Source organism: Homarus americanus, unplaced genomic scaffold (assembly GCF_018991925.1).
Source record: "Homarus americanus isolate GMGI-L3 unplaced genomic scaffold, GMGI_Hamer_2.0 scaffold5589, whole genome shotgun sequence".
NCBI classification, from domain to species: domain Eukaryota; kingdom Metazoa; phylum Arthropoda; class Malacostraca; order Decapoda; family Nephropidae; genus Homarus; species Homarus americanus.
The window spans coordinates 6,288,504-6,360,592 of NW_024736650.1; the positions used below are offsets into that span (position 1 = coordinate 6,288,504).

The window sequence follows — 72,089 nt, forward strand, 5'->3', positions numbered from 1 at the left end:
TTTATTTGGTGGTTCTGCATACAAGTCTCCTTTCTTTTACCGTTTTTATTTCATATAATTTCACCAAATTTTTCCTGTTTTTAAGTTTTACACCTTTGTGATTATCTCCACTGAGGTATTCATCAACAACCACCACACTTCCATCTTGCTTAATAAAAAAAGTAAGATAATCGCTACAGTACTATGGTTATAAAGACATACCATATGGTATTGTTTTCTTTATTTTGTTACACAAAAGACATCATATAGGAGAGTATTTTCTTTATACAAAATATCTTCCAAATTAATACCATTCAAAACAATGTCATGCATGCAACACCTATACACAACAGAATTTACAAATAATACTCCTGGTGCTATTGGCCTCCGTCAGTAGATATCAACACTCAAGAGAAGAATGTGTACTGAGCTTCTGACACCAAGCCCTGTTCAGAGTGGGTATGGCAAGCAGCAGCAGTGACTGAGGCCTGATAACCAATTGTAAAGCAGTAGGAGACATTCTCAGCTAAATTCTTAAATCATTTTCTAAAGTAACAAAGACAACCAAGTCATAAACACTTCTCTCCACTGATCCTTGCCATATACTGTCACCAACCTTCACCTACTTAAGCAAATCTTCCCACTGGGATGGAGAAGCAAATGTATTTGACAACTTTTTACCCCACAAGAATTTTATCTCAGTCTTTCAGGAACCACATTAATTGGGAGAGCCAACTTGGCAAACATCGGAAGACAATGAAAATATGGCTTCTAAAAAAGTTTGCCAGGTGTGCTAATTGTGTTTGCTTGTGCACTTCTAAAATTCTCTGCTGCTTTATTAATTAAATTCAGGTCACTATCTAATCACAGAATTTGTTATATGAAATTAACACCCTGGATTTATATAATCTACAATATATTTGTGCACATTATCTGAATTTTTTTATGAAACTTAATATAGAGGCCAATTGTACGGAACTTAAATTACAAGAAGTGATATAAGGATGAATGAATACATTGCACCAATATGGATGGCCATAATAGTGGTTAGAAATGCTAGTGACTGCTGTCTCCATCCTTAACATCACATCTTTCTCCCTTAACATCACAGGGGGAAAAAAGAGGCTATCCAGGTAGTGGGTGCTGAGGACATTATGATCAGCATACAGTACTTTGTTAGTTATTGCCATGAGCACTACCTCAATACACCTTTGTTGCGAGTGATGATATAACTCAACACTGCAACTACTCTTTATGTGTAAATTTTGTTGTTGCTGATAACATTAGTTTCAAAATGGCTCATTATTGGTTGATAGCAACACTAACTTCAGTGTACCCAGCAAATGACCACAAGCAACACTACCCAAAGTGATTATGTTCTTTACCAGGCCATAAGCCTCGACAAAAGGGAGTTAAATATCAAGAGCATTAAATTTTCTTACAATCCCAGAAAAATACTAACTAGTTTGTAAGTATTTTAAACCTGATATCTGTTAATTTCAACATAAAATCAGCATGTAGTACAAAAAAATATTTCTCAGTGCCAGTCAAATACAACATGAGGCTTACAGCATATAAAGAATATATACAAAAAAAAAAAGCACTTCATTCAAGTGCTAACAATAATACTAGTAATTACACTGAAAACAGCATATATTGGCTATCACTTAAGATCTTCATTCTTAACCTACAGTAGTGAGATCAGACAGACCCTTCTTTTGACGGCATCTCGCACTTGACAACACCAGTCCTGTTCATACACTACCCGTGAACATCACAACACTGGAGCTATGGTGAAAACTATGGTGTAGCTGTGGTTGTGGCCAAATTGAGCAGCAACGTAAGTGTGTCCGTTTATATGAACAGGAGACAGGTATACAGTTGTGGATGGCCTGGATGCTGGTGACGAGCAACTATCATGTACTTGCTCTTATTCCAGCCTTAGTGCCGTCGCCCAAAAATTAACCCTGGGACAACAGTAATAGTTCTCTACTAATTGAGGCTGGGTGTCAGTTTGAGGGGTAGGGTTCCTTACAGCTTATGAACATAGAAATGAACACCACAATACTCCTCATATCCCAGGCCACAATCACACTAAAATCACAATGATAAAAATATAGTTATCTTTACATTGTGTGATTGTCAAGACTTAAAACAAATATTAACCACATTATAAAATGTGTTTTACGTTTACAAAAAAACATACTCTAATTGATTATATCAAACATTTAAAGCATACAATATAGCTATGACAAATGCAGTTGAGGCAATAAATATATTCAAAAGATACAAATTGTCTTTCATTCAAACACAGGAAATTTGAAAGTTTTTATGACCTGAAAACAAATAAAATAATACCGAGAGCCTCAGCTACAGTTTGCCACGGTATAATATAGACAGTTAATCCATGCTACTGCAGTAACAGTCACAGGATCATGACACCCTCTACACTGAGATCACGTGAACTACACTAGTAAGGGCATTCTCACTGTGCCATACCGCACACCTCTAATTCATTGTCATGCAAATGCCAGATTTGTTACCTCATACTTTGGAATGAAGTAAATACTGTAACACTGGGATGTCTGATTTCCTGTTATTAATCATACACAGGATGGGGCACTTAACTGTGATGCCTAAGAACTCTTACAGCCATCAGTGCAGTTGCTGGTGAGAATACCTTTGCCACTTTCCAATTAAGCATAACCGAATTTTGTTTCGGAAACACAGATAGCTGATTGGTGAAATGCCTCTCATAATGGAATTTCAGCCAATGAAAATGAAGTATCTAAACAGAAATAGCTATGTTAAAGATAAAAATTTGGCTTTACTCTCCTGGTCTTCCTGACAGGGGTTTGAGGACAGATGAAAGACACAACTGCGTCTGCTGAGATCACCTCAGAATTGGCAGGATAATAATGTGCTAGAGCTCATTAAGTCAAGCTTAATATTATCTAACAGACTACTACTTTCTGAGCAAATTTAACTTCTTAACCTATCACTTAAAATTTCTTTCCAATAAAACACATAATATGATTCTCTATATATCTGCTACTATATGTAACAGTTATAAATTTCAGGACGAGACCTTGTTTATAACAGTAGTAATTTACAATCAACATAGTTGCAGGAAATAGGGAAGATTCAGGGTAAGAGTAGAAAAATAGTTATCAATATATATTTAGGTTATGAACAAAAACTAGTTTGTTCTATACACATTATTTGTGCTTTTGAAAGACTTACGACACACGAGCACAAGGCAGCAAGTAAGGAGTCCCCACTCTTAAGCTACCCAAATGCCTCACTCCTTTCTCCTCTGCTTTGAGCTTACTTATTATTGAACCATGATTGTACAGGACAAAATGTTTGTACAGTTCTTTGCTAAAAGTAAATAAGAGCCTATGTCATATTACCCACAGTTGCACCCCCTGGGACTACCGTTTCATAAGGCTGACTTTTCCCATACTCACAGCAAACTGGCACATATACATTTCACAATTATTCTGGCTTCCAATTATCTACATATATTTAATATAATAAATAACAATAAAAAAGTCTTACATAATTTACTTCACTCGTCCTAGTACATGAATCAATTACCATTGTTAAAAAGGGTAACTATAAAACATGCAAATAAAACATGGAAAGAAATGGGGATTAAATCTTGAAATCCTGTTTTATGCCTGAAACTAAAATGGATAACTCAATGTGATTACATTAACCCAACATACAGTGAAAGAACCTAAATTTCATCATAAAAGGGTGGTTTGGTTTCAGCAAACAGCTTCTCTTCCTAGTTTGTGTTTGGTGACTGAGTGAGGTATTGTGCATAACATGTCAGTTTCAAATACCTGATGTCTAAGGGGGATACTCCTATTTCCAAGGATCCACTACTGTACTGCATTTGAATAAAAGGGTAGACCTAGTTACAACAAGAAGAAAGATTTGAGGGCACCTTGGCTGCCCTTTCAAGATGATTGATAGGTTTGTTCATAGACTGGGTTGGTGTAACAATGTGAAGTTGTCTGCAGAGGTCATCGTCAGAATTTTTTTGTTAACCCAACTTTAGGGGAATTTAGGGGTACTGTACTATTTACTTAAGCTTCACTGACTTATTAAAACAATAAGCAATTAATGTATTGCACAACAATAAATGTTCCCTGCCAATGCTACAAAAGAAAAATGCCCGCCAAATTACCATTTTCAATCTAATAAAAAATTTGTTTGACAAGCATCTGTGTATTAGGTATAATTCTTTACATTTGAGCTAAATACATGAGTAAAATCTATACAGTAGTTAATAAACTGATGCTGTTTATGAACATACAGATGGATGGAACATCATACAGACGGACGGACGGGTGGATGAATTAAGGTTACACCAAGGTCCCCTTCCAGTTTCACCAGCAGGAAAAAATCAATATAAAATAAAATTAAATAAATAAGTAAATAATAAAATTAACAAACTCAAAAGAGTGTATGGCCAGCTACAGGCCATTCATTAAATATACCTGTATTAAAAAAATTCATGGTAATTTATTGTATGTGATCAATTGAATTTTAAAAGTGTTTCTTAAGGATCATCATCTTAAATGATGGCTAGAAACAGCATAACCTTTTCCCATCATATGAATACTGGCCTTATTAAAATTAGACTTTTTCATTTTGTAAACACTGTACCTGTACAGTTTATCTATCTGATGGATGTTTATAAAATAAAAGATAATGAGGTACTTTGTCTTAATACATCTGCACATTAAAATCTGAAGGAAGATCTTCAGTCAAGTAATGGCTAATACAAGACACATGGCTTCCTCATGGAAAGAACACCCAGGCCTACATAACTGTAAAGCAGATGGTATTAAAATAAGAAGAAATTTGATACATAGTCGTGTGCAAAATATATTGAGTGATCCATTTAATACTGAAGACAGAATTAACTTTATGAAGGAAGTAAGTATACCATACTGAAAGAAATACAATACAATATAAAAAGCAGCATTGAGTGACCTAATGTTTCAGTGCTGGGTGACATTAGTGCAATTTAAGTGATAAAATATACAGTAAGATTTTGTATTCAAATTTTCAGTTATTCTTTTATTTTACTTCATCAATGAGCAAGAAAATGTTTGGATTGTAATTAGTGTATCTGTAAATTTTTCTGTGCAGTTAAAGTATACTATAACTAATAATCTGGGCAATCAGTCTGCTGCAAGAAATCAAAGCTTGGCATGGGAGGTTCCTTCATTGAGAAAGTAAGCTTTTGGCTGGGAAAGGTTTGTGGGTGCAGCTTGCTAAGTATTTTCCACTCCCATATTACAATTCCCTCAGGGTTTGTCTTTTAAGCCCACAAAAGCTTGTTTCTGAATTACTTCATTAATGTATGTACAGATATATGCAAATGTGTAAATATATGTATATACAGTATACAGTAAATACACAGTACGGTATATATTTTTTCTATTCCCAAAGACCAATTCTGACAATAAACCTAGTGCATGGAAACCATGTGGATATGTCAAGATAAAACTAGGTCCCCACATTTTTTTAATGAAATATGTTAAAGACAGGGGGTTCTAGCTAAGTAATTGAGCTTCTTAAATGGGGGACAGGTTCATAAGTTGTGTCCTTGTTGCACTTCCTGGTCCTACAAAATGATTGTGAGATTTTTATTTGCAAATTTGCTTTAGATGTGCTTAAACTGTTCTACATAATAAGACTCTCATTAGATGATGAACAGTCAAAGTTGCCTGTACAAGCATTTTATCTTTTACAAAACTGGTCTCAATAGGGAGAGCATTTTCTATGGAAAATCAGAAGCCATTCAACAACCTACCAAATTACATATATAATTTGGAGAGTGAGGGCAAAGCATTTTACTAAGACAAAACTTACCAGCTATCACATTATTAAGGGTATAATCTTCACTTTTGTTTCCATGGTTCCTTACAACTCTAATGAAAATTGCTTTCGGCAAAACACACACCAAAGTGACAGTAACAAGTCATCATTATGCTTCAGACATGTCATGCTGCTGTTAAACCTTAATGTCAGTGAAAATGATACACACTAGTGATGAGAAAACTGTCACTATCACATCACTGAAAAACTCTGAAATGGACACAGTTTTCAATAATTTGTGTTGCATTACTATCACTTAGCTCAGTAGATTCACACACTTCTGAGAGAAAGGTTTGCTGAGAGGAGTGAAAGATGAAAACATTCTTAAAACAAATTCATGCAATGTTGTGAACAAAGTCGAGTGTTGAACAATTATTTTTTAAAAGACTACAGCAATAAAGAACATGAAAGGCATGGAATGCAGTAGCCCTGGATATGAATATTATATGCATTGAAGTACTGTGAAAACTGTATACACAAAATAAGAAATTAAAATTTAAAAACAAGAACTCAACAAAACGAGTTATTTCAAAGAAATTATATGAATTTTCAAATGCAACCCATCTGTAAAACAGAAATTACCCGGTAAGTAAAATTTGGCCTGTCTTTCCACTTACCTCAGAGTTACCAATAGATGTTCCTTAGGAGGAATAGCTAAGCAGTATTTCATGGCCATCTTAGTTGTTAGTGTGCCAACACTTCTGCTAATAGGTGGTAATTTCTGTAGGTTGTGGTTCAATTTGGTAATAATATTAAATGCTTGATTTACTTGAATTAGACAATGTATGTGCCCAGAACATTAAAACAATATTCTGCCCTTTTGTCCTAAGAGTATACAGCATTATCAATCATCACCTAAGAAAAAAGTCAATTGAAACCATTCTGGTGTGAACTAATGCACATTAAGGACATGTCAATAGCAAGTCATTGACTTGGCATAATACTTTGGTGTGTGATCAGCCTTAGACTGAAACCTATAGGAAATTAATTTATTATATATGATAAGTATTGCAGAATAGCCAATGAGTATATGTTAATTGAAGGCAACACTTGTACCTTAAAAATATCGAAGTTTGACACAGGACCAACAAGCAATTGCCTTGGTACCTGTCTTAAAGATCCTGACTCTCCTAATATCACATTCAAATAAGGCATATATCCTAATATAATTGATTCTTGATGTGCCTGAGAGCTGTCATTCGAGATATTAAAAGAGGCAAAACTCTATCAACAATCAGGAGAGGAATGAAGAACTTCTAAGGCTGGTAGGCAAGCACTACAAATATGAGCTACAATTTAAACTGAGCAGTTACCGGGACTTACAAGGAAGCACGGTCAAATATCATGGTCAACAGAGAGGGCAATTCATTCTAGGATCAAGGTTTATGCCACTTGGGAAGAAACCCAAGTTTAAGACAATCTGTTAATCTGAACACAACTTTTTAAATACCACAAAACTAATACTGTGATGAGATATCTTGCAAATATTGCCCCTTTACCAAAAGTTATAAAATAACCATCAGCTGAGCAAATCACATTCAAGTAAAAATTGTTCAAAAAAATCTCATACAAAATAATAAAATACTGCATTTGAAATGGTCAATACTTGATGTTGGTAAAGTAGAGCATACTAAGTAAAGTGAAAATAAATACAATAAGTATAGACTGCTATTAACCCCTGGAAAAGGTAATACAGAGATCATTTACCACTGTATGAGGAGAATACTCAGAAACCTTAAACCTTATCAACTAAATATAAATATGATGATAATACTTGTTCCTTGATATTTCAGTTGCAGCATCACTTGTAAATAATAAAAAAAAAAAAACATAAGTATATTTGAAGTTCCTTCAAAACTCCAAAATACTATTGCACATTACTATAAAAAATGTGCAATCTGGCTTTCTCAACACCTACACATCAGGAACATCCTGACCAACAATAAGCCAGATTCATAAAAAGTTCTGGAACTGCCCAAAGAGTGCTTCTTCTAATTTCAAAACATATTAAAGCACTAACATATTCCATTTATCTGAAAGCTTTTGCTGGAACAGTATAAAGCCTTCAGTCTTTCTAACAAAGATGAAGAGTGAGAAAAATATAAAGCCAGACAGTCGATTGATTAACACTGAGCAGTTGCAACAAGACTTATTTAATTCAATACACCCAAGCCTGCCACCATAGACATACGGGGCAGTATAAAATAAAGATTTGGTAAATATCTTTGACAATTTCATTTTTCTCTTTAGAGGCTACAAGTTGTGCTAGGAGCAATATTGATTTTCTACTTTTTACAAACCCTAAAACAAAATGTTTTTAGCTGGTCGAGTGGGAGCGCTTTCTCTTCCAGCAATCAGGATCAATCCGTTTTCTTTCCTCAGCCTGTGCACGAGCTTCAGCATTAAACTTCTCTCTGTCTTCTTCTGGTAGTGACTTCCACATGGTACCCAAGACAACTGAAATGGCTCTGAAAAAAAAAAAAAAAAAAAAAAAAATTAATTACACAGCAAAATATTGAGAGCTTCAGATGATGGAAACAACAGTTATTATTTTATGGGAAAAATAACATCAAAAGAAAGTGTTTTTAGGAAGCAAAATAAATACAGTACTGTACTGTACTGCATTAAGGCTAATAAACCAGCAATATAAATAATGTCCTATTTTCTATCTTACAGATTATTCTACTCAGTAAATTTGAATAACCTTCTCTATATTTCTATAAAATTATATACAATACTGTACTGTTTACTGCAATGAATAAAACCTGATGCAAATTTTGTATTCTAATAAATTATCAATACACTGTAATATGAAATTCTATTTCGATTAAAACAAAGGAAACATACACCGAACTGTTTATCAAACAGGTAGCTAATCAGTTAACATTACCATGACAAAAGACTATGCTTAAGGTAAAAAAGTCAACAATTAAAATTTTAGATAATATCAAATAGAAACAAAGATCTTGAGTTCCCTTTTCAAACAACCGTCTGATTACTGGGACTTTTTTCAAATTAAGCCAAATTGTTCAAAATCTCCCACATGGTTACCATGCGAGCCTCTTTCACCTATGTATACAGAGCCTGGCATCTGGTATACAATTCCACCCAGCATTTACACAGAACAAAGGTGCATGTGAAACCATGGCCTTATTTTCAACTCTTGGGTAACTTTTTGAGTAGAAACGTAAACAAATTATATCATAGTCATGTGTCACAGTATCTACTGTGACACTCGTGAACCTTAAACATATGACAAAAGGAGGGTTACATCTTAAGATAAAAAACAAGATGCGTGACATTTAAAACTCAAAGGGAATTACGGTCACAGTTTGCAGTTAAAACAATAGGAAAAAAAAAAAATTATATATATATATATATATATATATATATATACACACACATGTATATACAGTCGACCCTCGTTAATTCGGACTAATAGGGGGGGAAGGGTGTCTGTTTTAGCCGATTGTCCGAATTAACCGATTTAGGGGTTAATATTGTATTATATTTCAAAGTCATTGTATTCGTCACGATTTTATCCCACTTTCCACTGTAATACGTACGTAATTTCAGCAAAAATATTACATTTCCGTGAATGTATTATATCAAGCACAGTATGAATAGAATACCATTGTAATATAACAGTATTTTAACCGAAAACTACTAAAAAAACGAATAACATCTCAAGAACATCGGAAGCTTAGGTAAAGTCTTTTGTTTTCGTCATGTATTTTATCCTATTTTACATTGTAATACATCACGTTTCAGCAAAACTACTATTTATTTCCAAGAATATATTCATTCAGGCACAGTTTAGGTAAAATATACATGTGATGTAACAGTTTTTTAACTGAAAACGATTTGAAAAACACGTACCCTCTAGCCCTGTTCAAGGAGAGGACTGGGAGAAGCTGTTTGGTGCTGCAGACGATGACAAGGAAAATGATTTGGATGAATTTTAATGAAAATATTCAGAAATATGGTATCGTAGTATTTATTCAAGTCAATTAGGATAGAATATGATTGTAATACAACAGTTTTTTAACTGAAAACCAATCGAAAAGCGATTACGGTAACATCTTTTGAACGAAAGAAAGCGAAAGTCATTGTTTTCGTCACGATTTTATCCCACTTTCCACTGTAAAACGTACGTCATTTCAGCAAAAATATTAAATTTCCGTGACTGCATTATATCAAGCACAGTATGAATAGAATACCATTGTAATATAACAGTATTTTAACCAAAAACTACTAAAAAAACGAGTAACTTCTCTTGAACATCGGAAGGTTAGGTAAAATCTTTTGTTTTCGTCATGTATTTTATCCTATTTTACATTGTAATACATCACGTTTCAGCAAAACTATTATTTATTTCCGAGAATATATTCATTCAGGCACAGTTAAGGTAAAATATACATGTGATGTAACAGTTTTTTAACTGAAAACGGTTCGAAAAACATGTGTACCGTGTAGCTGATACTCAACAGCTGGTTGTGCGTCATGCGTCGTTGTAAACAATAGGAGGTTCAAGTAGATTACCGGGTATTATATTAAGTGTGAAATATCAAAAAGGTTTTTATTACCGGTATTTTTTGTAGATCAATGAGAACTGTGATACCATATATGATATGATAAGTTAGCCTCTGCTAAGAACTTCAACATAGACTACCGGTACTGAAAACACGTTGTAAGGTAATTTAGCCTATTGTAAGTTGGTGAGCTTCATTTGCTGAAGGAACTGCACAACTTTTCATTACTAATTGGTACAAATTTTACGTTTCCATTGTTTACTGGCAGTAAATGGCAAATATTTTTCATGTCTGAAGCTAAAAGTTGCATCCCCCCCCCACACTAGTGGTGGAGATGTTACATTTGACCAAACAGACGCTGGTGTTTTATCCCAGCAGTGGGTGGACCAGCATTTTAGCTTAAGGTCCGCGTAGGTAATATTCCTACAAATCTTAAAAAAAAAAAAAAAAAAAGTTCGTGGATAAGATAAATCTTGATAAAATCATTTTCCGTGTGATTTTATCAAGATATATATATATATATATATATAATATATATATATATATATATTACACACACAATTGGGTCTTCATTTACGTGGTCAATTGAACCCAAAAGAAGTACCGCGTAAAATGAGAAACACATAAATGAAATACCAGAAAATATGGGATTAATTGAAATAGAGACTGGGCCGACCCCCAAACTCCACTTTTTCCGACACAATACGTACCTTGTAGTCAAAATAACATCTTAATTTTATGATGGTATGCACACACAATTAATAATTAAGAGAAATATCAATAATATTAGTTTTTTTTAACGCTTACATTAGTAGAAAAGATGGCTGGGCACACGGGGATGGGGGGTTGGTTCCGAGGCAGAGGGCAGATTATTGGCCCTCACCTGTATCACTATCCACCACAGAGGCTTGCAGGGCCTCTTTGTCAAACCCCTCAAAGTCCATATCCTCACTATCACTGACTTGGGCCGGCTGTGGTGGGTGGTGAACTTGGTAATGTTTTGATGACTGGGCGACCTTGTGCACACCCTGCCCGCGCCGCTACCCACGTAAATGACCAAATTTGCCGCGTAAATCAAGCATTTCAATTCTGGCAAGGCACCGCGTAAATGATAAAACACGAAAACCAAAACCGCGTAAATCCTTATATATATACTCAGCGATTGGTTTACACAATGTAACAATTTAAACTTTTTGTTATTTCTTTTATTATTATTAATACCTTTACCAATGTTTTAATTTTTTTTAATTTCTTTTCATTTAATTTTGTTGGAAATTGTGAACTACTGTACTGCAGTTTTGGGTGAAGCTATCATTAGTTAAATCATTAGCGAAATTAATAAGAACTGAGGTGTTTTGCCAAATATCAGTATCGGTGAACGAGAGAAGTTCTTCTGTAGCATCAATGACAGATACTCCTTGTTTTTACTGTAGCTTACTGTAAAATTAGATCCACCTCCGAATAAATACAGGATAGTACAAGGCAAGTATTTCCTTTCAATACACCTTGAAATGATTCCCAGTCTGTGACAACTTTTTTATAAATCGTCATCAATATATTTTTTAATTCCGTATACCTGTACTAGTGATAAAAGAAATATTTTCATATTCTATATGTTTAGAATGATGAAACTGTACAGTACTGTCTTTTCAAACCATACCTGTTATCTTTGCCAGGGTACTGCTGAATAAGCCGAAGCCTGTGATGCTTAGCGAAGAGCATGAATCCGTTCATTGGCCTTCGAGCACGGTTGCCTCCACCCTCAGCACCTCCAATGGCTCCCCCAGTCCCACGAACATCTCGACTTTTCTTTGAAGGTGATGCAGGTGGTGAGAGGAAGACTGTGCGGTGAGTGTGTGGTGGGAAAGTAGCACTAGGGGGTGCTGAGTATGCACCAGGGCCTCCTTCTACTGGGTCATCATTGAAGTCAAACCTAAGGGTAAAATGGAATTCACTTATTCCATATAATTTGATAGCCTTCCAAATATTAAGTGTAGATGCTATGCCATGGGTGGGCAATGATTTTAACTAATGGGCCACATCAACAGCTTAGGTAAGTTTCACAGGCCACATGCTTTTTGTCAATGTAAAATTGTAAATGTTTAATAATACCGTATACAGGTATAGAGAAAAAAATAGAATTGAAATACGTTAAAAATTAGGTTATATAAAAATTTAATTGTGCAGTAAATGCATTACATATTAATGAGAAACAAACTCTTTAAAGAATAGAAGCATTACTGTACACTTGTTGCATGAAATAAATGGGCTAAATAAAAAAGAAATTAGATGTAGCAGTATATCACATAGCTATGAGGTACATAAGTGTACTATACGTACACTCTATTGAAAAAATAAACTGAACACTTGCTACAAAAATACAAGCAGTCTTCACAAACCTCTTCATGGCATCAGCAAGGTCTGGAGTAACAACAGGGATGGGAGTCTGAGTAGTTTCTGGATGGTAAGGTGGGAGACACACATCTCCTTCCTGCAGCTGTTGGCATGGAAGGCTATACCTTTCACTTGTACGTTCTGGGAACACGCTGCACCACCCTTTAAGTTAGAGATACAGTTTGTCATGATAAAAGAATGTCTTCCTTAAAACTAGTAATTTGTTCAACAAATCAACCAGTTATATATAACACTAATGGAATACTCTATGTGAAATGCTGCCATTGTAAATCTTGAAAAATCCTTTACTGAAAACACATGATAGGGGAGGGGGCTGTATTAAAAATGAGTGAAGAAACGGTATATTAAGTATTGTAACAGGAAACCTTATCTAACCCTCCCACATTTGACCCCAGATATGACCATGTTTATACCCCTCCTAGTAACGATGCAAGACTCTTAATTGTTAAAATTTAAGATGGCATAAAGATAAATAGAAAAATGGATATTTTACCACCAGTATATAAACTGGCTGAAGGTACAGTACATAATTACTTGTGTTGCTACCTTTCTTGTCAGTTATAAATCCTGGTTTTAGCTATACAGTACACTATTTAAATCATAAGGACCTTGTTTCTCTATAACTGTATTACTTTAATGAAACTTGTTAGCTTTCCATTTGTTATTTCTATTTCCAGCAGAATAAAAACATAATTTAAAATAAAACAGTTCCACTTGTTTAAAATTCCAAAGAATTGTTGTATGATGTTGAGATATCTCAAACCAACATTTTCTATGTAAATTAGCAACACTTACCTTTTCCATGTACATAGAATGGATGATCAGGAGGTGTGATGACCATGATATCTTCCTGCTGTACCATGACAGGCCGAAAATATAGTTGGCAATAACTTGGTGGACCAGACATGTGCGATGATGATCCCTCGTGAAGAATACGCATTAGATGCAAGCCATGGGGGGCATACCGCTGTTGATGGGTTCGTTCTAATTGACCCAGTTCCTCACTCAGTCTTGCTCCAGTTACTTGACCACCTCCGCCCAAAACAAAATGAACACGTACTCCTGACATGAAGACAGACCATACATTTGTGGGCCACTGATGGCCTGATGTTGGCTGAGGAGATATTGATGAAGGACAAGGTGATGAACCTGGTCCCAATCTATCTGAATGTCCAAGGCCACTAAGACCTTGTGGTCCCATTGGGCCACCCTGGAGATGAGGAGAAGGTAAGTGCGGAGACACGTGGTGCGGAGAGGGCATATGTGGTGATGGCACATGGGAATAAGACACGTGACAATCTGCTATCATTCCCTCATTCTCTAACTCCTCTCTGGAGGAGTTTAGGGATGATGTGGATGGATGAGATGGTGCTGGAGACAAAAGGGAGGAAGGAAGACCCCCTATAGCAGCTGTAGACAAATTTAGGGGGCCCTGTGTTCCACCAGACATATCTCCAGTACCAAAGGATGAGCCATTAGAGTTTCCCTCACTGAATGGAAATCTACTAGTAATTACTGGGATGGCAGAGTGAGGGTGAGGGGTATGAGGTGTATGTGGAGTGGGCAGTCCAGGAATTCTTAACGATGATGAAGATGAAGACGATGACGAGGATGGTATCCCTGTAGACGGCTCGCGCACCTCAGCTGTAGATCTGATTACTCCTTGAGTTGCTGTAGCTGGCAGTTGGAGACCTTGAGCTTCCAGTTGAAATGACCAGCTGTGGGCTCTGTAATGATACAAGATACTAAAATTACTATTAGGCACCGAAAAAATGAACACTACTGTTTAGACAAAATCATTTGTAAACCTTTTCAAAATTCTATAGAATCATTGCAGATTCCTTCCCTTACTCTCCCTTTTCTTTACCTATAAAGGATGCTTTATTTTTCATGAGGTCAATTTTAATCACTAGTTCAATTCATAAATCAGTAAAAGCAAAATTTAAGTAGCTACAGCATAATTGTTTTCAGCACAGAAGGTAAACAACACACTCACATAGTATTCACTTTCAGTACTGTATCTAATATCTTGTGGCAATAATTTAAGCTAACCAGATGTGTCAAAATGTACTAAAATCTACTTGAGATGCTTCCTACCTTTTTCTAAGGGGTAAGTTCTTTTGTGTAAGTGGTGACTTTGGGCTGGTGGTGGTGATGGCTGCAAACTCGGGAATCATGGCCTCTGGCTCCAAATTTCTCTTGCTTAGGTCTAGCGGAGGAGGCACTGGACGCATCTAAGGAAGTCAAAAGTAACTTGAAATGAGAGCCAGAAAATTTTCGAGTGTATCTGATGCACTCAACAACCTGTTGAAAAGAGATAAGGATCATCTTGAATTAACTTTAATTTTTTCTTTACTTTCGGCAGAGGGATTTTTTTCATAATTTAAAAAACATATTTATCTGGATTATACTAAATGGGTTTCAGGGATGTGAAACTTTTGAATCCATTAAAATTCTTTCTTTTTACAAGAAAATTATATCAAAAATTCATAAAAAGATTTAGCACTGCTACTGATCTTTTGTCAATTAAGCTCTTTGTAATCTTAATGTAAATTCTGCTGTATAAAAACTGTCCACTGAACACTCCTAAAAAGTTCAACTCACTCAGCTTCTACCTGACTTACAATTCCCTCCTCCCATTTAGAACAAGAATTAAGACACTTTAGCAATATTCAGGTTCCACTCATTCTTTGCTGCTAGCCAATTACATGTTTACAAGTTTGGTCACTATGAAAATATAATACACTTTCCTTTACTACTGTGCCTCTCTATGGAATAATATCAGTGAGTAAGAGATAGCAATCATACATCTGACAGATGGATGATTTACTCAGCAGGAACATTATTGCCAATACTTGTCCTTTTGCCTAAAATACTTTACTATCTGCAAGAAAAGTTAATTTTCTATACTACTTTAATTCAATGTTACACCTACTGTCATGCAACAGGAATTAAGTTAAAAGAATAGTATTTACAGTACTGAGGTTTAATACAAGACACTGTAGAATTCTAGATGATAACTTGATCTAATTAAGTAAACTAACAATTACAAAATATTGAAGCAGATCTACAAATACCTGTACTGACTTGTATTGTCTGTTAGATATGCTATAGTGACAGGTTGAATTTAACACAAGTATTTACTATTGCTATGAAAAGTTCATTCTTTTTTACACAGTACAATACAGAGTATTGGTTTTGACTACGTACTGTTAAAAGAAGTGACATGAAAATTTATGACTGACTACTGCCCTGAATTACATCAACATATCTTTACTTGGCTACAGACAGGGTCAGTGATTTTTTTATTTAAACTAGATTTATCGGTACAGGTACAGTATTTCACTTATTGTATTTATTAGATTTTTTGTACATGCTCAAGATACTCTGAAACAAGTAAAAAAAATCCTTTTCATTACTATAAGTTCCTGTAACACTAATAACACTAAGTTATTGCAGCAAAATATTGTAGTTAGCTACTTAAACAGCCAGGTCATCTACGAGGTTGAATTAGAAATGTGAAAACACAAATCTGCCCATGAAAACTTACATAATTGATCTTCTGTGCTTCTTAATTTATGGTTTCTCTTTATCCCCCCTCCCAATAAAAATAGTAGTGAATACAAATTTTAGTAAGGTTTCAAAATTACCCCTAAGTACAGCCTTAAGTCTTACCATAATCTCTTGTACGCTCTAGTGGCACTTCTAACCAGTCCCCATCAATACCACCGTTACTAGCATGACTGCATGTAATATACCCGTGAGTTTGTTTACAAGAATGAAGTTCAGTGAACCGTACCTGATGTGTCTGAAACCCTCAAAGTAGTAATAACAAATTAAACCACTTACTGATATTAACTTGATCATAACTTTTTACACAATAAAGAGATGTTTATTTGTATGGTAGATTTAAAAAGGTAAATGTGTAAACCACTGTACACGAGAAGATGAATATATGTTCCTATTATTGAGGTCCAGGAAATGAACAGTTATACTGCACTGTACTTTACTTTATCCTCTTCACCTCTGACCGGCACGTTAGCCACCTGGACGATCAGTCATATCTATGTTATGCACCATTGGCAAGTATATACAGGACATGTACTGGTTCTAGAATGTATGTGATACCTATACTGTACTACAGTGATTAATCAGTAGTTATAATTTTCTGCATACATTGATTTAAATGAACAATAATAAAAAAATTATTTGATTTAAATCAACCAACCTGGCTAAATACTGAAAAATGTCTTTGAAATAATAAAGTAGTATACTGCAGACAGATGGTACAGAATATCAACGAGGGGAACAAAGTAATTCCTGTGTTCTTTTATTTTTGTTTTAATAAATTAGTGGCAAATGACATACGAGTACAGTACTGTACTGCACATTGGAAAAAAACAAATAAATAAAATAAAAATAATTATATATATACAGTATATATATATATATATATATATATATATATATATATATATATATATATATATATATATATATATATATATATATATATATATATATATATATATATATATCTTGATAAAATCACACGGGAAAAGGGAAACAATGGAGCACCTTAGCTCTCGTCTTTATTCAAGACATCTTCAGAGGCAACAGTTGCCTCTGAAGATGTCTTGAATAAAGACGAGAGCTAAGGTGCTCCATTGTTTCCCTTTTCCCGTGTGATTTTATCAAGATTTATCTTATCCACGTGGTTGGGCCACGTATCCTTACCACCCATGCACCCCCTCCGCTGCGCACTGTGATTGGTCTAGTTATCCTTGCGACCCCTGCCACCCACGCTCTCCATCACCGCCGCGTCAGTCTCACTGTCCCCACGTAGATTCACTTGTGCCCAGGAACTGGTTTTGTTTTTTGTTTCTACACAATGGCTTCTGCTGGACCCCCACCACCCCTGAGAAGCCCTGAACTACCTGGCCCAAGCTGCCCCAAGCCCAAGGTGTAACGCGCCGTAAGCTATGAGGTAAAGTACAAGATCGTCCAAGAGTTAGAAAAAGGCAGGAGACAGGTGGATCTGCCCAGACAATATGGAGTGAATGAATCGACGATCCGCACTATCAATAAGGATGCCGGCAAAATCAATGAATACATGAACATTACCAAGTCTGTAGGTGCCTCGCTGGAGAAATATTGCCACAATAAGGTGCTGCTGAAGAGCGAGAGTTTGTTGGTAAGCTACATTATTCGTCAGTCAAGAAGGAACATGGCGGTCGACACTCGGACTACGCCCGAGAACTCTACACAGTGACAAGAAAAATGGGGTTTGCGGAGCCCAAGCCCTTCAGTGCTTCCGCTGGGTGGCTGCAAGGTTTTAAATGACGCAACACAATCAGAAATATTGAGATAGTCGGAGAAGGAGTAAGTGCCGACCGGGCTGCCGCCAGGAATTTTCTCCAATTTTTACAGGAAATTATGGAGGAAGGCCAGTACATCGACAACCAAGTGTTCAATATGGATGAATCAGGGTTATACTGGAAGAAATTGCCATCCAAGACCTTCGTAGTCAAGTCTGCTAGCAAATGTCGGGGACGCAAAGTGCAACACCGTACTGTTCACCACCAATGCCTCTGGCGCTGCTAAGCTAAAGTTGTCTGTGATCCACAAAGCCCGCAAGCCGCATGCCTACAAGAAATGGACATGAACAAGTTAAATGTCCACTGGCTAACCTCAGGGAAGGCATAGATGTCTCTGGTCTGACCTCTCTTGGTTTGACAACTGTCTCGTTCCTGATCTCAAGAAATTCTGCGTGGAAAATAATGTGCCATTCAACATTTTGTTGCTCCTTGACAACGCACCAGGACACTCCCCCCTTTTGCTGGATTGTCACCCCAACGTAAAAGTGGTCTTCCTTCCCGCTAACACTACGTCGTTAATCCAGCCCATGGATCAGGAGTTGATTTGCAACGTGAAGGCTGCTTTCTCCGGCAAGAAGTTTTGGCTCCTGAACGACTTCACCAACACCAAGGATGAACTGTAGAACCTTCTGAGTGGCACCGAGAGCGAGGACAAGGAACACGAACAAGATTTGGCAGACCATGAAGTGGAGGTCAAGCAGTTCTGGAAGCTGTTTAATGTGAAGAAGGCAGTTGATTTCTTGGTGGAGGCATGGGGGCAGCTATCTGTGGCAACGATTCGGTACGCGTGGCGTCATGTGTTGGAGGGTATCCCAGGAGGCAGAGGCAAGCGGTGGCTGGAGAGGCTCAGTCTGTTGTTGTGGCATTGGAGAATGCAAGAGAGGCTGCACAAAGTGTTAGAGCTGCAGGCTTCTCCGAGACCACCAACGACGACATCAGTGAGCAGCGAGGTGTTACAGAACAACAAGAGCAGAAACTAACACATGCTGATGTGAAGGATGTCATCAAGTTAGCCGAGAGAATGAAGCTCATCCTTGCCAAAGACCCAGTCAATCATCACTACGAAGTGTCTAATAACCTTCTGTTGCAATGCATGGAGCCCTATACTCAGATGTATCACGACCACATCAATGCTAGCCGTCAACAAAACATCACCGAGTTCTTCACCCGCCAACCACCACAGCCAGCCCAAGCCAGTGATAGGGACTTCGAGGGGTTTGACAAGGAAGCCCTGCTAGCCTCTGTGGTGGATAGAGATACAGGTGAGGGCCAATAATCTGCCCTCTGCCTCGGAACCAACCCCCCATCCCCGTGTGCCCAACCATCTCTTCTACTAACGTAAGTGTTAAAAAACCTAATATTATTGATATTTCTCTTATATATTAATTGTGTGTGAATACCATCATAAAATTAAGATGTTATTTTTACTACAATGTACAGTATTGTGTCGGCGATAGCCAAAAAAAAAGGGTAGTCCGGTGGTCGGCCCAGTCTCTATTTCAGTTAATCCCATAGGTTCTGTTATTTCATTTACGCGTTTCGCTTTATACGCGGACCTCCATGGGTTTAATTAACCTCGTAAAACCAGACTATACTGTGTGTATGTATATATGTATATGTATATGTATATATATATATATATATATATATATATATATATATATATGCTGATAACAAGGAAGAAAGAAGAACACGAAAGTTCCCAAAGCTGTAATTCACATCTTCAGGGTGTACAGACTAAAGAGGAACACAAAACAAGGTGTATATATACAGGAGGTGAGACCAGGTCACAATGGTCAGGTATTAGGTAATGACCCTACTAATCTTTAAATAGCGGCAATGGTCGGTAGTCACGTACCTGATGTGGACCTGGTACTCCTCGCCTGTCTTTCTAAAGACTAATCACCTACAGTGATTTACTTGCACCATATATATATATATATATATATATATATATATATATATATATATATATATATATATATATATATATATATATATATATATATACAGCTCCTCCCCGACTTACGACCACCCGCACTTATGACCTGCCTCAGTCGTACCAAATTTGTTTTAAATTACTTATTTTTGAGTCCCAACGTCAGTACACAGACAAAATTTTCGTTTGTAATTCATTTTAAAATGGCTGGCAAGCTTAAAAGTGAAAGTTTTGTGGTGGTGAGAAGAAAAAGGGTCACCCATTTTAGATTTTCTATGTATTATTTAAGCATTTTCGACTTATGATCTGGATTTGAGTCCCTAACCCCGTCGTAAGTCGGGGAGGAGCTGTATGTATATATATATTATTTTATTTAAGTAAGTTTATTATAATTCAAAAAGATTTTCAGTTTCTACTGAATTATCTGTTTCATATTGCGCAAGTGTTGAATAAATTCAGAATTATATCCTGTATGAGAATTTTAACTACCGGTAATACTTCACAAGAAATTCATTACTGAAGAGGTCATATATACCTTGCGTTTAATGCTTAGGTCACGGGGCTCCTCGGGGGACGGGGAGTGTGATGACTGGTGGGGATCTGAGCCCATGCTGCCCATCAGATCGGGTGACATGCGCTCTTCCTCTGCCATGTTGATGTTCATTGTCTTAGACAAGTGCTACAAAAAACAAAAACAAAAAATATTACAAACAATGTTTATTAAAGTTAGTGTAGGCATTGCAACATTTTTCTTTGGTAAATGTGAAAAAGCAGAACATACAACAAATACAGTTTTGAACCCCAATGAGTCATTTCAGTACTATCTTAGGAATACAAATAATACAGTAAATGAAAACCATTCCCTCTCCTGCCTAAACACAAAACATTATCTACGTACAGTATTTTCACTTTTGAGAAATTTGGTGCAATATAGTACGATGAAACACAACTATATCCATAAAACAAACAACCGACACAAAATAATTGCAAAAATTTTTATTTATACAGCACAGCACATATAAAATACCTGTATTATGAATATGAATGAATACTGTCACCAGCTTAAAAACAACGATGGTATGCAGTATGTTATATGAGTATATAACTGTGTAACCATAATACAGTACAGTAGTTCACAAGCAACCATGTAAATTGATTGGGTAAAATATCTGATGTCGCAGCCTGTGGCCATTAGATGTCAAAAATGAAACCTATAATTTAAAACTATGACATAATTAAAATAAAATGCTATTAAGTTTAAATATCAAAATTAAAATATAAAAATCTGTATTCGACCATGTAGATGAAGATTCACACACAAATACATACTGTACACTCACTCCAAAAAGTATTGTTACGATTTTGTGTGAGGCTATTAGACACAAAAGATGAGGGATTTCGATGACCCTACCGAGACAACAGAAGCCGTGGTGTTCATTTTGAAATTCATCGGACCCTTCCGTAAAGATACCTTTTGGAGCAAACGTACATACATAAGCATATACAGTATATGAACTATTTAAAATTAATACTGTATAAATATAAATGATAGCAACACTCACAACAGATTATACAGTAGTACATACATAAAAACATAGATAAATGGTGGGTTGATCCTAAAACCCGATTTTATATCAGACTGAGCGGCTCACTAAGAAATTACCCAAGTTAGCCCCTTGAAGAAGTGGTTGATATTAATTTCACCTTGTCCCTGAGACCAGAGCCCAAGAGATGGTTCTCTCAGGAGTTGCCATTTATAGCCCTCTTAGCACTAAACTTCAGAGGTAAAACCATACAATATCTCAGAAAATATACACATGGGGGTTCATAAACTGAGCAAATGGAAAGGAAACTACTACTTTTCCTATTCTCAGAGACAATATCAAAGAAGGAATCAGATCAGGATTCTTCCAAAGCTGAGAGAGGAAACCAAATTCTGCTTGGCCAAAAAGTTACACAACTACAGTATACAGTAGTTACCTCTTGAAACTTTAATAAATAAATAAATATGTCTCTATGAAGGATACCGATAAATCTATTTCTATAGCGGATATGGGATACATATAAATTTGTCTCGTGTATTCCTATCCAATAAAAAGGCATCTCTCCCCTGGATCCCTTTTAAAGGAATTGGTAATGCAAACATTGGAAGCTTGTGACTGTTCAACACTGTAAGTACAGGAGGTCTATCACTAGATCAACCCATAGATATTAACCCAGATAAAGACTTTTGATGTGCCATCCATTCACACTGCATCAAACCAGCCCATAACAAAATAAGTCTTTATATTTAATGTCCTAAAGAGTGCATGGCCAAAACAGAACAGAAAAGAGCCACAGTTATAAAAAAAAAACAAAAAAAAACAAAAACGACCTTTGACATCTTCCAGATGGAAAAGGATTCTTGAGGAATGCCAGTTTAGCTGTATTATCCACCAATATATACAGTACTGTAATGGCTTCTCCCCATTATCCAAGTTCTAAAACTATTCATGAATGAGCTAGGTGCTTCTTCAAATTTATATGGATCCATTTCAGTGGCAGAAACCAAGTTTCCACAATCTACAGACAGGATTGCTGCCTCTGATGAACGAAGAACCCAACCCTAATTTGATGCACCTATCGTAACAAAATGGTGAAAGTTGATGTGTCTACAGGACCTATAACGATTGGTGTCACTTTTTCCTCTACCACGTCAATATATCTCTGAAATGTGAATAAAATCATCTGATTTCTGAATCTTGCCTCTAGGTACTGATTCACCATCATCACAACTGGTCTGAGAACTGCCTTCTTAATAATACTACTTAGCTTCCACAGTGCCTTCTAGCGGTTCTGTGAGATATTCTTTTCCTTGACCCAAGAACCCTTAATTATAAGCAGAATTACTGGATTTGTCAAAACCAAGAAAAAAATGAGTCATATTGAGTGTTTTACCAGAGATCTAATTTCTAACTGGGGGTCAACCTTGATTTTTCCTAGCCTAACAAAGGGTCTGTTTATGAGTGTCAGGATCACTCTTTGAATGTAACTTTGTGTCATCCACAGAGAGGGGCACAAACTCTACAAATCCTCCGAGTAAATGTCAAAAAGAGTTTCCTTAAGACACAGTATCATTCAATGCAACATTTTGTACTAACTCATCAGTGAAATCCAAACTGGGTCACAACAATTAGTGAATCTTCACACAATGAAGTTAAAAGACAGTACCTGTACAGTACAGGTATTTATCTTTTAGGTAAACTCCTTTATTATAAAAATGCATTGACTGTGTGGCAGACCCAATAACAGATTCTAAGAAAGCACTTATCTGTCCCCAATAGTTGGAGCATCCTCATCCAGTGAGGGTGGTTTGTTCCTGGAGTCTCATATTACGACAGAACAGACAACCTGCTCACTTGGCACACAGCTCAATTAACCTCCTACTTTAAATGACAATTCCTGCATCTTTGTGAAATTTTGTAGGCTCTAGCTGTAGAGGGGAGGTGTAAATAATTACACGATTAGGTCGAACACTATATCAAGTGGTAATCCTAGGTTACAACCTCACAGACTTTGTTGACAATGTTATACGAGGTGCGATCCAAAAGTTCCCAAATGGCTTCATAAAATCTTTATTTTTCAAGATACTGTACCTGTATTTCAATGAAACTTTAATCACCCTCAAAATATTCTCCAGAGGCCTCAATGCAGCGCTGAATCCGCTCTTCCCACTTCTGGAAGCAGGTCTGGAAGTCCTCGTTGGTGAGGCTGAAAAGCACCTTCTGCAATTTTTCTTGGATCTCCATTCTGTCCATTAACTTCTTCCCCTTTACGTTCAACTTGAACTTCAGAAACAGCCAGAACTCACAGGGGGCCTAATCTGAAGAATACAGAGGGTGGGGGACCACCGGGATGCTGTGCTTCACCAGAAAATCATTCACAGAGGAGAGTGTGTGCACAGGTGCATTGTCCTGGTGAAGCAGCCAATTGCCGGTCGTCAGTCGGAATCCGGTTAACATTTTCATATGAGAGGTCCAACCGCTCGGCAGTCTCATGGACGGTTACCATACGATCTTCATGGACAAGCTGGTAATTTTTTCTGGACATTTTCATCATTTCTCTCAGCAGAAGGCGTCTGAAGCCAGTCCGGGAACTTCTGGATCACACCTCGTATACTGGTACAGTATAAGTGTTATGGCAAAGACTTTGGTCAATCATTTAATCAATACTAGTGGTCTCAATCTTAGGTAAAACATTTCCTTGGTAATAAACACTGAGGAACATGAGAGTGGTTTAGCCAATTTCATGATACTGAACTGAGATAAAGGTAACAAATTAAATCATCAACTAGTGCAAACATAGAGTTATGGTAATGACAAAATATATCTTAGCAGTTAAACAAGACTAATTCTACTGTGACAAAGTACAGTATACAGTACTGCAGTGTGACATAATTAACATTCAAATAACAAATAACTTATGATGAATCTCAAGACAAACATCAATTCCACATGGTGTACAAACATCATACACTCCACCACTCCATTTAACTCATCTAATAAATAAAATAATAGTCAATCATTTTCTTAGTCAAGCTATATATACTGTACAGTAGTTAACCTAAATCAATACACATGTACAGTATTTATAAAATTTCTTAATTGGAATAAAAAATGGGCCATTATAGTAGTGGACGAGTGGAACAAGTTACCAAATATCTTCAACTCGAATACGCTGGATAACTTCAAACATAGGCTGGATGGATATATGAGCGATGGGGGTTGGGTGTAAACAGGACTGCCCAGTATGGGCCAATAGGCCCGCTGCAGTATCCTCCATTCTTTAGTTTAGAGCTAACTAAAACACCCAATTAAGCACCACAAACCTGGATATATCAATGGCTATTCAAATTTCATGAGGAAATAGAACCGAAAGACATGTTTAGTGACAAAGAAAGACAGGATGAATAAAATTAAGAAAGTTGGTACAGAAAATATATAAGAACAATTAACAAATAAAAGGAAAATAAATAAAAGTGGGGAACTGAATATGAATGAAAGAATTAATGAGAAAAAAGAGTGAAAATTATGACAAATTAAACAAATGTCGAGTAAGTGAAATATCAAGACAAACTGAGAGAGAGAGAGAGATTGTGTCTGTACCATGAAACTGAGGGTCAGGGGCAGGCAAAACACCAAGGAAACCCTGAACCACATGATGTGCCAGGCTTATCAATGGACTGGAATGCCATGGATCAAGGGTTTTTCCCACAGCTCTGTAAAAATTAGACACCTAATATACTGTAATTATTTCACTTATATAATAATAATCAGAAAAAAAAAGCATACAGCGACAATCATTACAATGAATTTAAAATGAGTACATAAAATCATATGACTAAAGCAACCCTCCTGAGAGATGAAAGAGTTTAACTTATCTGAAATCAAAAAAGTTCAAGTGCTATATAAACATTACCAAGACTTCATCAAGAATTTAAACCAATAAACCTTTAAATACTAATTCACAAAATGAATGAAGAATACTGAACCCTGAAAACTGGTCCATGTTGTTGCTCATAGACAAAACCTGTCACTAGTTTGTATGGTCCCCGTCAATACCTGAGCCTCTTAGACCATGGTAAGTGTACGCCTTGCATCTCGAATTGAATTTTGCTGTGTAAAATCTTATGAATAATATGGACACTATTTTCTTATAAAACAATAATATCTTCCACCCTAATGAAATACAATACAGCACCAGTGCTACTCTAAAAGAACATTTTTGTATCTTCATAATAAAATACAGGTAACAATACTTTCAATTCCGTACCATCCTTGTAACATTCCTTCTAAGTCCATAAAAACAAAAAAATTAATGAACATTAAAAGTATACACTATCTTCTTTCATTCACTGAAGAAAGTAGGTATTTTGCTGAACTACCTTTTATATTCATATTTTATCAACTATATAAAACTGCCAAACTGTACTGTATACTGTACATACTCTTATTTGACAGCCACAGTAAATTCTTGAGTTTATATAAACATAGAGCTCTTCTTGTGAATGTAATTAAAACTTTTAACATACCTTAATCTTGGATTACTGTACATGTAAAACTTAGAATGAAGCCACAGCCAAATACTGCACACATATAAAGCCTGTTCTTGAATACTTACACAAGAGATGATGTGAATGTCCTTAGTAGCTACAGAGACTGGCACATACTCCTTGATGACCACAAATGTAAAAATCACATTTCAAATTCCAAAAACAATGATCACAATAAACAATCCTTCCTTTACAAATGTCATGCTCATTGTTACCTGGAATACAAATATTGTATGCTTCCTAATATGGTCTCAGTATATTAATACTGGACATATTATTGTTACTAAAAAAAATATTGCCTCATCATTTATTCTCACACATTAATTAATAGCTTTATAATCAATTATATAATCAGTGATCTAATGAAATTCAATATATCATCTTTGCAGTGAGTATCTGAACACAAAAATGCCAATGGCCAATACAGTATCAGAAAAATAAAAGTGAACAAGATTGCTTCATATTAAATACAGGAAAAATACAGAACTGTTCAATACTCCTATAAAATATTTTAAACCACCAGGGCAAACCCTAACCTAATAATTCTTGGGTAGTAGGTTGTGCCCGCTGAACTATAGATGGTTTGCGAGTCATGTTTGTGCTATTCTTTTAAAAATGACCACTTTGCCTGTTTCTTTGTACAGCATCACTGCCATCATAAGTAAGACATGGGAAATCTAACCTGACCTGTATTTCTTTCTTTTTTTTTCAAATTTTTATCTTTAGGGTGATTTCAGAATACTACTGGCACATGCACATAACACCAATAGCAGTAGAAAATCAAACTTTAGCACTTCCTTGCATTCTTAAAAAATATATAAATAAATAAATAATGTCCAAACAAAATCATTATATATATACCAGTAAGGCAGGAGAGTTCCTTTATGCCAGGCAAACACACTTTGACATGTCAGGTATGCTATTATAAACAGTGCTAACATTATGTGGAATGGAGTGGAAGCCTATTTTACATAGTAGTTCAAAGACGAATGGTAGTTTTGCTAAATAACAGGCCAGACTTACACTCTGATTCTTATTTCCAAATGATGTGAGACAAAATGAAGAACTACGGAAATACTGATGTGAGGTAAAAGCTAAGATGAAGCATAAATCAAAGCTATGGGCGCTATAACATTTTTGTATATACCCCGTATAATTTAAAAGATGATCATTACCTCTACACTTCATGTATACAGCACTAGAGCATAATCATATGAAACATTACCTTTAGCTAGCATTAGTCAACCTAACCCAAATACAAATCAATGCAGAGCTAATAAAGGTTCATTCTATAAAACACTTTCATAAGATCCATAGAGTAGCATTGTGTCTTGTAAATTATTACTACACTTCATTATACCTTTCACCTTCATACTTCTGATTTATTATATCTTATAACCAATCCAATCAAAAACCAAGTCTTCATGTGTGCCATTTTTCAGCCTTAAACCCCAAACACATTATACTTTAACTTACTAGGAGACATTATTTTTTTAAGTACAAACTTACAATTTATTTCCCTTCAACTTTACCTAGTGTTACCGGTACTTTAGGAATAACACAACAAATGTTCCTTTTAAAAAACACTTTCCACATTATCGTACAATAAAATATACAGTATTAAATTACACACCATTTTCTTCACATTTTAAAGTAGCTTATTTCTAGTGATCTTTATGTCATTTTCACATTAAACCACTGTACAAAACTTGATTCAATGTAGCTACCCAATGGGCAAAGTACAGTACTGTACTTAAGAAAATTTGCACAGTGCACTGTATAAGAATTATTTTAGTGCTTAAGTGCTTCACAAAGATAGTGTAAATAAAAAATAAATTTGAAAGTATGAAGGAAACTTATCATAGCTGACATTGTCAAGCTCAATGGAAATTCGGAATGATCATAATATAATTTCTTTAAAATTCCAAAATTTCTTGTTTACTCTTGTGACATTTTCTGTATTTAGAACTAAGTGAAAACCTTAAAAGGTCACAGATGAGGATTTTATGAAGCGGGCTACTATTTTAGTCATCGATTTATGATAACCAAGCAAGTTCACTTATGTCAAAGTAAACTTCACTACTTTGTTATGACAGTTTTTAAAATAATTATAAAACTTTTGAGGTTACTTAAATGTAGTATACTGTAATCACATTCAGTGCTAAAAAGAACTTTCCAATTAAAAACAACAGCAACATTTAACTTTCAAAAAGTGGAATCTTACTTTAGTTTTGGTAGAGACTAGTGACAAAAATTGTAGTTTCAATCTGTCAAATAAACCTGACTTTTAAATGTTTCACACCAAAAGTTAGGATGTTTAAAATAAATGTAGTGTTACTCCTGATTATTATACATAGATGTAAACTAATAATTTGTTCACGACTAAGAATTTGATATTTCAACGATTTTAATAATTCTCAAGTCGAAAATACAAAAATAAATTGGGCATTAATTGCAATCGAGTGTTGTGTTTGGTAGTAAAGGTGTCACTACTGTGTGGACTTACAGTTTGGTAGATGGTGTGCAGAAGATAATAGTGAAGTGGGTAGGGTGAGCGCCGTGGTCTGACGATAGGGCTGGGAATCAACAAGTGCACATCTTTCGAAGAGTCAAGTACAGGCACCACTCCTCATCACTCACTAGCAGTTCATAACGTTTCCTGGGCCCATTTCCAGTTATAAGCGGCGTCGCAACCTTCCGTGAAAGTGTCAGCCGTCAGTGAGCTCCGGGCGCCATCCTACACAGTGTGATTCAGGGAAAGGGACTTACCGAGCCAGCACATCGAGCCTCCGCAACTGCCTTCGCCAAAACAAAACACCGCTAATCAACAAGGTTCCAATGTTATTCCACCACGTGAAATAATCCTTTAGTGCACAAAATTTCATCACTATAGCAGTACATAGTGTAAGTAACCTATTAATATTAAGTCGAGTCAACAAGAAATTTTAAAGCCAAGTACGGGGAGGATGAGCGTCTGCTCAGCACGAGGTGCGAGTAAGTTTTAAGAGACTTGGCGGCTCGACCGCACTTTTTACTCGAGGTTCCGTGACCATGACCTCAGAGCTAACCAGTGTTGCCAAGTGTACAGTTATGGATACTTATTTATTTTAGAATTATTCTTAGAAATTGTATTGACATATTCTGATTCATTATAAAAGATCTAACTATATATGTAATTTTGTGAAAACAGGGTTGATCTTTAAGACTTGTAACGGATATATGCAAATAAGTTACTTGGCAAGGCAAGGACGTTAGAGGCTACAGCAGGTGGACTGGAGGCAGGTTGGCACGGGCGTTAAGAGCTCTGGACATCCAAACTCTTACAAGATTTATATTTCTTGCTATATTACACCTATGATATGATAAAAATTTTACTATATGTTATTTATGAATGTATCAACACGATGTATAAGCATTGTCAGTTCACTTGGAAAGTAAGATCGGCAGATATAAAACATTTCCATAATACGACGTGGCCACTTTTCCAAAGAAGGTCTTACCCCTACCTTTGGCCAGAGTTGCTCATCCAACCCGCTCTTCGTCCATTTCTGTCTTTGTTGACTCGGGTTTACATCCTTAAACATTTTACACTTTTTCTGGGATAAGAAACATGGTATTTCCAGTCTCTTGCGGTGCTCTGGCATGGATGGTATAATTTAGCATACCTGGAGTACTTCGCTATATTTATGTTATATAAAATGCTGCAGTAAATAAATATGTAAAACCTGTAATTTAGCACTGTTTGCAAATGGCACCGTTGTATCAACCACATTTCGGGTGGACATTAGGATGTCAATTATACAACCAAGTTCAAGGACATGAATGACCAGAAAAATTCAAAATGTGATGCTAAACTTACGATTTGCTCGCTAATTCTAACTCGCAATCTCGATTGTTCGTTATAAGCAGATGCCGCTTTATCAAAATCTTATATTAACCGCAACACAGCAATGCAGTTCCCTGTAAACGGTTATTTTAGGAACCTTTCACACACACACATACGCCCCATTGCACATTATACTAAAGTTGTGTAAGGCTTTTCATAGTAAAATATCACAAAAGGCGGGTTTAGGACGGGTCGACAAATAAGTCTTGTGTGTGCGGGGATGAAAACGGGCAACGTCCTTGCGGGGAATCTTGGCGATGCCGGCATCTAGCGCCTCCTCTAAAAGTTCTACCTTTACATCCTCTTTGAGACTTTAGTTTCTGAATCCCTTCTGCACTAAATTATTAACCCACCTTACTGTTATCTTATAATGAGTAAACTTGACTCATTATTCTTTCAAATTCTCACACGCACCATAAGACAATCATGATCAAGACAAGCAAGGAAACCAGAGGGGTCAACAGTGTGGGTGTGGCAGTGACACTTGGACGGTCCCCGTGACACTTGATATTGCCAAACCTTCCTCATCTTCCTCCTCCTGCTTCTCGTGCTCCTCCTCGTCGCCCCTCCCCCCCCTACACCCGCCTTTCTTGTGAGTGTTTTTGTTTGTTGATGGATACGGTAGTTTGACGTCGCAGCCCCGGGCGTTATAGTCATATTTACCTTTACCTTATTTACCAAATGGCCACCCACTAGAGGAGGACACGCCGAGGGAAGGAGGCCAGTGGCCTGTGTAGGGTCCCTCCATTATTCTCGATAATCTTGTCGAGGGCTATTGTGAAGCCCCGTACTGGTAGACCGTTCCACCGATCTACCACCTGTATGAAGAGGTATTTCCTTAAGCTCGTTCTGCATGATAACTTGGCGAGATTGAAGTTATGTCCCCTCGTGTTGAACAGTTAGGGAAGGGAAGGTTAAGCTAACACCGTTTAGGATAGGATAGAGTAGATTAAGTTATAGTTGGTCACATAAGGAAACATTAAATCCAAAACATTCCGTGCTTGGCTAGCGGTAAGAAGAAAATTAATGAGTGATAAACTGGGTCTCTATTAACATCACTTTATATTTTTATTGTAATCGCTGATTTATAAATTATCGGGAGAATCTGAGTTCCCTAAAAAAAAAAAATCAAGATATAGCCTTCATTTTTTCAATGGAAATTTTGGATATGTTAAAGGAAAAGCATAATTTCTAAACAAGTTCTATTATAAAACATGAACTCTTCTGGACTGTTATTTCCATGCATTAAACAATGGAATAAGTTATATAATTTCCACTGGAACTTTGGTATCCAGATATTTTATTTTATGGAACCACCGAAAATATTATTCAAAATTCTGTGGTCTAACGAAAAAAAACATATAATGATATTAACTTCTGAACTAAGGAAGAATCGTGTTTGCGTGGATAATCTACAACTTTTCCATGGATGTTACATAATAAATACATCTTTTTCGTCTTCTAACAGTGGGCCATGACAAAAAAAGAACCTATGAGTCTTAATAGGAGAAACATTACACATATATTTAAAATTCAAAGAACGCTACTTAGAAGGCTTACTAAATTACAACCGAGGTATTCCTGTGAGCAGGAGTAGATATGTCTATCACGGTGGTGGTCGTATCAGGTGACTCACAAGACAGGTCAGTCTCAGGAGTAATGTGGTGTGATACGTTCCAACACTAAGCTGCGATTGACACCAACATCCCATGGGTCCCCAGACACTGTCGATACCGATGAAGGTTTTGTCGACTTCTTCTCAACACCAAGTGTTCATGTGAGACAGGGATAACCAGTATTTTGAAGACTCTTTACTCCTCCGACTCGGGTAACGGCAGCGCTAAATACTCCTCTCCGCTTGAGTGAGTCCACTACACGGAAAGCCAGGCCCGACTGTGTGGCGACCTCGTGTCCCACACACCGTTATAGACCACCAAAACACCCACTCCATAAACCTAACACCTCGATAACCTCACCACGTCTACAAAATATTTGACCATGGTCATCCAACATGTCTCTGACCCGAGGGACCTGCGATGAATATCTAAGTTATTTTTATGTTTAGGACAAGAACCAGTAGAACCTCCATACATTTAGTAGAGGTTGCTGGATCATGTCATAACTAATACAATTAGTGAAATTTTTGATTAACGTTAGTAATCAACTACTGTTAGCCTCTGGACTCAATACTCTGTCAACACAAATGCTAAAATTGTTGAAGTGCATAATGTTGCCTCACCCCTAACGGATAATAGCTACTGACGAGCGCGAGGATATAGTTAACTGTTGCATTTTGTTTTTATTGTTCATTCACCTGAAGAATTGAAAAGAATAAGACTCGTATAACTGGTAGATCCTTTATTCTTTCCAAGTACAGGGAAACAGGACTTACCCAGATAGGTCATAGGCATGGGTAACTTTCTACAGCTAATACCACCATCCTTCAAAAGAAGAACCTAGCACCGTAAACCGAGGAAAAACAAATCTACATGTATGAGGGTGAAGCTGTATCCACAAAACACGCATTATACGTAAGGTTAAAGCCAATCATGAGTTACTTGAGGGCTCGATAAGTACAAGAAAATAGTTCTAAGATAACCCACCACCTCTTCTAGAGTTTTCTATCCCCCGCAAGCTGATCCTCATCTTCCAGACATAACCTTGTAAACTTCCACACAACCAGGGACTGCTAGGGCGGCTAATCCCAGACATGGAAATCCGTTACTGATTGACTATGCTCCAGGGCACTTTGATAGAACAAACGTCACAACTGTAATGCATGCCGAACATTTGTCAATTCTGGGAATGATGTTTTGTAAATAGCAAAGTAAAGATTATTATAAAATTTACTTAATGTACGCAGGGCCGGATTCACCTAGTTGTGGGCCCCAGGCCAAACTCATTAGTGGGCCCCAAATTTATAGAAATGTTTGCATGTTTCAATGATCAATATATATATATATTATATATATATATATATATATATATATATATATATATATATATATATATATATAATCAACGACCTCACCAGCCAGGTAGCGTTCCCTAGTCCCACCCAGTAGGTCGAGGGTTCGATTCCTGGCTGGTGAGGTCGTTGATTATATGTTCAAAGTCCGCGTGTTATATGGACTAAAAATGATGTATATATATGGTACCTCGTGTTTCATACCAGCTGGATTCGGTAAAATGCTACTGACACCACATACGAGGCACGGGCAGTTCCCAATGAGGTTCACGGCGCCATCAGCTCGATGAACAGGCTTTGTGTGAAATATAACAGAGTCTAGAACTGCTTTTAGTGTCCTTGTGGCCTAGCCGGTAAGCGTTCCCTAGTCACACCCAGTAGGTCGAGGGTTCGATTCCTTGCTGGTGAGGTCGTTGATTATATGTTCAAAGTCGCGTGTTATATGGACTAAAAATGAAGTATATATATGTACCTCGCGTTTCATACCAGCTGGATTCGGTAAAATGCTACTGACACCACATAAGAGGCACGGGCAGTTTCCCAATGAGGTTCACGGCGCCATCAGCTCGATGAACAGGCTTTGTGTGAAATATAACAGAGTCTAGAACTGCTTTTAGTGTCCTTGTGGCCTAGCCGGTAAGCGTTCCCTAGTCCCACCCAGTAGGTCGAGGGTTCGATTCCTTGCTGAGGTCGTTGATTATATGTTCAAAGTCCGCGTGTTGATATATATATATATATATATATATATATATATATATATATATATATATATATATATAAATTTTACTGTAATTATTTTGCAATGGCCAAATGTCATCAAATATTACATAATATCATAATATTATAATGTACTGAACGTATGACACGTACTGAACGTGAAACGATCCTGTCCTTCACACGTCAAGGCGCTGAAGATTCTTTTAACTTTATTCTCTCTCTCTCTCTCCAGTATATATGTATGTATAGATAGATAGATAGATAAATAGATAGATAGATAGATAGATAGATCGATGGTGGGACACGGACATTTAAAAAATGTATATATATTTTTTTATTCTTATTTTATCTCATTTTCTTCATTTTACTATAGGGCCTAGTCCGTGGCCCACCTGAGAACCACCCCATGGCCCACCAGTTGAAGACTACTCCGGGCCCTATACTTATTGTACAGGGGCCCTTATGGTTGTGAATATATTATATAATGAAATACTCGGTGTACACTTGAAACAAGGTTATACGCTGGCACGCTGCGCGATAAATTAGTTTCAGTGGGTCCCCAGATACCGGTGGGCCCTAGGCCAATGGCCTACTTGGCCTATTGGTAAATCCGGCCTTGAATGTACGTTACTCTTCTCAAAGTCTTATTACGGTTGTACAGCAGAGGCGGAAATTATAGCTTAACTGTAGCATTCTCAACATCACAGCTCGAATTATTAAAGGTTTATCAGTCAGCTGGTGTCTGGAATACTGATGCGTATGTGCACAAGTAGATGAGAATATATAAACTATTTATGGCTTATAATGATATTACGTCATAATATTCTTGTTAATCCAATGACTCTTCTTTCTCAGCTAAATACATCGCTTCCCAATACAGCAGTTGTCTCATTTTTGTAATTCTGTGTTTGAAGTCTGTGTCAGGCACTCTTTGGCATCACCGTCACCTTTGTGAACCACCGCTTCCACTCTGCTCGCTGCAAGACAAAGATTTATAACTAGCTCCTAAGGACTCTGAAGATGTGTTAGATTACATAACGTTCGATAGTGTGCTTGTACAATTCTAGTGTATAGTATTATTGTTTATGCCTGCTCAAAACACACATCTCTTGAGGAACATTGGTGCAATACATCTTATCCCTTCCTGGTGCACGTGGTCACGGATGGGAGGGGGCCCTCACCCAAGGTCCATGAGGGGCCTTCCTCCTGCACCAGTCTAGTGTACCACCTGTCAGATTAAATGCTGAATGCGTCTACCTGTCACGTTAATTCACTCGTGCGTCTCTCCATGTTTCGACATAGTCTTATCCTAAATGCTGTTGCTGTGTAATTAAAACGGACCACGGACAAGGACATGCGCAGCTGAGTCATGCACGAAGCTGTATACAACCACTGTACTGTCTGAGTGTTCAAAACCACACCACTCAGCGCCACCGTTGACCAGCATGAAACTCACTCTGGGTCATCAGTGCACCGCTGACGCAAAAAACAAACACGAGAAAGATAGCCCACCTGCTGTCAATCTCCTCCTATATTTCCCACTTGTGAACTTCTTGCACCCCCAGAACCAAGGCTCTCTTCTCTCCGTATCACCAACCAACCAAAAATAATACACGGGTTGATAACAAAATTTACACCTCTTTAGGTGTGTGTGTGTGTGTGTACTAATTCAATTCGAGAATTATATAAAACAACAATGACTGATTCCAATGAGAAATACACTAAGTCATATAAATTGTTTTACATCCTATATACGTAAGGGCCTAACAAGCTACAATCTATTATCCGTATAAAAAAGGAGCCAAATTATAAAGTTTATCCAAACCTGCTCTGGGATGATTTGTGCACCACACGACAAAGTATAGTTTATTAATCGTCTGCTAAACTCCTCAACTGACAGTGCAGTAAAACATCCAGGCATTGTCAAAAATCGGAAAGTCTGGATAAATTTCCTAAAAGAAAGCCTACAATATATACATTTATGTATAAAATTAGGATTTACGTTTGCAAATAAAATAGGCCTATGCACTAAAGAAAATGTACATATCTAAATCTCCGCCCACCAGTACAATTTTGACAATACTGATACAGTAATTAATTTAAGGGCAATTTCAGTACTGTACTTCTTATTTCCGTTTTTTTTTTTCGATATAGGCCTTTCGTATGTTGTGACTTGTGTAGAATTATAGATGAATGAATGGTGACCAATAGATTCCACACCGCTGTATACGGGCTGCACTGGCTGGCACAATCTAGTGTACATTCACTACTGACTTGAAATAAGAATTTAACAACATCCGGACATAAATAGATAAAAAAAGATAAACTCATTTTCCCGTGAATGTTTGGTTCTAATCTACTACGTCAGTTTTTTTTTCAGTTTGGTATATTCCTGGAATTTAGCCGAGGGATGTTTTAGGAAATAATCAATTTAGGTTTTTTGTGACAAGAGACAAAATTAGGCTCTCTTTAATTCCAGATCTCAGAAAAAAGCCAACGATTCGCATAAAACCAGATAATTTTGCCATTATTTATTTGGTATCTATCTTTTGTGTAAATGTTTTTTTTAATCCAATATCCATCGACTTTTATCCCAGAACAAATTTACTGTACATGGGATGGAGTTGCTCTACTAGATACACCCTATAAACCGAGTATATAGAATATGTACTGACGAAGCAAGTGCTTACCAGCTATACCCTACATATACTATTAGCTACACCCTATATATATATATATATATATATATATATTGTATATGAGTGTAAATCACATGTCATGGGTGAGTACAGACTAAGGATAAATACTTGAGAAGGCTAATATATACAGTAGAGGAGAGTGAGATCAAGTCCCTAGGGGACTTAACAACATAACAACTTAGCCTCCTCGATCAAATTCACTGTGAAATTAGAGAATGACTGCAAATTACCATTCCTAGACTGTCTGATCCACAGAATAGGTAACACCTTTAAGTTCAGTATTTATAGGAAACCTACGAATGTGAGTTCATACATTCATTATTATTCTGCCCTCCATAATAGAGTCAAACAGTCAGTATTTTCATCAATGTTTTTACGTGGTCCAAGAATATGCAGTCCGGAATTTATTGATGAGAAATAAATATATCTATAATATTGGCTTGAACCTTAAGTACCCTAGGTCTTTTATAGACAAATGCCTTAACATTACTAAGATTTTTTTTTATAGAACTGATCCTAAGCCCACCCATGCCAATAAGAATCCCTTAGTATTACCATTTAACAAAAAATTCTCCGAAATTCTTATACAACTGAAAACCTGGAACGTTAATGTGGCATTTAAAAACTCATGCACTGTAAAACAAATGTTAATTGAGAACTCCCCCAACAATGCAGGCGGCTGCATTTACAAGGTTCCTTGCAAGGAATGTAATATGTTCTGCTTAGGCCAGAAAGGTAAAGATCTTATAACTAGACTTAAATAGCATAAATATAGTGTTAGGAAAGGCCAGGAGTCCAATGCTCTGTTCATTCATATGAGAGATAATAAGCATTGCATTGACTGGGATAATGCCTCCTCAATATTACCTTGTAATTCAATTGTCAGTAGGAACATTATAGAATCCAGTCTCATTAAACATTCCGAATCTGTCAACGTGAATTTGAGAAATGGTATGTACAAACTGGATAATTTTGTGATTTGTAAGGTTGGGTCATCTTACCCTATGACCTGACTACGGACAGCTGCTGTGCTTAGAGATGGCATGGTTAATTTCTTTGGATTAAGAAGATTAGTAAGGGTCACTGCCTTATGACCGGAACATTATGGACCCCTGCTGTCCCCTAAGGACTTGATCTCGCTCTCCTCTACTGTATATCTTTTCAAGTATTTCTCCTTAGTCTGTACTCACCTCTGAAGATGTGAATTACACGAAAGCACTTGGGAACTTCGTGTTTTCTTGTTTCCTTGTGGTTATCAGCATATACTTGGATCACGCGCAACTACAGTGATTTACATTTGTATTAGGTGTATATATATATATATATATATATATATATATATATATATATATATATATATATATATATATATATATATATATATATATATACCAGCTATAACCTATATACACTGTCAGATATGGTGTTACCAGCTATTCCCTATGTACTGGATTGTACACTACCAGTTATAGCTATATATCCTACGTAAACTACCAGCTATACACTTCCAGCTGTACTATACACCATCACCAAACCAAAACTTATATAAATCTTCGATAGGAACGTGGCCAGGTATCTAATATTAAAGACGAGAGAGCTAGAGATTGTTGATGTTCTTAAGTTCAACAGAACCTGCTCTCTAGTACCCGGCAGTAGTGCAAGGATGACGTGACCTTTGAGAGAGAGGATGTTTAGTGTAACTTGCGGGTGATTGTGTAGTACGCCATCTTTCTATTATTCGTTCTATAAACTTAAACTTTCACATTATAATATTTTCTAAGGTTATCAAGATGCTAGGCGCCATTTTTTTGTAGGATTATTATCTTGCCTTAATAGGAGAAACGTTGGATAAAAAACAAACAATATAGTACTGTAGAGTATATAAGTTTCGCGGTCAAGTTAACGGCGTCAGAAGCTACCGCACCACCATTAGTCAATTTAACGAAATTTGATGATACTAGTGTAAAAAAAACACCAATTAAGAAATAACCATTTACCGCACTGCAATAATCTTAAAGTGTGGAAATGAGAGTAGAATCACCACATATGGGGAAGTTCAAACTAAATCACTGCAATACTCGACACCATCTAAATTTTCGCTATGCCTGCATTTCTTAACAAAACCTGCAAAAATAGTAACAGAGAGTCGTAATAGTAAAGACTATTTCGCTTAAAAAATTAAAATACAAATAAGCACGATTTTGATATAAATTAAATCAACATTTAAGACATTATGAATTGTTAATCTAAATATTCAGTTCACACTAAAGGCGTTTATTGTGAGGTGCTTCAGATGCATGGAATAGCTAACGCTGCTGGTGACTTCTGCGCATGACACTTTCAGAGGGAAAAGCTAACACCTCGATCAGGCGTTAGCATTTGCAGCGGGCAGAGGCGCTAGAAAAGCTAACAACCAACCAGAGAGTTTCTTCCACTGAAAATACGCGGATCATGGCCGCCTATGGAGAATATTTTGATTAATATTGTAGAGTTGGGAGCATGTAAGGCAATAAAAAATTGTGATATAATAATACAAATAATTCTATATACGGTAGTATATTGGATAGGACGTAAAACAAAGTGTATGGAGGGAAAGAATTGAAAAGGATTGGGCCTAGTTGAAACCAGCTTTAGCTCCTCCCATTTTTAAGTGGGCGCTGTCCTATTTCATTAGCTGTTGGTGACTTTGGTGTAACAATATTAATAATTACTCAAATATGATTAAAACTTTAATATCATCACTCATACTCATAAGATACTTTAAATAGGGGTGAACAAGTTGATTACAGCTCTGTACATAAAAAATCAAGACTTAAACGAGCCTGAAATTCGTCATATTTCGTGTAAAAATATGCGAACACAGCAGCGAGAGAAGAAGAGTACAGCTGCTCTAGTCGTTTCGTGTGGTTCCAGTGACGGAGAAATTTCCTTTACAACGGCCCGATTTTGTTATTCTTATTTATTGTTGACTGGTTGGCTTTTTTTCCTTTTTTTGTCTTTCTTTCTATAATTTTCTATATATTTTCTTCACTGTTTCTTTCCCTATTGTATCCAAATAACAGTTCTCCTAATTTTATTGTTTTCTGAGGACTGTTGTACAACAGATATTCCAAAGACACGGTACAATGTCGTATTTTCAAATGACAGTCCGTTAAGCTAACGCGTTAGCTATTCCTTGCATCAGTGGCGGCTCGTGCATAGGGCTGCAGCTGCAGTCCCCCCAGACACTCACTGCCAGGCGTATGATTCCTTTAGAGAGACAGCTGAATAATACACTACCAACAAATATATCATTTTATATGTTATTTAATTATTTTCAATACGTTGCTAAGTGAATTTTCATTAAAATCAGACCAAAATTTAAGTTACTTTCATAGTTGCTGTCAATGCTGTACGATTCATGTCTGTTATTAATTGGCGCACAATGAGCTGCACTTGAAGCAGCTCAGTCTCGTACAATGTGTGGACGGTGTGGTTAAATCGTGCTTTCTTTAATTACCCTTTGACGATGGAAAATCGAGTGAAGTATTTGCAAAACATCAACTTTTCCCAGTGATATCCATTGAAAATAAAATGATAACAGAAATAAAGGATTTTAATGAAATAGTAAGAAACAATTTTGCTACATCGAAGAGCAGACACGCCGACTTTATTTTCAATTAATACTGGTCCATCACCACCAACACTACTACCATGCCCTGGGAATTCGTGGACATCGACTACAACTCATACCTGAGGTAGGTCAAATTTGTGTATCCTACTGTTGTGTGAGGCTTGCAGTCCCTCCATTTTATTTTTCACGAGCCGCCACTGGCTTGCATCTTAAAACGCCTTACAATAAACGCCTTGAGTACTGTATACTGACGCCAAGCTTAGTGTATCGAGATGACCCGACGAGTGACGAGACGATTCACTTCTCGGGTGCAATTTAATGGGTACACGATGACTCTGTTTATCAGACGTTTCTCTGACTATACTTTCTGTGCGCTGCCATAACTTGTATCCTCATAAGGGCAGGCTGCACGGTACGCTTAACCCAAGAAAAATTAACACAACTATGGTTTTAACAGGATAGGAAAATGTAACAATGGATCAGACGGTTGGCACCAGAACGCGTTTGAATATTTCATTCATATTGTACATACTTTGGATGATATTAACCAATAAAATCGATGCGATCTACGGTCATAAATCACCTGTAGTGGGTAGGACATGAAGGATGAGGGAAGTTGCGGGGTTTAAACACGGCGATAAACTGATTATATGATACTTACTGTAAATAAAGTCTCTGTGCTTTGTACGCGAAGAAATTTAATATTTACCGCAAACATTCTGCTGAAAATTCTGGCCTGTCGGGCGTCGGCGCATGTTGTCCTCCAATCATATACAAATATATTGCCAATAAGCGACTTAGCCTCATATCGGGGATTTTAGTACCTTAAAATAGTCTTCTTTTTTTTTAACCCTCACTATCCAGAGTCGTGACTCTATGATCTGCGCAAATCCCATGTATCATTTCCTTTCTGCGCAATAGGTTTTTAAACCTACTCGATTTACAAATGGTGAGGCTCATATTGTTGGAAGAAACACCCATATTATGGGTTATGATTAATTTCCATTACCTTAGGAGGTGCATTGCTTAATAATGATCTGTATGTTCGTATACTTATTGTTCTTCGTCAAGGGGGAGGGCTGAGTGGAGAAGCCATATTGTTTTTCATTGGTGTCATTATCACGTTGTGTTCGGTATCGTATCAAAAGCTATCTGTCATTGTGGTGGATGAAGACAGTCTCCAAGAGATCATCTGTTAACCTTGACTAGTTGACAGGAGTCAGGACATGTAATGTTTAAAATGCGGCAGAAAATGACAGTGAAGAAAAAATGTATTGTGCCAAATCCGAGAGTATAATTATACTCTCGAGTCCACAAGAAACGTAAATTTACATCATGCCGCTTCAAGATAGTTGCTTCCATTGGTACCAAATATCAAAGGAAGTTCTTTCTGCCTAATATACTGGGGGTCTGGGAGGAGGAGTCCCCGGCTAGGTAGCTAAGTAAAGTTAGGTGGGTTTCTTTGGTTTAGGGTTGCCATATCTGAACATTAAAAAAAAGAGGACGTTCCCGAAGAAATCATGCCCCCCCTCCCCCCGGCTCACACTTTGGCGCTATGTAACCTTGATGCAGCCGTGACCGTTTTATGCTCTGGAAAAGTACAACAAATCGTAAGCACTAGCTGTGGCACCAAGCGACAAACCCACAACAAAGAGTAAGATCAAACACTGTCACTGCAGGTTAAAGACTGGCCAACCACCGGTCACTGTCATAGTTGTCGACACACGTAAACAATATAGCGAAAGTGGCTAGATTATGGTTGAAAATTGCTAAAATGCCTTAAATGCAGGACAAGAAAAACAAATGCTACAGTGTAAAAAAAAGCCATAAGAAAAAATGGTATACTTTCAACATTTCATTTATGGCTGTAATAGCACTAAATACAAAAAAAAAATAATAATAATGCGCGTGACTGAAGAACACGGAAAAGCAGTACATGGCACTACAGTTTACCCCAAAAACTGCTAGCAGCTAAGTTGACAACACCGTACAGGCGGACACGTGACTTATCAGCTGACGAAAACTGAACAAGATCTCTACTGTTTCCACCTCCCCTCTCTCACAGTCTCTCTCTCTCTCTCGTCATTATAGTTTCATGTTTCTTTCCGTGGAGAAAATGATGGAAGCTGAAATTCCGGACTTTTGAAGAAATTTAAAAATTCCTTCCGGATGAAGATTTCGAGACCTAAATGGAGGACATGTCCGGGAAAATACGGACGTATGGCAACCCTACTTTGGTTAGATCAGGTTCTGGTAGGTTCTGTGCATTTTCGTTTCTATTTTCGTAAGGAATTTTGTTTCAATTCCATAATTTTAATTTATTTCTGATGCTAATCGTGTTCTTCAACATTAACAAAAATATGGCGAGTCTCAGTGGGCCGTTCTTGCTAAAATCAGATGTACTGTAGTTCAGTTTTAAGTTGGCGGAGCTTGTCGAATATTTTTCAAGAAATTTAATTGCATTACCAGCTCATGATGAACAACGAGCATTGCAATGATTCTTTACTAATTTATTATGAATTCAACGATTTTTAGGGATTCGCCCATGTTTATTCCAATTACGAAATTCTATTACAAAATGATTAGTTGTCATACTTCTTAATGACTAGTGGTAGGTAAACAAGGGATTTTGGAAATCGTCGTAGATAGAAAACATAACTTTACCTCGAAGCTTAACTCAACTTTTCTAAGGTTCCCCGACTTATTTCGTACGAATCTCGATAATTGCTACAACTTTTCCTCTTTAAGATTAGGCGAAATTCCGAAGAACAAAATGACGCTGATCAACTGTACATTAAAATCCAGCGGTATATGTACGGGCTCACTGAAATAAACCATTACTGGATATTTTGCAGGAGAATCTTGCCACCACACCATTCAAATACATTCATGTGTGGGCCTTAGGGTATTATCACAACCTCCTAGTACAGTATAAACTATTAATAAAAACAACAGAAATATTATTGTTAAGGTAAGGTAGCTCGTGTAATAACAGGTAGTATTTCGGAACACATAACATAAAAGCTGGATACCCGTTCTAGGTTGCTGATATCACTGGGGTCCTGTTCTCCACCTCTTGTTATCCCATTATCGTATTCAACTCACTTTCTTGCCAACGTCATAATTATACGAAGAAATTTTTTAGTTTCTGGTGTTTTTTTCTATAGACTCTCCTTTAGGATACTGGTGAGAGATATTAGTGCATATGTGGCGTACTGGGGAGTTAAATAATAATTACTTACCATAGCCTGGTATGATGGAGGAATTTCAGAAGTGCATGTGAATCGATAGTAGGGCAACTGGGACCGAGTCGAATCTGCTACAAACCTAGTAGGCGCATCCTAACGTAACCTAACCTATTTGTTAGAATTGGGACCTATTGGGATTAAAATTCACTATAGGACTGGGACTTATTAAGACTAGGCCCGAGTCCTAATGGTTAGGTCGGGGCCCATTAGGACTGCATTATTTGAAGTCAGTGATCCAAGGTGATGTACGTGCTTTATCGTTCACTAATTTAACTCTGTATAAGTGTAGCAGTGAAATTTCCCTTTAACTAAACCTACATAACTTTTATTAAACAGAAACTGGAAACAACGTGTGTCAAAACTTGAAATTCTTGGAATGTCTCTCCAGGTGTTGGTCTTAAATTTCTTTTAATCCCTCAAGGTTCTGAAGTGTGTCTTAAAACGTAAAAAAAAAAAGTGTTCAAGTAGGCGTGAGGGTCACTCCGTATTGTATATGTATCTTTTAAACTATTTACTAAACTATATCTATGCCACTGTGTAATCTGATAACGCCCATGCCAATTTACCGTACACAAGATAAGTAAACAGTATCATTCTGAGCAAACGTTACCAAGTTCTAGAGTCCGAACTAGTTTCTAGAGACTTGCGTAGTATTACAGTCTAGTGAGAAGACATACCCTGAGGGTTCAAGCAAGACACATCCCTCTACACTGCAGTCATTCAGGAGTTGAGTGTTTGTCCCGCTATAAGAAAATAATGCGGAGAAGTAGAGTAAGTTTAATGTTTTTGTATTTTTAACTCTTAGTTATATACACAGTATATTATGTATTCATCTGAACTTCATACTGTATGCTTTCGTATTATAACCTAATGAACATAAACGGAGGACAAACAAAGTCACAGAGAACATACTCGAGCGATGTGCACTAAAATAAGCTCTTAGGTAAACAAATAGAAGAGTTGCCGACGACGGACTCGACACACAAACTTGTTGGTCAAGTTAGTAACAAGATAGTGAGTGAGTTGCTGGTGCCGCCTGCCGCGCTACACTCATGTTTTAATAATAATAATAATAATAATAATAATGATAATAATAATAATAATAATAATAATATAGATGCAGGAACTACATTCATACATGCAATACAAAGTCATAGATATGAAATACCCTAGAATAAATTATAGATGGTAATTATCGTGTAAGCAAATTTCTGGTTAATATATATTTAAAATAATACTAATAATACAGTACAGTATTGTCTTTAAAACAACTTTATGTACAGACTGTCACCACACAACAACCAATCCATCCTACTGGACCATAATTTTTGTTTGTGCAGTTCAGTCGTTGAGGATGGTAATTTAGGTTAGTAGTACTCTGCTACTATTACTACTACTAATAATGACACAGAGAATATCACGACACAAACGTCAATAGCATCTGAATTTGATAACCAAAGCGAAGGTTGTAGATAAGATAAGGACCGGTTCTATTACATTCCAATCTATTTGCATCAGAGTTGGTATCTGTTAGGATTGAAGCCTGTTAGGACGACTCCAATCCAGATGTTAAAGACGGCATTGATTGGAAGCTACACTTGGCTAATAGGACTTGGGCCTATTGTGACTGGAGTCTATTATGACAGACACCTATTGTGATTGGTACCTATTATGACTGGCACCTATTATGACTGATGCCAATTTGGACTGGAACTTGTGAACTGAGTGAGGGTGATGACAGGTGTGTAACATGACAGAAGTGGTTATATATGGCAGGTGTGTAACATGGCAGAAGTGGTTATATATGGCAGGTGTGTAACATGACAGAAGTGGTTATATATGGCATGTGTAACATGACAGAAGTGGTTATATATGGCAGGTGTGTAACATGGCAGAAGTGGTTATATATGGCAGGTGTGTAACATGACAGAAGTGGTTATATATGGCAGGTGTATGGCATAACAGAAGTGGTTATATATGGCAGGTGTGTGACTCATGCCATGTGTGAGTGTGTGATTCATGACAAAGCGTAATGCACGGTAAGTGTGTGACTCATGACAGACGAGATTATGAGATGTCAGGTGTGTGATTCATGACATAAGATAGTGTATATGACAGGTGTGTGTCGTATAACAAAGGAGAGAGTATAGTTGAAAGACATGTGTGACTGAGGACATAGAGGGGGGTATACGTGACAGGTGTGTGACTCATAATAAAGAAAAGAGTATAAAGTAGTAGACAGGTGTGTAATATAAGAGTGGTGGTGGGGCGACCTAGCCTGGGGTATAAGTCAACTTGCTGCATCACCCACGTGCTGACTCGACCTGCACCAGCTGGAGAGAGAGAGAGAGAGAGAGAGAGAGAGAGAGAGAGAGAGAGAGAGAGTAACTGGTTAGCTCCCGGTAAACTCCCTAGTCCACCCAGCTGTGAGCGAGATTCTAATTATGCAGTTGGGGAAGTGAAGGCTGTCGAGTGTAGTGTCGGCCTGCTTAATGCGCTCCATCTACACTGTCCCTAAGGTAACGAGTCGTTCAGGCTTAGGGGACTCACCTCTACCATCACTCATGTTTGTCACCCAACCTGTGTTTGAAACTTCCCATCTAGTATGTAAATAAACTTGCTTGGCTTTATGTATTTGCGATTTTTGTTGCTGTGTTTGTTGTTTGAATTTTGTCCATTGATGTATTAAGGTTTTGCAGTTCAGTTTCAGCATTTTTTTCTTAAAGCGCTTTATAGTAATGTACCCAATGATGTAATGAATGTTTGAATGTTGTTTGTCTAATACAGTTATCAGTGTGTATGTTATTGTATTTCATTTCGTGTATTTTAGGTAGAAAAATCGGAGAGAGAGAGAGAGAGAGAGAGAGAGAGAGAGAGAGAGAGAGAGAGATGGTTGTGTGTGACGTGAGGAGTGTGGGTGGGGGGATGATTGGGGGTGGAGGCTTCATTACCTAGTTCGTGGAAGAGATGTTTGTCAGGCCGTAGTGAGAGGAAGATGAGGGGATGCGAGAGGTGAGGGAGGGTGCGTCACGGGCTACACAACAAGGGGTGATGGTGAGTCACGGGCCCCTATGAATCATAAATTATGGGTGACACACTCATCATCTCCACCCACCCACCCACCCATCCACCCACTCACTCACGTGCAATTGTAAATGGGTCACACCAACTGCGTTCTATTAATAGTAAGAGTTGTATAGATTCTTCTCTTGTTCCTATTTCAAAGATCTTCCGTCAATAACCAGAAACTATACGAATTCACCAGCCTCACCTCATCCTACCTTTACCAAGCTTTCAGTCGTCCATGTAAACACCACTTCCACCCTCCATGTACACTCTCCCAGCTCTTACACACACACACACACACACACTCCTCTATCTCCTGCCACTTAATACTTCTAAACTCAAGCACTGTGTATATTTTTAGTGCAAGATCAATTTCCTTTTATTTCATCAACAACTTTGCAAAAACTTATCCCAAGATATTATCCTTAGACTACTTGCTATTTATGATCTCTTCTTGGACAAAATTTTAACTGAATCTATGAAATAATAATAATAACAACAACAACAATAATGATAATAATAATAATATTGTAGTAATAATAATAATAGTAATAATAATAATAATAATAATAATAATAATAATAATAATAATGTTTAATTATAATAATGCTATCAATAACATTAATAACATTGATAATAACATTAATAATGAATAGAGTATAGTGAAATAAATTTATAAATAACATCTAAACATAAATTTTTTTAATATATTGTGTTTTTGTATGTGTGTCTGTATACGTCAAATGTTAACACTAAACAAGTGCTCGTCTGCCTTCACCTTGCACTCTCACTATTGGTATAGGGAATATTACTGTGTTTCATCTCTCACCAATTGTATACTTGAGTGTCAGGCTTGATATAATCCCTAACTGTAACGTGACTCTACCTCCTGCACTTTAACTCACTATTAACGCATCTGTGTATGTGGATATCACCCATGTACACACAATCAACAAAAAATCTTTATAATTTTGAGTTTGACAATATGACACAACGGACGAAGGATTTTGACAACCCTATCAAGACAACAGGAATCTGAGTGTTCATTTTGAAATTCATTGGACCCCTCCGTAAAGATACTTTTTTGACTGTGTGACGTCAACTGATCTAGGTGCAGAACATCTGTATATGTTCCTAACTTTCTGAAATATGATGCGTGTGTGTGTGTGTGTGTGTGTGTGTGTGTGTGTGTGTGTGTGTGTGTGTGTGTGTGTGTGTGTGTGTGTGTGTGAGTGTAATTGCCACATATATCAGTCCCGAAGATGAACTGAAATAATAGTAGAAAATACTTAAATGCTATATATACCGTTATTTATACTCCAGCAAATTTCCACAGCAGCAAAATCTTACGTAGTGTTATATGACCAATTAGTGACACGACTTCTATGTCCACATATACGTGTTTCAGTATCCCGGTGTCCTCGCTCCACCATGAGTTAATAAACGGTACAAACGCTGATAAACATTAAAACCATCAGCCCACGCTTCCCAGTACTACTATTGACACACTCCTCGGTGCACCAGTACTGTAGCGTCTAGACTTATACGAATATCCCTCTCTGTCTGTCTGTCTGTCTTATCATTTAATTCTTCAGACTTCGAGATAGTGTTTATTGCCTACACACGCTTCTACTTCTCGTTATAATAAGCAGTTCATCAAGTGCAGGAAATATACAGACACCTAATACTAATAGCCATATTATAAATGCTATACTCTCTCCTATACAAGGCGTGAGTTCAGTTCGCTCTGCTGTGCTTGAGTTTTAGGGAGCCACAGTCCTGGATGAGTCACTAGGGGTGTCACTGCTGTTATGATTGTCTCCAGTTGCTACTTTCTGTGGAAATGCAAAGAAAAAATTCCGCGACGAACAAGTCAACACTAGAGTGAGTCATGATCTCCCCTCGCTCGCCTGACTCACGACGCTTCAATAACAGTTACTTGAAACATTTAGAAATAAGGTTTAATTTGACTAAAGCTCTTGTCTCACGAAGTAAATAACCATCATGGGATCTTATATCTGTCAACATCTTCAGAGACGCGAACCTTACACTGTGCCAGGAGTAGGGGGGGGAGTGTACGGGGACTAGAGTAAGTAGATAAACAAGTCAACAGGATTAACCTCGTTAATTTATACTATTAAGAGTGGGCGAGCGTGGGAAGAAGGTGAGGGGGAGGAGAGAGTGTAGGTAGGAGAGGAGGGGATAGGTAAGTGGAGAGAGGAAGGCAAGGGGAGAAGTGTATAAAAGGAGGAAGAAATGGAAGATGGCTGAATAAGGGGAATGGAAGGGGAAGGGGAGAGGGAAATAAGAAAGAGGAAAGAGGGGAAGAGGGAAGAGAAGAAAATAAATGACTTGGGAGGGGGAAGGGAAGGAGAGGGTCTTCACACACAACTGGTGAACACTGTGAACGGCCTCAAACAAACAACCATACCAGAGATTCATTGTTGTCTTTCGCTTTTTAAATCGTTCAGAATTTTTGGGAAATGTGTGTATGTGTGTATGTGTGTGTGTGTGTGTGTGTGTGTGGATCGTCATACTCGATTCTGAGTGACAGTAAAGTAATAGTAGTAGTAATAATAACAATAATAATAATAGTAACAATAATTATCGGTTTATTGAAAAAGTTCTGCAGCCCGAAGGCTGAAAATATACATTAGACAAAATTGACTTATTACATACAGAGACATGGGGTGGGTGGGTCGTTTAACAAAAGCTTTCATTACTGAAAGAAGAAGGAACATGAATTGAACAAACAAGTGTGTGTGTACGTATATATATATATATGTGTGTGTGTGTGTGTAGAGGAGGCGGCCGGCTATCACCAGTAGTATTTCCCTACCGTGGGTCACCTACACCACACATACACAAATACAGTACACACACGCACACACATACACGTTTGTAAAAATATGAATGTGTGTGTGTGTGTGTGCAAATTAATTTAAATTTCAGTGTCTCATCTGTAAGATTGTGAACGTGAGAGGCGACACGACCACAAGTCCAGTACACACACATGCACAGCGACGTGCAAGCATCAACCCCTGCCTCCCCTGCTCACTCATCCCTACTATATATAGCAAATTATATTACTTTCGTCAGCTATTGTTATGTCGAGTTGAAAAATATATAACATTAGCTACAGTTTACCTAAATTATCAGAACTTTAGTATAAATTTGAGATTTGTTGGGACAATTTACGAATCGTTCATGCATATAAATAGTTATTTAATGTTTTTAGTTTAAATTCAACCCTAACAAAATTCTCCAGGAAAAATTTCGACCTACAGGCCCGAGCGTATGTTGCTTTGTGTAACTCGGAGATCACGTAGTCATGGGTAGTGTGCAGCGTGAGTGGCGGCAGGTCCAGCTGGTGTTGTTGGTATATCTGTCTACGTTGCAACACGAAGCAGCTTGGAAATCAAACAAACTTAAAATAAAGAATTATATATTAAAGAACAATACATTTGCGATGTTTAGTAAAAGTGAGATACTTATACCAAAACAATGAATAGTCCTGACACCTACTGACATCTGTTTCTGAATGTGGATCTAATGTGCAAGTTGACATTCACGTTATTGTAAACATTTCTAAGTAATACAAGGGAAGGTAGAGAGAGAGAGAGAGAGAGAGAGAGAGAGAGAGAGAGAGAGAGAGAGAAGGCGCCGCCATTACTGTGATAACGCAATTCTTATGTAAAGGACGGAAATTCTTGTGATTACTCTGACGTCTGTGTATAACGTGTGCTTGCGTCACGGTGAACAAGGATGAGCGATTGAGTAAACCTTCAAACGCAGATAACTTTCTTACTGCAAAGGTTAGGTTGGGATATGATAGTTAAGGTAGTAATGATGTCATCTATCTCTAGTGTGTATAATGATGAGCTACATGATGATCCCTATACAGAAATTATCACTAGTTTATGTACCGTATGAACATCTGTAGGTAGGTCTAATATACAAATGTAGTGTTGTGGGCAAAAATAATTCGGCAGGGGCCCAGGGCGGCAGAGGTAGAGACTTGGCACAGTCGCAAAGAGGTGGTGATTAGAACTGCGATTTTCTTGCCACACCACGAATTTATTTATTTATTTTTTTTTAATTATGAGGCAAACACAACTTACCCCTCCCTCCCTCCCTGCCGAATTAATTTTGTCCACAAATATACCTCTATATGTGGCTGTATGTGTAAGCAGGTGACACTTTTACAACTCTATAAACACTTGAGCTTCGAAATTAAAATGACTGACGAATTAGACCAAAGCATGAAGCATAGGGAGGTAAATATAGAATTAAAACCTATTATAACAAGACCCGACACTGTCTCTGCTTTAACGCACTGTAGCCAGAGTATCGTGTGGCAACTCTAGCCTAGTCTAAGGTCTGGCGTATTGTCACTATTTAAACATGTCGTGCTTCATGTTCCCAGGGGGACAAGTGCTGCTACTTATTTTGTCGTGGATGTGAAACTTTCTTGTACAACTTTCTGCACCGTAGTAAGAATTGAGGTAATGTTCAGTTTGATACCGAGGGTGAGGACTTTCTGACTCGTCGTTGATTTTAACACTGAAGAAAGTGAATCATTGTCTTACCTCTTGTGAATACAAAGGATCGACAGAAACGCTTCATGTGTGTGTGTGTGTGTGTGTGGACTTGCGGACGTGAATAATCATGTGTGCGTGGGAGGGGGGGCGGGTAATGAATGATATCAGTCGGATGGAAATTGCTCAAGAGCTGACAGATAACGAGGCTGCATGTAGATATTTTTATGATTTGTGTTGTGAGTTTGCTGATTTTATATATTCGTTTGTATTTGCATTTGGTGATATTATTAGATATGCGTATTGTTATCGTATTATTATTATTATTATTATTATTATTATTATTATTATTATTATTATTATTATTATTACTGTCATTATTATTATTATTATTATTATTATTATTATTATTATTATTATTATTACTATTATTATTATTATTATTATTATTATTATTATTATTATTATTATTTATTATTATTATTATTATTATTATTATTATTATTATTATTATTGTTATTATTTCTGTCATTATTATTATTATTATTATTATTATTATTATTATTATTATTATTATTATTATTATTATTATTATTATTATTTATTATTATTATTATTATTATTATTATTATTTGTATTATTATTATTATTATTATTATTATTATTATTATTATTAGTCATTATTATTATTATTATTATTATTATTATTATTTTTATTGTAATTATTATTAGTCATTATTATTATTATAATTGTAATTATTATTAGTCATTATTATTATTATTATTATTATTATTATTATTATTATTATTATTATTGTAATTATTATTATCATTATCATTATTTTATTATTATTATTATTATTATTATTATTATTATTATTATTTTTATTATTAATATTATTATTATTATTATTATTATTATTATTATTATTATTATTATTATTATTATTATTATTATTATTATTTTCCGGTCTGTTAATGGGAGCGCGGATACAGCAGTGTCGGTTAAAACCATGCAGTGACTCAGAACAGGAGGCAACAGCTATAGATAACCTGATATTAGATCGGATTAAGAGAATGGTGTTTAAAGGGTATCATATGGTGTTAATTAGAGATAATATGTTCAGGAGGGATTTGAATCAGTTTAGAACATTATGAGAACGATGAAGAATGACAGCCAAGAGAGAAGGAGGCTTAATTTATTACTGAAAAAAATAAAGGAAACACCGCCGAGGAGGAGAAGGTTTTGATCAACAGGTAATGGTAGAACAGAAGAGAGAGAGAGGCGGAGTGATCATGCCAGGACGAGGGTGAATGAAGAAATATCCAGGGATTAAGTCATTATACTCATGGTATTAAGTCATACTCAAGGGTTTAAGTCATTATATTCAAGGGATTAAGTCATACTCAAGGGTTTAAGTCATTATACTCAAAGGATTAAGTCATACTCAAGGGTTTAAGTCATTATACTCAAAGGATTAGGTCATACTCAAAGGCTTAAGTCATTATACTCAAGGGATTAAGTCATCATACTCAAGGGATTAAGTCATCATACTCAAGGGTCTAAGTCATCATACTCAAGGGATTAAGTCATCATACTCAAGGGACTAAGTCATCATACTCAAGGGATTAAGTCATCATACTCAAGGGACTAAGTCAGCATACTCAAGGGATTAAGTCATCATACTCAAGGGACTAAGTCAGCATACTCAAGGGATTAAGTTATCATACTAAAGGGACTAAGTCATCATACTCAAGGGAGTCATCATACTCAAGGGATTAAGTCATCATACTCAAGGAATAAAGTCATCATACACAAGGGATTAAGTCATCATACTCAAGGGACTAAGTCAGCATACTCAAGGGATTAAGTCATACTCAAGGGACTAAGTCAGCATACTCAAGGGATTAAGTTATCATACTAAAGGGACTAAGTCATCATACTCAAGGGAGTCATCATACTCAAGGGATTAAGTTATCATACTCAAGGAATAAAGTCATCAAACACAAGGGATTAAATCATCATACTCAAGGGATTAAGTCATACTCAAGGAATAAAGTCATCATACTCAAAGAATAAAGTCATCATACTCAAAGAATAAAGTCATCATACTCAAGGAATAAAGTCATCATACTCAAAGAATAAAGTCATCATACTCAAAGAATAAAGTCATCATACTCAAGGAATAAAGTCATCATACTCAAAATATTAAGTCATCATACTCAAGGGATTAAGTCATCATATTCAAGGGAGGCATATACTAAAATGTATATATATAGAGGGTAATTGGAAAAAAATAAGATCCATAGAATTTTGTGGATATAATTCAAGTATATATTGAGTGTCACGGAGGGGATAAACTGATATACTCAGTTAATGTGTTAAAAGTGTATAGCCTATATATAGTGTGACCAATAGCTTCAACACAGGTAAACAGTAAAGAAAGGTAGAAGTATTGATTGATAAGGTAATAAAGATGTAGATAATTGCTTAGGTGTTGAAGATAGGTGAAAAAGGGTCCTTGTAGGTGATTCAGGGGAAGGCTTATAATTGTTAAGGTGTGTGTGTTAAAGAAGAAGACTGATGAAGTAAAGAAATTGGAATGAGGTGAAGTGTTTTGAATATCTAAGAGTGAATTTATCAGCCAATAGAAGAATGAAACGGGGGGAGAAAATATAGTATGTGTGTCGAGAAATGTACGGAGAGAGAGAGAGAGAGAGAGAGAGAGAGAGAGAGAGAGAGAGAGCATTATTAAGGCGTAGCACTCAAGGGTTAAGTCAACGTTCTCTAGTGGTTCAAGTCATCGTTCTACTCCTGGTGGTTAAGTCATCGTTCTTTGGGGGTTAAGAAGTCATCGTTCTCTGGGGGTTAAGTCATCGTTCTCTGGGGGTTAGAAGTCATCGTTCTCTAGGGGTTAAGTCATCGTTCTATAGGGGTTAAGTCATCGTTCTCTAGAGTTAAGTCTCATCGTTCTCTAGGGGTTAAGTCATCGTACTCAAGGAGGTTAGAAGTCATCGTTCTCTGGGGGTTAAGTCATCATTCTCTAGGGGTTAAGTCATCGTTCTCTAGGGGTTAAGTCATCGTTCTCTAGGGGTTAAGTCATCGTTCTCTGGGGTTAAGTCATCGTTCTCTAGGGTTAAGTCATCGTTCTCTTGGGGTTAAGTCATCGTTCTCTAGAGGTTAAGTCATCGTTCTCTAGGGGTTAAGTCATCGTTCTCCTAGGGTTAAGTCATCATCGTTCTCTAGGGGTTAAGTCATCGTTCTCTAGGGGTTAAGTCATCTCTAGGGTTAAGTCATCGTTCTCTAGGGGATTAAGTCATCGTTCTCTAGGGGTTAAGTCATCGTTCTCTAGGGTTGTCATCGTTCTCCTAGGGGGTTAAGTCATCGTTCTCTAGGGTTAAGTCATCGTACTCAAGGGTTAGAGTCATCGTTCTCTAGGGGGTTAAGTCATCGTTCTCTCTAGGGGTTAAGTCATCGTTCTCTAGGGGTTAAGTCATCGTTCTCCTAGGGGTTAAGTCATCGTTCTCTGGGGGTTAAGTCATCGTTCTCTAAAGGGTTAAGTCATCGTTCTCTAGGGGATTTAAGTCATCGTTCTCTAGAGGTTAAGTCATCGTTCTCTAGGGTTAAGTCATCGTTCTCTAGGGGTTAAGTCATCGTTCTCTGGGGGTTAAGTCATCGTTCTCTAGGGGTTAAGTCATCGTTCTCTAGGGGTTAAGTCATCGTTCTCTAGTGGTTAAGTCATCGTTCTCTGGGGTTAAGTCATCGTTCTCTAGGGGTTAAGTCATCGTTCTCTGGGGTTAAGTCATCGTTCTCTGGGGTTAAGTCATCGTTCTCTAGGGGTTAAGTCATCGTTCTCTAGGGGTTAAGTCATCGTTCTCTAGGGTTAAGTCATCGTTCTCTAGGGGTTAAATCATCGTCCTCGGGGATTTAGGGTGTGAATCAAGAACTCTGGATGCAAAAAGTAGCTAATCTATTTGACGCGGGAGTAGTGACCTATCTGGAGGCCATTATGCTGCATAAACAATGTAGTCTTTTTATTCCTTTTATAATATATTAACTATGTCCTTTTATTCCTTTTATAATATATTAACTATGTCCTTTTATTCCTTTTATAATATATTAACTATGTCCTTTTTATTCCTTTTATAATATATTAACTATGTCCTTTTATTCCTTTTATAATATATTAACTATGTCCTTTTATTCCTTTTATAATATATTAACTATGTCCTTTTATTCCTTTTATAATATATTAACAATGTCCTTTTTATTCCTTTTATAATATATTAACTATGTCCTTTTTATTTCTTTTATAATTTATTTACTCTCACGATTTTTTAAAGTTTAAGATGCATATTTATAAGAGTAATTCTCTAGCGTCCGGAAAAAATAACCGATTAATTATCCGGCACACGCATTTCCCTGTGCATTCCGGATATCTGAGGTCTTACTGTATGTAGGTAGATGTGGAAGTGAAAGTATCGGACAGAGAATGGATCAGGAATTGAAAGAATGGAAAGTAACAAAAAATGGATAAACAGGTAATGGATTCAATGATAGGAAAATAATAATAATAATAATAATAATAAGAAGAAGAAGGTGAAAGGCTGTAGGTGGCAGGTGAAACAGAGGTGCTTGGGTGAACTCTTCAGGAAGGAGCAGTGAGCGTGAATGAGCGGATAGCATATACTCCAGTGATTATGGGAAAGGACATGTTATTGATGGCTATGTTGTACGAAGCGACGGGAATAAACAGGGTGGATATCACAAAAGGGCCTTGTTATGGAAGGGGATGCCATAGCAAAATACTGTACATGCATTATAACAGCAAAAGTGAAGGATTGATGACAAATGAAGAAAGAATGCGTGTGTGTGTGTGCTCTTTATTCCTGACACCCTGTAGTGTCAAAACTTAAAAAAATAAGAAAAATACATTAAAATTGTACAATGTACAGTATGTATGTATGTATGTATGTATGATAGTCAAACCAAGATGAAGGTCAGGTAGAGGGTGAAATTGTGTCACAAGGAGCTATTGAGGTAAAGGTGCAGATAAGTTCTTGATGGGTAAGACATTTCTTATCAGTTAATCATGTGTGTTTTTTGCGAGGAAGAACCAGGTTTGTGTATATGTATTTGGAATAAAAATATCCCGGTAAGCTCTCTTATACGAATGTCCCCCAGATGAGGTTTTGTCATTATGGGCTGAATTTGACCAATATCTTAATTTTTCGTGAGAAAATTCTAATACATTGCGACAAAAACAACAACAAAATCAACAACAACAATAGCAACAATAAAATCTAAAGACTATATTTTCTTATCTTTGTAAATCATTCTCCAGGAATTTCCTGTTATCAATGTTGATTAGATCTGAATGGCGGAAGATACTAATAGCGTTGTTCATTGTGTTATTGTTGAAAAAATCTTCCTTTTGAGATAGCTTAACTTTAGTGTCTAGTTCACTTTACTACAGTAGATACCAACTAATACTGAGTATGTGTGACCTTTGACAAAGTTGTGATCTTGTCCTTTGACATTTCAACTCCTAGAACGGCTGTAGGGGTTGTCATGGTGATATCTTATGTCACAATAAATCTGATTCATCAATGAAACACTAGTCAAACGTGACCATTGTACGAACAATTCAAATTTTAGGATGCCTTGCTATGGAATGAATCCAGAGAATATATCCTCTGATCTTCATATAACAAATTTATAAAGATAAGATTATTACTTGGAACCTCTCCGTCCAGTTACGACGCTGAAAATTTCCAGTTTGCTTTGGCTATCAATACTTGCAACTGGCTTTCTTATATACAGATCATAAATGCTAACGTTTGATAATTAATACCAACACAAACATCTGTATACCAATTCCACAAGAAGTGTTTATGGTATAATTCATTTGATAAAGTACATTGATAAGTCCAATTCTATGTACTGTACATACACCTACAGGTAACTTTTGTAACGTAACCTTGCCTAGCCAAACATAACTTACTCAACTTCGTAGCCTAATCTACGTCTAGTGTAATTCAACCTGAAGATTATTATACATAAACAGTGGAAAGAAGCCTTTTCTTCGTCATATTTCTGCGTAGTTCTATACATTAATTCTTTGTTTATGGTGTTTTATATACCCTTATATTACTCAAGGCTACAGCATACAAGATGGCTGATTCACAACAGTTATATATCATATGTGCATTATCATATCTCCGGAAAAGTCGAGGTTTATCTGAGTGTGCGTGGGTGTACTTCCATCCGTTCGTATTAATTATAGTTGGAAGTCTATCTATCATAGATAACTGAACTGTTAGCAAATTTAAATATACTGCATAAAGATAGTGTGTATGTAGGTTTTGAAATCGCCTATTAGTAGTTATAGATTTCTTCATAAGGTTAACTGAAGTATCACGGACCCACCCATACCCAGTACAGTGTTATGAAAATGAGTACCACAAAGAAGTGGCTCATGCTCAGGTCTTAAAAAGTAAGAAAATTCTGAGTGACCGAAAATAACGGATTCAATCTTTAAGGAACAACAGTAATGAGAGTAACAACACTTTTTAATATATTATCTTCTGCTGACAAGTGACATACTATAAATGGATGACATGATTTAATAAGGTGGTGTCGTGAGAGTACTGGAAAGGTTTGATGTTAAAAATGAGAAACTGTGTGAATAATGGCATGGCAACTGTGAATACATTTTTTAACACCAGAATATAACACAGATGGTTGGCTTAGATGTTAAAATTTTTGTAAGATATTTGACAATGTAAAAGGAATCTCAGAGTTTTGGTTGATCAAATGTTGATTGAATCTCAGTATGATTTTTAACCGGGTAAAAACACCATGGATTTGATTTTCACTTTGAGGATGAGATAAAAATTAATTTGGAACTGGGATGAAAATAATATATAACATTTCTGTATTTATAAAAGGCCTCTGATTGTATTTCGAGAAAGATTTTGTGGTAATCCCTTGATGTACAATACCACAATGTACTGTACTGGGGTACTTAATAAGAGCTGTTAAGTTAGTGCTTGTACCGCTCTACTGAAAGCATGACTAAAAATAAAACAGTGAAAGGAATAGCAATTTAAGTCGGTTTGGAGTGGTGTTAGGCATGGATGTTTATATCACTATCGCTCTTAAGAACTTTATAACTTTAGAAAACACGATTGGCATTGTCCTAAACTTCAGATGTATAATGAAAGACAAAAGTCGTGTTGTGAAATTTGGTGAAAACGTATGCCGAAGGGCTAAACTTTTGGTGCGCTCTGCCTTTTGGAAGGGGCTCTCATAATGTTTCACAAGTTATATTTAATCTTCGGACAAATCCGCGACACGAATTTTGTCTTTGATTGTCCACAACTATACATCTATGTCGATCAGGAGTGAGGATATTTGCAATAGTCTTCTAATCCATGAATCAGAGACAAGGTAACCCTCTTAACTCTTATTACCTAATGATCATACGACAAGTTTACCAAATATCGCGTTCCACCGAAAGGATCATTTTGTGTACTAGGTAGTCTTAATTTCGGAGGGCAGGATTCAGTGGTAAAAAAATATTGCATTTTTAGCTTTTTCAAGTAATTTTCAAACATCTATTAAAATTATCCTACTATCTATGGTTGCAGATTCAATTAGTCGTCGTCCTCTTAAGCCCTAAATTACCCTCATTAGGGCTCCTTAGAATTAAAAATGGGCCCATTGAGACAGGACCTTAATCTTAGTAGAAAGCATAGGACCTAATAGAACGGCAACCAATTAATGTCACCTTATTAAGTGAGGTATACTTCACTACACACTTATGTCATACTCGAGGTGATGTGTACAACACTTGGGTGAGGTGGATAAGCGTTTGTAACAACGTTATATCTGTATTGGTGGTGTTGTTTTGTCCAGAGAGGCTACGGTGTTAAGCTATTGTGACAGCAGACGACACGAAACTAACCTAACCTAACCTAACCCACATAACCTAACATAAGCTACAATTCCTAATATAACCTTACTTAACTGACGTGATATAAATATAACCTAATCATACCCACATAACCTAACCTAACCTATATAACCTAAACTAACCTAACCTAACCCCCAGGTAGCCTAAGAGTGCATATATGATCTCCAAGTTAAATAAACTACTGTACCTAAATATTATGTAACTCAAAATATATTCCCAAAACAGCACCTGTACAGATGAAAATAATAAAAGCATAAATAATACAAACAAAATCAATTAACATTTTTTATTATTATTTTTTGTCAGAAGGGAAGGTTCAGCGCTTCTTGTTGTTCTTTGTCTTTTTCCCGGTGAAGATGTAGTCTCCCCATGGCAGGTACTGGTCCTTTTGTGCAGGGCAGAAAGTGGTGGTTACCTTCTTCTTGTTGTTTTGGGTCTTAGTGTGTTTTGTGGTCTGCAGTTTGTGAGATCGGGGGCCCTTCTCCTTCACCTGGCAAGCCTTCACCTCCACCTTTGACACCTTGGTTACAGTGCGTCGGAACACCATTGTGATATACAGATACTGACCCTCACAGCTCTCTCACTGAGGCCAATTCAAAATTTGACCATTCAGAAAGAATTACTGTTTAATAAGGTTGGAATTTAAAGAAAATGACAAAAAATGAAGCTCTGTTTATTATTATAGTGATGTGGGATGGTGTTATATGTAGTGATGATGGATGGTGTTATATGTAGTGATGCTGGATGGTGTTATATGTAGTGATGATGGATGGTGTTATATGTAGTAATGATGGGTGGCATTATATGTAGTGATGATGGATGGTGTTATATTTAGTGATGATGGATGGTGTTATATGTAGTGATGTTGGATGGGGTTATATGCAGTGATGATGGATGGTGTTATATGTAGTGATAATGGGTGGTGTTATATGTAGTGATGATAGGATGGTATTATATGTAGTGATGATGGATGGTGTTATATGTAGTGATGATGGATGATGTTATATGTAGTGATGATGGGTGATGTTATATGTAGTGATGATAGGATGTTCTTATATGTAGTGATGATGGATGGTGTTATATGTAGTGATGATGGATGATGTTATATGTAGTGATGATGGATGGTGTTATATATAGTGATGATGGATGATGTTATACGTAGTGATGATGCATGGTGTTATATGTAGTGATGATAGGATGGTATTATATGTAGTGATGATGGATGGTGTTATATGTAGTGATGATGGATGGAGTTATATGTAGTGATGATGGATGATGTTATATGTAGTTATGATGGGTGGTATTATATGTAGTGATGTTGGATGGTGTTATATGTAGTGATGATGGATAGTGTTATACAAGGGTATGTAGTGATGATGGATGGGGTTATATGTAGTGATGATGGATGGTGTTATATGTAGTGATGATGGATGATGTTATATGTAGTGATGATGGGTGGTGTTATATGTAGTGATGATGGATGGTGTTATATGTAGTGATGATGGATGGTGTTATATGTAGTGATGATGGGTGGTGTTATATGTAGTGATGATGGGTTGTGTTACATGCAGTGATGATGGATGATGTTATATGTAGTGATGACAGGATGGTATTATATGTAGTGATGTTGGATGATGATATATGTAGTGATGATGGGTGGTGTTATATGTAGTGATGATGGGTTGTGTTATATGTAGTGATGACAGATGATGTTATATGTAGTGATGATAGGATGGTATTATATGTAGTGATGATGGATGGTGTTATATGTAGTGATGATGGATGGTGTTATATGTAGTGATGATGGATAATGTTATATTTAGTGATGATGGGTGGTGTTATATGTAGTGATGATTGATGGCGTTATATGTAGTGATAATGGATGGTGTTATATGTAGTGATGATAAGATGGTATTATATGTAGTGATGATGGATGGTGTTATATGTAGTGATGATGGATGGTGTTATATGTAGTGATGATGCATGATGTTATATATAGTGATGATAGGATGGTATTATATGTAGTGATGGTGAATTTTGTTATATGTAGTGATGATGAATGGTGTTATATGGAAGTGATGATGGATGGTGTTATATGTAGTGATGATGGATGGAGTTATATGAAGTGATGATGGGTGGTGTTATATGTAGTGATGATGGATGGTGTTATATGAAGTGATGATGGTTGGTGTTATATGCAGTGATGTTGGGTGGTGTTATATGTAGTGATGATGGATGGTGTTATATGAAGTGATGATGGATGGTGTTGTATGTAGTGATGTTGGATGGTGTTATATGTAGTGATGATGGGTGGTGTTATATGTAGTGATGATGAATGGTGTTATATGTAGTAATGATGGGTTGTGTTATATATAGTGATGATGGGTTCTGTTATATGTAGTGATGATGGATGGTGTTATATTTAGTGATGATGGATGGTGCTACATGTAGTGATAATGGATGGTGTTATATGTTGTGATGATGGATGATTTTATATGTAGTGATGATGGATGGTGTTATATGTAGTGATGATGGATGATGTTATATGTAGTGATGATGGGCGGTGTTATATGTAGTGATGATGGATGATGTTATATGTAGTGATGATGGATGGTGTTATATGTAGTGATGATGGATGATGTTATATGTAGTGATGATGGATGGTGTTATATGTAGTGATGATGGATGATGTTGTATGTAGTGATGATGGGTGGTGTTATATGTAGTGATGTTGGATGGTGTTATATGTAGTGATGATGGATGGTGTTATATGTAATGATAATGGATGGTGTTATATGTAGTGATGATGGCTGGTGTTATATGTAGTGATGATGGATAGTGTTATATGTAGTGATAATGGATGGTGTTATATGCAGTGATGATGGATGGTGGTATATGTAGTGATGATGGATGATGTTATATAGGGGTATGTAGTGATGATGGATGGTGTTATATGTAGTGATGATGGATGGTGTTATATGTAGTGATGATAGGTGGTGTTATATGTAGTGATAATGGATGGTGTTATATGTAGTGATGTTGGATGGTGTTATATGTACTGTAGTGATGATGGATGGTGTTATATGTAGTGATGATAGATGTTATATGTAGTGATGATGGGTGGTGTTATATGTAGTGATGTTGGATGGTGTTTTATGTAGTGATGTTGGATGGTGTTTTATGTAGTGATGATGGATGGTGTTGTATGTAGTGATGATGGAGGGTGTTATATATAATAATGATGGATGGTGCTATATGTAGTGATGATGGATGGTGTTATATGTAGTGATGATGGATGGTGTTATATATAATAATGATGGATGGTGCTATATGTAGTGATGATGGATGGTGTTATATGTAGTGATGATGGGTGGTGTTATATGTGGTGATGATGGGTTGTGTTGTATGTAGTGATGATGGATGGTGTTATATGTCGCGATGATGGATGGTGTTATATGTAATAATGCTGGATGGTGTTATATGTAGTGATGATGGATTGTGTTATATGTAGTGATGATGGATGTTTTTATATGTTATATAACACCACCCATCATCACTACATATAACACCATCCATCATCACTATATATAACACCACCCATCATCACTACATATAACACCACCCATCATCACTACATATAACACCATCCAACATCACTATATATAACACCACCCATCATCACTACATATAACACCACCCATCATTACTACATATAACACCACCCATCACCACTACATATACCACCATCCATCATCACTATATATAACACCACCCATCATCACTACATATAACACCACCCATCATCACTACATATAACACCATCCATCATCACGACATATAATACCACCCATCATCACTACATATACCACCACCCATCATCACTACATATAACACCATCCATCATCACTACATATAACACCATCCATCATCACTACATATAACACCATCCATCATCTCTACAGATATCCGAGATTCATGCGGACACACACACACACACACAAACAAACAGACATACTTCTTTGTTTTATATAGATAGATAGATGAAGGGCCGTGGTCGCCAACCCTCAGGTATGAAATGAACAACTTGTTTGACTGAAGTTCCAAAATCCCGTCAGTGTGTTTTGCTTAGGAGATTGACTTTCTCACACGGCGACAGTCAGAACTTATAAGGCTGTTAACTGACTGACTGGTGCCTCCCTTGACACAACTCACTATGGCAGACGTTCACAAACTCATATTCGTAATAAATGACCTTCATGGAACACAAAACCTACTTAATTTGTCTGAAATAATTAAGTGTGGAGGGGAAAAGTATAAATTCTACTTGATAAAAAACAAACAAGAAACAAAACAAGATAAAGTGAGGAAAAAAAATGTGTCACCCAAAACTACGGAAGAAAATTGATGTAGATGACAAGTGTTTAAAGCAAGGAAAGACAACCTCGACCCTTGTGTGAGATAAGGCGTCGTAAACCTGATATGATGTTATTACTTCATGTCTGAGAATTTAAAAAAATGAGTTGGTAGTTGCTGAGTCACTGGTCAATATGTTTTTGTTGAGCGCTCTAACATCACCGTATAACCTCACGAGATGAAAAAGTATAATTGGGTTTTTGGTGTGAGTCTTGTTCAGCAGACGGTAGAGGTGTGAGAGTTATGCTACAAAAGCCAACTTATCACGGCTGTAAGTGGTGGCAGCCGTCAGGTGAAGCTCCTCTTTTTCTAAGGTTGTTGTTCTTGCTATTGAGGGAGCCACAGAGGATGTCTCTCTGGCGCCATCCGTGACCAATACAAAAAAAAAATGTCCTCCAGCCTCCCCCAATAGCCATACCTTCGCCACCAGTTTTTTTACCTTAATATTAAATATCCTAATACATAAGTAGCTATCCTAGCTGTGTTGAGTTAGTTGTGCTGCAGATCTATGTGGCATTCAGTGACTGTAGCCTCATAGTCAATATCTGCAACTGTTGTCGGCTTTGGGGCCGATGCTCTCGTTCCCCTGAGGCAAAGCAAAGCCGACCGAAGTAGAGAGAAATACAGTCGACATCTCATCCAGGCTGTAACATAACTTCTGGGCTGCTGCTTCTGTTCGGAGATCAACTCCTCGAGTCTGGCGTAGAAACATCTTGCACTTGGTCCTATCCCACCAGAGGTTGTGAACACTAGAGGAGTGAAGCTGCCTTGATCAACGTTTTGAATTCTCTCCCCATATGCCCTTCTCTTGTCGTTCTCGTTCCTCCTGTGTGCAGCATCGAGAGATAGGTTACGGTGACATGCGGCCATGGGATAAAAAATCCTGATGTCGAAGAAAACTCGCTGTCTCCGCGTCCAGAATCCTCGAGCACTGACGTCCACACGGGCTTCGTAGATGTGTTTGAAGTCCTGTGTTGGAAGATCTCACCATCCAATGGAATAAGGGTCGGTTCCACCATGACATCCCGGCAGATTTCCTTCAACATATTTGCTGTGAGATCCCTTACCTCGTCATGCCTCATGCATATGAAGCCCCCTTTCTTGCACACCATGGCGTGATTGCCATCATAGGAAGAGCCACACACGCATTGGGAGGGCAAACCTTCTACTGGCCGACCGTACCTCAGAGCAATGGCATCTGTAAATTCTTGTTTATTAAGACTGAAACCATTTGCCCTTATCGGTAACGTAGTTAACCAGTTCGAGGCGCCCACCTCCTGCGCTATAGCTACTTTTTTTCACATTTTCTGGTACCTGCAGCAATAGTTGCTGCAACTTATCATTTTGGCAGTGCTGTCGATCTGTCGTAATGGACATACGAATCTTATTTACTTCACTGGTATCCACTTCCCCTGTTGCATTCTGGGCTATTATGTGGTCCGTGAGGGCTGCCGTGAGCTTAAGTGAATTTTGATGTTCAGTGGCAGCAATCTCCTCTGGATTTGTTAGTCCCATCCCTCCCAGTCTTGGTGGAAGTGCAAGAAGTGCTCTTTCTGCTGGGGTTAAGTCAGGGTGTTTCACTAATTTGGGAATGAACTTGACACTGATAGCTTCTTCCAGAGGGTGGAGGAGGGGTCCGATATCAGGGATAGTACGCATCAGTTAGTTCCAACGATGCTTGACTCCATGGGTGAATGCAGCAAAGGCCACATGTGGCTCTGTGTTAGCAATCTCAGACAGAGCTTGGATTTCAATAACCCACTCATTCACCTTTCCTGCTACGTACTCGGTCTTGAAGCCCGTAGTGCCGATTACTGCGCCTAGATGTCTTTGGCCGTCCTTAGTTATTCTGACCTCACTTCCGCCAAAAACCTCCAATGCCCGTTCATAATGTTCTGGCTTCACGATGAGGAAGGACTTGCTGGCGTTTGGGTGGTACCCTATTTGTGGACCTCGCGATGTTACCAAGTCCCACCACTTTTTGATGCCCTCCACTTTTCCTGCTCCTGTATGGTCATCAGCATATGCCACTTGTTTGACCCCAGTTGTTTCAAATTTTATTTCTTGTTGGAGCACTGATAGGCCAATTGCATACATTGCCATTGCAACAGGATCCCCCTGTGTTGTTCCCTCGGTTGACTGTAAGATGGTATCACCTCTTAGAGCCTTATTGTTTACTATGTAGAGGTCTGATGGATTCCTATACGAATTTTCAACATACATCGCAAAGCTTGGACACTTGATCTTGATGTTGTGCAGTGCAGCCTTGCGGTTAAGTATGTTGAATGCGTTTGAAGCATCCACCAGGAGAACGGCCTCACAATCACGCTGCTCAATTATCAATCTCATGGCGTGAATGGCGGCCTCCCCGCCAGCCTGGTGGCCAGCACACACTTGCAGGTTCCTTGCTGCTGCCCTGACATCATCCTTTACCACTTCCATTTTGCATTTTCCGATGATCCGCCTCAGCACTTCCCCCACCCCTATAGGTCTACATCCTGGTTTCTTTTCCAGAGGAATAAGGCGGCAAGCCGTCAGGGCCTGGAGGTGATGGCAGCAAGAGGATGCAAGCTTTCTTACAAGGGTGGCAATGGCAGTGCAGAGATCGCTTGCTACAGGGCCAAACTTGTTTGTGCTGAGGACGACTCTCCAACCGTTTGCATCCAGACCTGAAGGGCCGGCTCCTCCTCGAGTCTTCAGTGCCTTTTTCCACACCATCTCTCCTGTTATTTTCTCGAACAGGACAGCATTTGGTGGGATATAGTCACCCTGGAACCTGATGCCTTCATCTTCGCTTGCAGGGGGATGTTTCTCTTTCAATAGTTTTAATGTCTCTCTGTTTATTGGCATCACCCCACCGGAGGATTCCTCTGTGAGAGATCTTACCGCAAGAGACACTTTTCCCACACGCATTTTGTTTCCAAATTTTCTTGCCACGTCATCGGTGTTTTGCTTTCCGTCACCCGTAATTTTTAGTCTCTCCTGCAGTGTTCTTGCTTCACATAGGAGATCATCTAGGGCCCCAGTCTGCCACATTGCCAATCTTCTCTTCATTGCTGCCACATTTTCTTTGTGCTTAGCCTTTGTGTGTGTCCTCTGACAAAATAGATGTGGTATTATTGCCAGTATTTGAAGAGCTAGAGGGGCGAGGAAGCGGTCCTGAGTGTAATCAGTCATGAAGCGAGTCATCTCCCGAATCATTTCTTTGGTGGCCGCACACTTGGGTGGTTCAAATAAGTTAGCGGGCGACCAGTTGACAATTTCTGAGTAGGTTTCTTTGACCCATATGTCTGCATTTTCCATCGACATGCCATTCCACTGAGGTGGCTGTCTCTCATTCTCCTCGTGGACACCTGCTACTAAGGGAGCAGCATTTGTTAGTACTACATTTTCGGGTTGAGTAGACTCACTGCTGTCATTTCGGATATCATCGGGTAGTTGGGTCCCGGCGATATCCACTATGGCCACCTGTGTCGGCTCCCTGCGACGTGGGTTCCGACACTGGTCTCGCTTCTTGCAATCCACACATGGTCGGTTGTTTCTCGCACAAACACAATTTGTGCAGTTTTGGTTCGGGTTAGCACAGACGCAGCAATGATTGTTACCAGGCATAGTGAACAGCACCTTGCGCGACAGTTACGTCCGCCTCCGAACATCTGATTTAGTCCCAGGCACAAGATAATACTGGTTCTTATGAGGGAAGGGCGGAGAGGTGACAGGCTGGACTGCTGTGTCCAGGTAGTAGGGGCATACGTGCGCGCGTGGGTGTGTAGGCTACCCCCCCCTAATAGGGCGACCATCCATACGTCAGAATGATACACTATGGACAAGAATTTGTCACACCAAGCACTTGTTTATATATCCTTGGCACAAATAACCCCTATTTATATGGTCTCACTGGTGTAATATCAGTTATATATATATACTACTACTACTACTACTACTAATAATAATAATAATAATAATAATGATAATAATAATAATAATAATAATAATAAATAAATACTATAATAAAAATGAAAAAAATAAATAATAACGATAAATACAAAATGAACAAATAAATCAAGAGTGAGAAACAATATACAATATGTATGTTGTGATGTCAAAGTAAGAGAAACAATTGAGACCCTGCAATTGTGTGTACAGTAAATGAGGCAGAAAGCCAGATGAGCAACCTGGGACTTGGTGACAATTTTCGTGATGCCATATGACAGAAGGGTCTACCATTAGACAATACGTTATGCTTCGAATATCTTCCCAGGCGATAGTACCTCCCTGTTTGGTAGCAGCCTACTACCTACTACCTACAGTAAAAACCTCGACTCAGCATCAAAGACAAGCAGTCGAATAATTGAAGTTGCAGAGATTAAATCCTCCAGGTTGATGTCTGGTGTTACTAGAAGAAGAGACCAGACTTTGGAAGTGTTGATAAAAGATATTGAGGAACTGGAAGAGCTGGGTATAGACCACATTGGAATCTGTATTGAAAAATCAACTACGCTGTTATAGACATGTAATACGAATACAAGAGGCTACGTTGGCGCAAGGAAGAAAGACGAAGAGGAAGAGGGAGAGAGTAGCGGGGCGTGAATCAGGCGATGATGAAACGTTATTAAACATTACTGGAAGTTGAAGAGGAACTGTTCCAGGATAAAGTTGAGTGGAAAAGTTTTGTGAGGCTCATCTACTGACAGGGTCTTAAGGCTTACCACAAGTTGAATGATGATGATCCATGAGTTCAATAGAAAACAAAAATAAATAAAAATATTGTTTATTTATTTATTTATTTTTTTCTGAGCACGCCAAGACCTGCACGTGATTTATGATCATCCATACCAAAGCTAATTTATTTTACGAAGAGTTGATCCGCCGGGCGTCGACCAGCCTCACACAACGCTCCCTCATCACTCATCGCCAAACGTTTGGTGGCCACCTGACCTGGTGCCTGAGAAGTATGACTCTTAACCGTGATCATCGCCAAGTTAAACAATGAGTGTGAAGGAATAGTTTGTGAGAACACCGGGGAGGCCACGAACACGAGCTACACACAGGAGACCATACTTGTTATGACAGATTCGTACCTTATGTAGTCTATCTGAACACCGGGGAGGCCACGAACACGAGCTACACACAGGAGACCATACTTGTTATGACAGATTCGTACCTTATGTAGTTCTATCTATCTACCTACCTATCTATCTATCTATCTATCTATCTATCTATCTATGTGTGTGTGTGTGTGTTTCACGCTGAATAGTGATAATTACGAAATAGCGATGATATTTTTTTCGAAAATTCAACTGTTCTGCATATAGGGAGGATTGGGTAGATTATCTTTATACAAACTGTAGACAAATAGCATCTTATAAGGTAGGTATAGTGTGGATAATGGCCTCATACTAAACTATGTTTTAAATGAAACAGCAAATTTTACCATCTGTTAACTAATTTTCGTTAAGTTACAGCAATACAAATTTTTCATTCGTAGTTGGTAAACATGATAGTTGTGATACATCGTATGCTTGTGTGTATGTGTGTACGCTGTTTGTGTTTACGTGTAGGTGAATGACGTCAAATACCCTATTTTTTCCTTTTCGTGTTTAAATATTTTACAAAGTGGTTGATGAAAATATTAGTTTACATTACAGTATAGTGATATGTAATTTTTTTTCAACCGTGTGTTATTCCTAAAGATAGTTGTCAGAACAGACGATCAGCTGGTGTGACAATAATAATGACTTATGTGGAACGATGTTTAGCAATGTATGTAGAGTGGGGGGGGGCAGACACAGGCACGTGGAAATATCAAATAAACCAAACAATAAAATTAAAATTAACTTAAACGGCAGATGGTGAAAGCTGGTGGATCATTATAAACAACACATTTTGTTTACATTTGGCGACGATTGTGAAAATCTGCTAAATCGGCGGTGCTCTCCTCAGCCTCCCCTGGAGTCTCCTGGTCACAACTGCAGGCAGGCGCGGATTGTCCCACACGTTGTCAGTAAGAAAGAAAACTAAACAATGCACAAGTCCTTAATTTATTTGAGAAAACAATTGGTGGATGGTGTGATTACTATTAATGACTAGATGTTGTAATAATTAAATGGCGGAGTTCACCAAACTTGGATGTTCCTTGGAGATGAAAATACTTAAAAAATAAAATATAATAATTGTCTAACTTCGGTTAAAAAAGACTAATTCAAGACAGCTATGGATGCAGATTGATGTGGGTATAGACTGAAGGCTCACTGTCATTACGAAGGAAAACAATTGATAGCTATTATAATTCATGAGTGTTCGACCTGGATGAGAAGGGAAGGAAGAAGAAGAAGAAGGAAGAAGAAGAAGGAAGAAGAAGGAAGAGGAGGATATCGATGGTTGTTAAATGGTAGAGAGTGGGTGTTGACAGCGCTGGCAGCAGGTGGAGGCAGAGGCGGGTTTGTGTGCGTCACTAGCGTTGTCATGGTGACCTCCCAGTGCCTCTCGGACTCTTCTGTGGCATTCGTTCCTCAGGGGGAATTATTTGTCTTATAACATCATGACAAGATAATTTAGTCGTGTGAGCATATATAATTTGATGTTTGTGGGATGTGTTCTCTATCTATCTATCTATCTATCTATCTATCTATCTATCTATCTATTTATCTATCTATCTATCTATCTATCTATCTATCTACCGTCTAAAGAATACAAGAGATGGCCGATGATCATCAGTTACCTGAGTTAATTTACTTGTCCGACTTAAATGATTCACAGCTGATCACTACATACATACATACATACATACATACATACATACATACATACATACATACATACATACATACATACATGCATACATACATACATACATACATACTGTACATACATACATACTGTACATACATACATACGCACACTCTCTCCCCTTAATGACCAATAGGTAAATAGGAACCACAGCACTAATAAATATCTAACCTAACCTAACCCAACCTAACCTAACCTAACCTAACCTAACCTAACCCAACCCAACCCAACCTAACCTAACCGAACCTAACCTAACCTAACCCAACCTAACCTAACCTAACCTAACCTAATATAACGTGTAGGATTGGTGGATTAGTTTTAATGAGTTCTAATACTAATCTGCCTCAGTTCTAATAGACTTAATGGGACTTCAATCCTACTGAGTCCAAATTCTCTTGGTTAGGTTAGGTTAGGTTAGGTTAGGTTAGGTTGGGTTGGGTATCTTGTGCCCATATGCTCTTTCTATGGGCAAAAAAGGAGTAGGGATGAGTATGGCGGATGAGAGGGAGTGAGGGAGAGAGTGGAGGATGAGAGGGAGAGGGAGAGTGTGGAGGATGAGAGGGAGTGAGGGAGAGTGTGGAGGATGAGAGGGAGTGAGGGAGGTGAGGGGGAGGGATGAGGAGGAGTGAGGGGAGGTGTGGAGGGGATGGGGAGGGGTGAGGGAGGTGTGGAGGGATGAGGGGTGAGGGAGAGTGTGGAGGATGAGGGTGAGGAGAGTGTGGAGGATGAGAGGGAGTGAGGGGAGGTGTGGAGGATGAGAGGGAGTGAGGAGAGTGTGAGAATGGGGAGGGTGAGGGGAGAGTGTGGAGAATGAGAAGAGGTGAGGGAGAGTGTGGAGGATGAGAAGGAGTGAGGGAGGTGTGGAGGATGAGGAGGGAGTGAGAGTGTGGAGGATGAGAGGGTGAGAGTGTGAAGGATGAGAGGTGAGGGAGAGTGTGGAGAATGAGAGGGAGTGAGGGAGAGTGTGGAGAATGAGAGGGAGTGAGGGAGAGTGTGGAGGATGAGAGGGAGTGAGGGAGAGTGTGGGGAATGAGAGGGAGTGAGGGAGAGTGTAGAGGATGAGAGTAAGTGAGGGAGAGTGTGGAGAATGAGAGGGAGTGAGGGAGAGTGTGGAGAATGAGAGGGAGTGAGGGAGAGTGTGGAGAATGAGAGGGAGTGAGGGAGAGTGTGGAGGATGAGAGGGAGTGAGGGAGAGATGAGGTGAGAGGGAGGTAAGGTGAGAGCGTTATGGTTCAGGTTGTTATAGCAACACGGTGGCTGCTGCCTCTGCTGCCCAGGTATCAGTCTCAACGGTCCGTGGCGGCGATAGATAATTCTCCTAAGTGAAATTATTACAGTAACGCTCCTTTACTGCCTGCCTAACTTAAGCTAAAATAATAATACCATGCAAATAACACTTTTTATTTTAAGACTAACGTAAGCATAGACACGTTCACTTAACACAATTTAGGAGACAAATGAAGCGCTTTCATAAGATTATCTCTGAATAGTTGCTAAGTGAACGTACAGTATATCCAGTTATTAGGTAGTAAGACTCTCAGTGTGTTTTGGGGATGTTATATTTGTATTTTGATTTAATTAGTTTTATATTACACCTTCAGTTACGATCCATCTTTAATATAAGAACGTTTAGTGAATCTGGCCGTGTTTTGTATGACGTCACTAAGTGCATAAGCGTCATGCTGTCTGATAAACCTTTATGTAAGTAAATGTCACGTTCAGCTTTTGTAATAATTCTCTTACATCATTGTTGACTAAAGGTTATCGTTCTTTGTCGGCAATATTGTATTTAAGATTTTTTTTATATATATATATCGTGAACGCGAATTACTGGGAATGTGAGAAACGGATCATAACCTAATCTAATCTATTGGACTTAAGGTAGGTTAGGTTAGGTTATGTTAAGGTAGATTTTGATCGTCAGAAATATTTTAGAGC

General features: G+C 37.5%; 1 protein-coding gene across 3 annotated transcripts; it reads right to left on the reverse strand.

The window, feature by feature from the left end:
- Positions 1-205: 205 nt before the first annotated feature.
- On the reverse strand, positions 206-29,222 carry LOC121872323 (HMG box-containing protein 1-like). Of its 3 annotated transcripts, none has more exons than XM_042375041.1 (7): positions 28,742-29,222; positions 20,680-20,823; positions 14,925-15,061; positions 13,623-14,554; positions 12,812-12,968; positions 12,073-12,345; positions 206-8,348 (listed from the first exon to the last, which is right to left on the reverse strand). In XM_042375041.1, the coding sequence occupies exons 2-7, from the start codon at positions 20,806-20,808 to the stop codon at positions 8,198-8,200; spliced, it is 1,779 nt and encodes a 592-aa protein (XP_042230975.1). In that variant the 5' UTR covers positions 20,809-20,823; positions 28,742-29,222; the 3' UTR covers positions 206-8,197. The 3 variants fall into 3 exon arrangements, with proteins under 3 accessions (XP_042230975.1, XP_042230974.1, XP_042230976.1); XM_042375040.1 differs by having other exon boundaries at positions 13,623-14,572; XM_042375042.1 differs by lacking the exon at positions 28,742-29,222 and having other exon boundaries at positions 13,623-14,572; positions 14,925-15,131; positions 20,680-20,793.
- Positions 29,223-72,089: the final 42,867 nt, after the last annotated feature.

What these genes read in the sequence shown, in the direction of transcription:
- LOC121872323 (XM_042375040.1), bottom strand. Translation starts at nt 20,808, where the DNA reads ATGAACATCAACATGGCAGAGGAAGAGCGCATGTCACCCGATCTGATG. An exon ending in ACCTAAGCATTAAACGCAAG is followed by an intron (nt 15,062 to 20,679) that starts GTATATATGACC and finishes TGACTTCCTTAG; the next exon opens with ATGCGTCCAGTGCCTCCTCC. An exon ending in AACTTACCCCTTAGAAAAAG is followed by an intron (nt 14,573 to 14,924) that starts GTAGGAAGCATC and finishes TAGTAATTTTAG; the next exon opens with TATCTTGTATCATTACAGAG.